Source organism: Cibotium barometz, chromosome 2 (genome assembly GCF_041138505.1).
Source record: "Cibotium barometz isolate CiBa-2024 chromosome 2, ASM4113850v1, whole genome shotgun sequence".
Taxonomy (NCBI): domain Eukaryota; kingdom Viridiplantae; phylum Streptophyta; class Polypodiopsida; order Cyatheales; family Cibotiaceae; genus Cibotium; species Cibotium barometz.
In genome coordinates, this window is record NC_141047.1 from 29,138,579 (window position 1) to 29,210,667 (window position 72,089).

At 40.3% G+C, this 72,089-nt stretch overlaps 2 protein-coding genes and 1 long non-coding RNA gene across 4 annotated transcripts; 2 read left to right on the top strand and 1 right to left on the bottom strand.

The window, feature by feature from the left end:
- The first annotated feature begins 21,807 nt into the window (after nt 1-21,807).
- LOC147640901 (uncharacterized) lies at nt 21,808-25,279 on the top strand. 2 transcript variants are annotated; one of them, XR_015268583.1, is made up of 3 exons: nt 21,818-22,269; nt 23,474-23,555; nt 24,990-25,279. It is a non-coding gene; the product is annotated as an uncharacterized LOC147640901 (long non-coding RNA). The 2 variants fall into 2 exon arrangements; XR_015268588.1 differs by lacking the exon at nt 24,990-25,279 and having other exon boundaries at nt 21,808-22,269; nt 23,474-23,636.
- Nucleotides 22,266-23,300, top strand: LOC147640902 (uncharacterized). The gene is made up of 2 exons (XM_086816510.1): nt 22,266-22,865; nt 22,926-23,300. Exons 1-2 carry the CDS (start codon nt 22,391-22,393, stop codon nt 23,120-23,122), a joined length of 672 nt encoding a protein of 223 aa, XP_086672636.1. The 5' UTR covers nt 22,266-22,390; the 3' UTR covers nt 23,123-23,300.
- A 39,718-nt stretch (nt 25,280-64,997) lies between the features above and the next one.
- LOC147640903 (uncharacterized) lies at nt 64,998-67,759 on the bottom strand. Its single transcript, XM_086809185.1, has 5 exons — nt 67,685-67,759; nt 67,455-67,587; nt 66,506-66,890; nt 65,487-65,668; nt 64,998-65,370 (listed from the first exon to the last, which is right to left on the bottom strand). Exons 1-5 carry the CDS (start codon nt 67,757-67,759, stop codon nt 65,270-65,272), a joined length of 876 nt encoding a protein of 291 aa, XP_086665311.1. The 3' UTR covers nt 64,998-65,269.
- Between the last annotated feature and the right edge of the window lie 4,330 nt (nt 67,760-72,089).

The following is a 72,089-nucleotide window of genomic DNA, read 5'->3' on the forward strand; positions in this document are numbered from 1 at the left end:
CAAGAGGTAACTAGGTCTTTTGAGGATGATCAATTGCGAAGGACATGCATGACATGTTGAGCATGATGAAGAACATGAGCGTAAACATGATTGGTGCTAGCGATAGAGGAAGAGGAAGAGGCATGTATGGGAGAGGACCTTATATGGAGTCACAGGCCTATCCATTTGAATTTTCAAGGACAAAATAAGTAGAACGGATGAAGAGACAAAGGCATGTATGGTGGAAGTGGGATGGAAAAATATCAATGCTAAAATTGTGGGTGAGTGGGGGCATACCCGACCTATGTGTGATAAGCCTCCAAGGATGGGAGGTGATATGTTTCCTTTACCTCCAAATTTGAATAAAAAGTCTAATAACTATGCATTGGATATTAAAGATAGAGTAGGTCCTCGTGGTCTTACTCTAGAAGAGAAAGGGAAAGCTGCAAGCATTATCCAGATTCAGGAAGCAAAGGCTAATGTTATGCTAGTTTAGCAAGAGAACAAGGCATCAATGGTGCATGGCTTAGCAAGAAGAGGGGGAAATAGGTACAAGGGGATGATGAGGTTGCAACCAAATAGAAGAAGAGGAACCAAGAAAGCATTATCATGCCTCCTTTCCACTTGGGGAGGGGCAACAAGATTACAATCTTAAGTTAGACATGCTCAACAAGAAGGTGTACATATCTTTTGGACAATTTAAGGAGCTATGCCCAAAGCTAAGGAGGGATTGGAAGAGGTTGGCGAATCCCATAGAGAAGGAGCCAAGGAAGGGATCAGTGAGAGAGTGCTAGCTGTGGATGAGCTTTTGGATATATGTCCTATTGTGGATGCATGGTATCAAGGGCAAAGCATTGGAGACGCCTATGTGGATTATGGTTCTTAGGTTTATGTTATTACCCACATGTGCTGAGAGGCTTGGGTTGAATATGAAAGGTGTTTCAAGTTTCAGAATAAGGCTAGAAAATCATGCTAAGGTGAGATGCTTGGGAATCACCAAAGGATTGGAGATCAAAGTCTTTGGTGTGATAGTGAGTGTGAATTGCCATGTTATGCTGGCAAGGTTGGGTGCTTTTTCACTCATTCTTGGTAGAGCATGGTTGAGGGTAATGGGTGCTATCCAAGATTGGAAGAGACAGACTATCACTATCTATGAGAAGAAAGGCATTAAGAAGAAGTTGGATATGGCTAGTAAGTTGGATATGGCTAGTAAGGTGCCTATTGAGACCGAGGATGATAGTGAAAGGCTTTGGAAGAAGATAAGACCTGAACCTTCTACATGCATATACCACACTCACCATCATCCTCTCTCAATTTCAGCCTTCAATCTGCTTGCATAATAAACAAGTCTGATGTAATGTGTTCCCTTCCCTTGTTGAAGAAGCACAAGCCCAATAGCATCTACACCCACTGAAGGGTTCACAAATAACTCTTTGTTCCAATCTAGTTCCACACTCTTCACTCCATTCTAAGGGATCCTTTTGGCAACTTGCTAAAGAGGTCAAAGGAATAAAGCTGGACATGTATTTCACCTTTTGAATGAAAGTCATCAATTTCTTGGTATCTTCAAGTGATGGAAAAAGAATTAAGGCCTTCACTTTGTTTGGGTCCACCTCAATACCATTCTTTGACACCATATGCCCAAGAAGCTTCACTCTAGGTTGAGCCAACTAACATTTCTTTGGGTTCAACTCACCACCACACTCGTCCAACTTCTGAAAAGACAGCTCCAATTTGGCATGATTCTCCAACCTAGAAATGTAGACATAGAAATCATCTATGAAAACCTTGATGAATTTCCCCAAGTATGGATCCAAAACCCAATGTATCCTCTTTTGATAGGAGGCTGGCCCATTTATGAGTCCAAAAGGAAGCACTCTATAACAAGATCATCCCCAAGGTGTAATAAATGTCATCTTCTTCTTATTCTCTGGTGGAGCAATAGCAAGCTGAAAATACCATGAGTAACAACAATCACATACACTGTACCTCTCATGACCGGCCAACTGAATCCAAGATCTCATCCAAGAAAGGCAAGGGATAATGGTCCCTCCTTATAACTGCATTTAAGGGCTTATGAAGGGTGCCATAGAAGGAGAAAATCTATAGGATTCTTGATGAAAACCATGAAGGTGCTTGTGGAGGTCATTTCGCTATGAAGATTACCTTGCACAAAAATCTTGATGGAGTGCTATGTGTGGCCTAGTAACAAAAGGATGTTCATCATTGGTGTCAATATTGTTTACAGTGTCAGAGGATGCGAAAAAGGGTGTTGAGGGATGAGTTGAGGAATACCATGCTTGCTTTTGACATACTGCGAGGGAAGTGTTACATCTTTATAGCAATGGACTACTTGTCTAGATGTGTAGGAGCAAAAGCAATGAAGCATATTATAGTGAAGGATGTGGCTACATTTGTTTAAGAGAATGTATGTTGTAAGTTTGGTCTACTTTGGAGCTTTTGTTAGATAGAGGACCGGGGTTTAGAGAGGAGCTCATGGATTATCTTTATCCTAAGTTGAAGATTCAACACAGGTACACTACACAGGTGGCTATGTTTGTTTATAAGAATGTAAGTTGTTTGGTATGGCTTTGGATATTTTTTTAGACAGAGGACCGCAGTTTAGGGGGGAACTCATGGATTATCTTTGTGCTAAGTTGAAGATTCAACACAAGTACATGACTCCTTACTATCCACAATGCAATGGCATGAATGAGAGATTTAATGGTGAGTTTGTGAGAATGTTGACCAAGATGACGAAGGGACACAAGAAGACATGGGATTTGGAGCTTCCATGTGCCTTATGGGCTTATAGAACTGCAATGAAGACAGGTACTGCATTCTCGCCATATCATTTGGTGTTTGGGAAGGAAGCTTTGCTTCCTATTAAGGTGGAGATTCTAGCTTTGAAGATGGTTTTGAAGCATAGTGAAGAACCAGTGGATTAGTATAAGGATAGGCTTATTTATCTTCAAAGGGTTCAATTGGATAGAGTGCTTGCCTATAAGCAATATGAGAAGATGAAAAAGAATAACCAAAGAAGGATCAATGAGAGAGTGAAGGACAAGAAGGTTGAGAAGGGTGAGATGGTGCTAAGGTACAATAGAAAGCTTAATCATACATTTCAAAAGAAGCTTTAGATTAAGTGGGAAAGTCCTTTCTTGGCATTGGATAAGTTTGCAAATGGTACCTACCAACTAGTGGACTTGGATGGAACTCCACACAAGTATAGAGTGAATGGTTTTTGACTAAAGAAGTATGTTTCGAGGCTCATGATGGTGATGAAGGAAGAGATGTTTATGGATGATGATGATGTTGGCTGGAGCTTCCTTAACAACCAAGGAGAACATGAATTGCTTTGATTTGGATACATTACTCATGGCTTGGTGATCATGAATGATCTGTAGACTTGTTAAGGGGCTGCAGAGGGGGGGGAGAGAGAGAGAGAACTATGATAGGAGTTTTTTAGGAACCTAATAGTGATCATGGATGTTTCATGATGCATAGTAATGGAGCCTTAGTCATGCTCATAATGTATTTTAGTAAGTGTTAGGTCTAGAAGCCTTAAAAGTATGGGCACCCATGCATGCTAAATATAGCTTTTAGTTGCTTTTTTGGAAAAAAAAGTTAGAACACATGCAATCTTACTGAAATCGAGCGTGTGGAGGAAAAAAAAACCTTGATATCTTCTTGAGGTGATATGGAAAAACAATGATTAGAGAGTCGTTTTGGGGGGTTTCGAGGCGTGCCGCACGCAGTCGTGCACATATGATTTTGGAAGGATGTAAAATACTATGCAGCTTGTATTATGCATATTCAGAACTTTTGTTTGGTTTGCATTAATTAGCTGCATAACTGTAGATAATTAATATAAGTACTTTAATATATTAAGGTTTGAAATTAAGGTGCGAATGTGGAGATTTACATGACAAAGATTGCAAATTTATTACTGGGCAAATTCACATATAGCATTGAAGAAACAAAAGAAATTATTGAAAAAAGCTTCAAAAATTATTCATTAGTAAATTTACATGTGTAGCAAAGTATGACATAAGTGAACAAACCAAAGCAACAACATATTGAACGTGAACTACATAAATCACCCTCTTCCTCTATAAGACCGATATATTTACAAATGGATGGTGATAGTGGGACAAACTCATCACCATCCATGATAGCTTTTTTGAAATTGTGTGTTTTCTTACACACATACAGATAAGATGCATTGTCGTCTGATTGTGCATGGGAAACTATCATCATTATCATCTACAATGAATTCGTTGCTCTAACTTCTATGCTGCATATCAGCATCTCTTCCATTATTCCTTGGATTATCATTTTCATCGTTGTCTACATATTGATACAGTGGATCAAAATATCTACCACCAGGGGTGTCCGCAAAGAAAATCTCATCAATGTCCATGCATTGTGTAAGATGAGGCACTTTCATTACTTTCCAAATCGTTTTACCGACCTTCTTCTACTCATCACGTTCCCTGTCTTCGATATTATCCATGACGCAGCAAGGTAGTACTTGCCTATACGCACCATTTTGAGAAGTGTGGTTTGAAGTGGTGCACCTAGTTTGTTGGATACATAGTTGTTGATGATGAAAACATATGCTCTCTCAAAAAGATTTACAGGGGACAAGCAAACTTTATTTTTAAGATCAGCTTGTCTGCACAGTGCATACAGTTGTCTGCCTCTAGTTATCTCTTCTTCTGAGACATTGTGTGAGAAGAATTTGAAATGTGATTTATAGAGGTCTTTCATGCAATAACCGACCATGCCTTCGAATGTGTGCATTTGAATCTGCCGTAGACCTCAACACATGACTATGGCACCTTCTGGTTTACAGAAGTCCCATCCTAGGTATTGTCTGATCGCTTTACCAATGTTGATCAGTGAAGGAGCCATCACAGTATCACCATCTGGAGATGGAGATGATTTAGAGTACCCCCTTTTTGAGGGAAAACAAACCCTTGAGGCATTCCATCCTAACGAATTCTTCTAGTGGTTCTTCCCATGAGCAAACATTGATGTCTCTGTTTCCTATAGCAACAGTCATAAAGACTTGAAACAATTTCATTCTTTTGTCTGTTGGGAAACTAGAAATCTTGTAAACAGACGGTTCAGATTTTGTGTTCCTATCATTGGGCAAAGAGTCCACAAAAGATGGCACTGTTGGCTTTTTGCCTTTCTATGCAGCTTCAGATGAACCTGCAACATAAGGAACATACAAATGTGCAAATAAGACTTCAATTAAACTGTGCAAAACACAACAAGGGAGAGGTTCATGGACGATGTTCACACTTGAGGAGCGGGCTTTCTGCTTCACTGCACGTAGATTGCGAAGAGCGTTACAATTCTAGGGGCATTATGATTCTAGACGCTACTAGATTGCACTGACCCCTCGGTATAGTGGATGTAGAGGGTTCACCCTCATCACACACCAACGACATACAAGAAGGACTAGGGTCCGTGTGACGACAAACACAGATGAAGAACAAGGTCATCGATCAATCTTCATTATATTACCAATGTCATGAAAGGGTCTTCTTCTAGGATGCATCACGACCAGAGAAGACGAGCACTGTAGATTTTTATTAACTAAAGAAATAAGTAGTGGAAGTCATTAAATAAGCAGAACAACGTCCCTTAGAAGTTATATCTACCGATCGTAAGCATACATGCTTTATATAAGAGACGAGAACTAGAAGTCACAATGTCCAGAAAAAGCATGAGACAACACGGTATGGCAAGAAAAAATCCATAACGACGACGTACCTACGTGTAAAAAACAATTTGAATCCTCAACAAATACAACATACTTTTGATTGTACGAAGATGGATTGATGCAATTGTATTGGTCGCTTACTGACAACGATGCAAGTGTAGAAACATCCATGCATGCAACTGTAGAAACATCCATGCGTATTCATGGATGCATATGTAGTGAGGTATAAAAAAGAAACATCAAGGAGAACGCAAGAATAAAGGAAGTAGATGAACAATGTATTAATCATTTTTAGTAACATCGATGCAACCGTAAAAACATGCATGCGTATGCATGGATGCATATGCACGCAATACCAAAAAAGAAACATCAAGCATAGGGATGAACGGAATAGAAATCTTGGCATGGAAACCAGGTCTAGCAAATAGACCCACGCAAGGATCGCATCTATCGAAAATGAGCAGGAAAAAGATGAGTGTTGCAACAGCGGAAAAGTGTACAACCACATTCAAAATGGAGAAAATCTGTACAGAAGGATACATGTTCGACAATAACCTTCACAATTAATAAAAATGACCAACATGATTCGCGATTTAATTAATTATAGACAACAAGAAAAGATTTTGGGTGCATATTGGTGTCATTGGTGATGTTGATGTTTATGGTTGGTTTTCGAGGCGTCATGTGAGACCCATGAAGGATAGTCGTGGGTGTGGAAGCTCGTAATTCCATATCCAAGGCTATAGGTGTTAGGTGCTCTCTTGTGTGGTGTTGGGTGTTGGTTGGTGGTGGATGCTGTAAGCTTGGATGGGCGGGCAACCTTCATACCGCGCTATTTGGAGATTGTGCAGGTATTGCAGATTTGAGACAGGTTGCAAGGGTTATGGAGTTCATGTTGTTGATTGTGTACGTGAGGTGTTTGTGGTGGTTATCAGTTTGTCTCACAACGTGGTCTGTAAGCGACGATAGTGTAAATAATCACAGTGAATAATCACACGACCTCCAATTTGCATGATTATGTTATCCAATTTGCATGATTATGTTATCCGATTTGCATGATTACGTTAGTAGACACCCTAAATAGGAGAAGGGCGCTCGAATTTACAGTCCACTCTCACATTAAACCTTTTCTGAAATTCCGACAATACTTAGCTGAAATTTCCTTTATTCGCATGGTGAAACAACACAGATTTACAACAGCGCCAATCAGGAAAACTCCATTCCTGCTAAAAGCATTACTTATCCATGAGAATAGCAAGAAGTAGCCTTTGCATTTGAAGCTGCATACTGACATGTGCAAAGACACTGTCGTTTAGCGCGGTCCATGTCCGCCAGGTCCGCCACCGCCTCCCCCTCCAGGGCCGCCATGCCCGCCACCACCACCCCCTCCAGGGCCGCCATGTCCCCCACCACCACCACCTCCTCCAGGGCCGCCGTGTCCGCCATGCCCACCGCCCCCACCGGGTCCGTCGTGCCCTCCACCGCCGTGACCACCACCAGGCCCGCCGCCGCCGGGACCACCTCCAAAGCCTCCCCCACCGCCGCCAGGCCCTCCGAAACCACCGCCTCCGCCGCCGCCACCAGGACCGCCGCCGCCGCCACCGCCCGGCCCTCCGTGGCCGCCTCCTCCGCCAGGCCCTCCGTGGCCGCCGCCACCGCCCGGCCCTCCGTGGCCGCCTCCTCCGCCCGGCCCTCCGTGGCCGCCGCCGCCACCCGGCCCGTGGCCACCAGGTCCGCCTCCCCCGTGCATGATGCTCTCTTAGATTTTAGAACGTAGGAACTCTAACACACCACAGATACACTCACGGCTCTGTGGGATTTCAGAAGCGCCTTCCCCTGTTTATATACAGCTCCCCTACCGCAGACGCGAGTTACACGCGGCATCTACACACTATCAGATGGCCCCTCCACGTTTGCCACGTCGCTAGAAATTAAATTAGAATGACGGGACACTTCATGAATGAGACGAAGGACCAGCACTGGCAGCCTGGCAGGGCCCAGGGCACGAAACAGATAAGAGGGCGGGGCCGCAGCATCTTGAGAAAATCGCCGCCTGCGTACTCATCCACACTCCCAAGGGCCAAGAGGGCAGGTCCACCTCGGCTTTGCGCGTCAAGATAATATTCCTACTACCTAGAGGATCGGTAGTAGGCGGTACTGTTCTCTGTTTCAAAATGCTGTGTCGGTGGAAAAACGGAGGTTGATCAACATGGCCACCTAATCACCACACTCAAAAAATAAATGTGGAAGCAATCAGGCAATCAACGAAATTAGCATGATGTAAAATTTCTCCCCTCTTTCCTTTTCTCCAGTGATGTAGTTGAGTTTAAAATCTCTCCTCTTTCCTTTTCTCCAAACATTGCCTCCTCAAAGTCTATGGAAGGGAAGATTTGACATGGGCATCATTGGTTGTAGCACACCTTTGATTTAGGGAGGGTCGTCTTCGAACTAAGCTACTTCACAAGAGGGAAGCTCAATACTACAAGGTTGCTACTTGCACACTGGAAGGTGTGATGCACTAGGTTAGCTCAAATTGAGTCACTTCTTAATAGGGCTCGAGCTTAGTAACTGATTTTTACCAGGGTCGTTACTTGCACACTCGTCGAAGGTGTTATATATGCACTAGCTTGGCCCAAAGTCAAAACTCTGCTTGGGGACAAAGGGCCACTACCTCTATCCATAGACCTTCTTGGCATGGATTGTGGTCAGCATTTAATGAAAGCAAGTCCATAATTAAAAAAACCCTAACCTAGTATGGTCATGTACAACCCTAACTTGCGATGAAATGAAACCCTAACCTACTTAGATCACCATGGTCAGAAACTTCATTTGCAATATCTACATTTTAAAATCCCTTGAATGTTGAGGTGTGGTGACCTTCAGTTTGTAGCTTCATCTACATTGAAAATATCTTGAATGTGAGGTGATCTTTAGTTTGTAACTACTTTTCTCTCTCTCTCTCTCTCTCTCTCTCTCTCTCTCTCTATATATATATATATATACATATATATATATATACATATATATATATATACATATATATATATATATATCATATATTTCTTCTCTTTTTTTTATGAAGGCATAGTTTTGCATTTGAAGGTTTTGAAATTTCTTATTATGTGGGAAACATTTTTGAATTTTGAATTTTTGTCAAAATTTTTGAAATCTTCCATGTAGAAGGTTTTTGTATTTGTTGTAAATAATGTTTTTCATGAACAGTGATTGGAGTCAATGTTTAAAAAATATGTATTTTCACACATCATTAGCATATGCCAAAACTCATCATGTGCATACCATCACGAACAAACTAGCACAAACTGTCATAGGCTTTACAACTCCTCCTGGGCTCCTCCTCCTTCACTTGTTGTTGCTCATCATGTCAACTTATACTCTCTCGCTCTCTCTCTCTCTCTCTCTCTCTCTCTCCACACACACACAAACACACACACAAACACACACTCTCTCATCCTTTTTTTTTTCATGCTCTTCTTGTTCTTTTTCTCTTCTTCTTCTTCTTCTTCTTTAACTATTGCATTCTCATCTCAAACTACTTCTTTTTCACTAGCTCTATTTTCTTATGGCTAAAAATTGGTTCCTCCTCACTGTCATTGTAGTATATCCTCTTCTTTGTGCTCTCTCTCTCTCTCTCTCTCTCTCCCTATTTTTTAAAATTTCCTTTAAGTATATATGTTTCAATTTCTATTAAAAAAGCCAACTATTTGTTTAATCTCCTCTTGCTTGTAGAGATGGCATGTGAGTTCCCCAATTAGAAAAACCCCCCTCCATGCAATAAGGTTCTATGTTATACACCAATATAAAGTTACCACCTTGAGAGCGCATGCACAATATGTATATGTATGTATATATCATATATGTATATGTATGTATGTATGTATGTATGTGTATGTGTATGTGTATGTATATGTATATGTATGTATATATATATATATGTATGTATGTATGTATGTATGTATGTATGTATGTATGTATATATGTATATATGTATATATGTACATGTACATATATATACATACATATATATATCTCACATACACGCATACAGACACACACATACATACATAATTTATGTATGCACATATGTATGTGTGTGTGTGTGTGTGTGTCCTCGTGATCTTCTTCTTTAACTCCCATGTCTTCTTATTTTTTAACATCTATATATCTCACATACATGCACACACATACATACGTACATAATTTATGTTTGTACGTATGTATGTGTGTGTGTGTGTGTGTGTGTGTCATCCTCTTGCTCTTCTTCTTTAACTCCCATTTTTTATTATTCTTTAACATCTTCATCTTTAACTAAATCTTCTTTTTAAGTTATTTCCTTGTTTCCATCATCATCTCTCTCTCTCTCTCTCTCTCTCTCTCTCTCTCTCTCTCCGCATACACTATGTTACCATCCTCCTTGTTTTTTCTTGAAGATATAACCGTATCTAAAACTTTATCATGCTTTGTTTTAATCTTGCTTCTATTTGTCCAAGGATTAGCATGATAGCATAATAAAATAATAACACTATAGAAGCCATAGTAACATGTATGCACCCCACATCACCAATGCAACATAGAAGTAAGTAATTGGCCAAAGGAAATGTGAGAGCCTTTAGTAAGTTAATCAAGAACTTCAACTATATACTACGGAAGTGGGGCTACTGATGACACAAAAATAGTTCATGTAGGAGTGACTCGTCCTAATTTTCTAGAGATACTCCTTATAATATCATATATTGACAAGATATACCATTTCAACTATTGTGAACATTGGAAACTATTTTACGAATGCTTGTTATTTCTTTCTTTTTTTCAAAAAGTTACCTCATGGCATTCGTATACATATACCATGTGATGATAATTTAACCAAGTTATAATACAAAAAGTGATGTATAATTTTTATTTATTTGCCACAAGATTGTCAAGAAAGGGTATCCACCATTGAATTCCCAAAATCAAGCTAATGTAGACATAAAGGTTGTCTTGTCTTGCACATGCTTTTCATGGAAAAAAATTTTACAAATGCTTGTCAGCCCTTTCTTTTGTGCACCATATAGTAATAGACATTAACATCATATCATGAATCATGTATATGATAGAATGATTCAACACTTTCTTTTGTGCACCATATAGTAATAGACATTAACATCATATCATGAATCATGTATATGATAGAATGATTCAACACTGCAACTTGGTACAAGTACTTTAAGAAAAAAGGAAATAAACCATTTAAAGTACTTTAAGTGACATGGTTTTTAAAAAAAAGAAATGACATGTACATTGATGATTTAAAATTAGAGATGACATGAATATATGAGCATAGAAAGAAAGGTTCACATTGACTCAGAATCACATGAAACTTGTGCATTTCATTATGAATATAATTGAATACTATATCTTTTAGAATATAATTGAGTATATCCTATGGAAGGTGTATGTAGTACATTTCAATGATACGTTTACACCCTAGACAATGCAAACATAGGCATGGGTAGATGCATGAATATGCAACCCTATGGCTGGGGCATGTGCTTACATAATGAAACTCGGGGGGGGGGGGGGGGGGGGGGGGGGGGTCACTCATAAATATGTAAGCATAGCACGTGGGTTCAACAGAAGGGATTTTTAAAATCTCTTTTTTACACTTTTTTTTTGCATTCAGAAGGGTACCATTTAAAGGGGGTATTTACAGATTGAATAGAAAAAAGGTGTGTTTTATTCATGAAAAATTTACAGATAAGGGGTTTTTAAATTAGGCCTTGAACGCACATGATATAGAGAGTTTACATATAGTGAAACCCCCGAGTAATGAAAAGGCCTTTGTGCATCCATTAAACCCTAGAAATATCACAAGAGGGCTTCTTTAATATGCCCACAACATACAATTTTCCCTTGCTATATGGAAAGACCTCTAAATGCCCTAGTTCCATCACCATCTCTTCTACTAGTGTTTCTCCTAGGATGAGGCTACCATGAAAGAAATTTACAAAGTACTATTTCGATTCAACTTCCATAAGTAAACATTTCTACAAGTGTTTCTTTTGGGATGAGACTACCATGAAAGAAATTTACAAGTACTATTTCGGTTCAACTTCCACAAGTAAAAAATTCTACTAGTGTTTCTCTTAGGATGAGGCTACCATGAAAGAAATTTGCAAGTACGATTTCGATTCAACTTCCACAAGCAAATGTGCCTATTGAAAGCAATCCTTAAATCCCAGTACAAATGTTGTTGGCATGTAAGCAACCTCTTTGTGTGTTTGTGTGTGAACCACCTCTTAGAGGGGCACATAATATCTAGATATTTTATATTCTTTGATCTAAGCAACTATGTCAATAGTAGTGCCATGTGTCAACTCCATGTGAGTGTGACTTAGTCAAAAGATAACTTAAAAAATGTACTCCTTGTACTTTCATATCAACACAATCACATCAATACTACAGTACTCGAGTTTTATGCAATCGTTGTCTTATACTGTCTTTCACTCAACCATGGCTGCTCCACTATTTCAGCCACTATGGTTGAACCCTAACCCTAACCCTAAATTATCAACATGGTATCAGCCAGAGCTTGACCTTTTTATCAGCATGCCAACTTACTTGAGCTTGTCGCCTCTTTGGTGCCATGCTTGCTAATACACCCTTTGCCTCGGGGAGTTCATGTAAAAATATGTAAGTATACCACGTGAGTTCAAATGAAGGGGCTTTTTAATTCAAAATTTTAAGGTAAATTTACATAAATACATTTATAGAAGGGGTTTCGATTTTGAAAAAAACCTGTAAGTCCATAAGGAAAAAGGGGTCATTTTATTCGTGAAAAATTCATAGGTAAGGGGTTTTTTTAATATCCCTTGAATGCACGTTCAATACATAGGGTTTCTTATTAGTAGTGCACCCCTCGAGCCCGTCGCTACCTTTGAGCCCTATGCAACGGTTCCTCATTCGCCTGCACGACTGTTGTAGCCACATCTCTTTGGTCTTTGACTGTTGTTCCACAAACCCAACTAATGTGTTGAGTAAGAAGCTTTCTATAGCTCGTCAACAAACAGCCTGTCCTGGCACAACCTAAGCATAACTGATGGCAGCAGCAGCAGCAGCAGCAGCCTAACTAGGCACACACATAGTAGCCGACATTATGTGCTACTCTCTACTTATAGGCACCGACACTTGCCATCAACCCCTACTAGTCTCGTCATCTACCAATGCTGTCACCGCCTCAGTACTCATACCCGTTGATCACTCTCAGCCACCCACAACAACAAACAACCACCACTAGCACAACAAACAGAAAAGCATTTTGAAAAAGGGAGGCTCCATGACAAAATCAAACAAAAGAAACCTCATCAAATTGAAGGTTTCAACAAACGAAAGGTAGAAATTTGGGACAAATTTGGGATTTTTTTCATTTTTTGCATTTTTCAAAAATCAAAGAAAATTAGGGTTTTGGGCATCTTTTTCGAAAATTGAAAGTACTTTTATGACATTAAGCTCATGGTCTACCCTACTAAAACATTCAATCAAAAAATCCCCTTGGTTAAAAACCTTAATTTTTTAGGAATTCATAAGTTGAAAATCATTTTTAGGGATTTGGGCATTTAGCAACTTCTCTATAAGGGTAGACATTGGCTCACAATCTGTAAGAGCTAAGACCAATGAAGTCCTTCATGAACCAGCTTCTTGTAGCACTCAAAGCTAAAGTGGAGGAAGGTGTGGCCATAGTTGTGGTTTATCAAGTCCATGCCAAAAGAACCCTATGGTACCCTCATCACCACACTAAAAAATCTTCCAACACTCACGCTAAAAGGAGTTATAAACTCCTTCAAGGAAGAAGAAAAGAAGTTAAAATCCAGGGCAATAGTAGGGGGAAACTCCTTCTATAAAAAGAAGCAAAACTTCCAAAAGTGCACAATCTATGGGCAGGACCAACTATGCCGACAAAGGCTTTTTTTGAAATAAACCCTGCAACAAGTATTGTAGTAAGACAAATCACCATGAAATTAACTGTTATCACAAATGTACTCACTCCTTGTACTTTCATATCAAAACAATCACATTAATATAGTACTTGAGTTTTGTGTATCTTGTACTCTCTTTCACTCAACCATGGCTGCTCCACTATTTCAACCACCATCTAGCTAAACCCTAACCCTAACCCTATAATACCAATAATATTCATGAGGAGCTTCAACTTCCACAAGTAATTGTATCCTCATGAGGCTTGTTATCCTTCTCATGATCTATCTACTATGCCTTCAAAATTTACACCTTGATAACGTAAGAAAAATAAGAAAATAGATGGAAAATATTGCATAAGGAGGTGGTGAGAAAGTGATTCGAGAAAACATATCCAATGAAAAGATATCTTTGAAGAAGTGTCTAAGCTCCATATTACCCACCATCACCTATCACCCACCACTTTCAAGATCGAGTGAAACCACTAGTGATGTCATGATAAGGTCTCTGTTTGTGGACATCTGAAATTTTTGAACACTTACATTGCTATCCACCATAGGAAGCACTTGCGTGACCATCAGACAAATTATTTCTATGAACCTGCAAGGTGCCTAGTTGGATTTCATTATAGAGGTGAGCTATATATTGGAAACATGTGGCATGACATAGTTTTCACATGATGCCATGTAAGGGCCAAGCATATTGTAAAAAGGGCAAGGTATCTCACCATCAAGCTTATCGACACCCCCAGGGCACACTTCTTCTTAGTTACTAACTTTAAGGATGTTTTTTTTTCTACGAAGCATTAATTTGCCTTGACATAGTGATTAATACAAGTTGTACCCACAAAGAAAATTAATAGTAGATGCTTTTGTCCACAAGTTCCATCATACTAGTCTCCACCATTGTATCCATGGAAGAAGGTTCACCAAAAGTGGGTGGGAACTCAAACACCTCTCATAGTTGAATTAGCTCTCTCACCCATTGCAAATCTTTATTCAAATACTTGGCCTAGCATGAAAATACTTTTTTGGAATATTGCTATAAGTTGTGGCCTTATTGTTGACATTAAGAGTGTACACGAGGACAAGATTAACCTCTATTGCTAATTCTCTTAAGGATCCTACATAAAGCCATGTTTTAGGTGATTAAGGAAGAGAGGATTTTTGTCAATTTGTACTTGGTTTGCTAATAGAGAAGGTGCACTTTGCTGATCCATGGCAATTGGCTCAATATGGTGAAAATTACAAAAGTTATACATTTGAGTTGTAATATATTACTACTCAAGTATTGCTACTCAAGTATTGTATCTCATATAGCATCCTCAAATAGTTGCAAGAAAAAGTGGTATGTTTCTGACTTCATTCACATAAAGCATCGTTATAGATTACACATCTTCTCATAAAGCTAATTTGGTGTATATTTTTTGTAATATATAACTATTACACTTGACAATGAACATTGCAATTCGAGCTACCATAAAAACCATTGCGATGTCTCACGACGATGAAATGATTGATTGTAGAGAAAATGAAGATGAAGACAAGTGGGAATTGTCACTTGATTCCTCTAAAAAAAGATAGAGGAAGCTAATACCGATAGTAGTGGAAAAGCAATGTTTATAAAGTTGTAATTGAGGATATTTTCTTTATAAAACCAAATTGGAGTGTTAACATTATAATCAAGTGCTGTTGCTTTTGCTTTTAGAGATATATAAACTTTAGAATTGGAGTGTGAACATTATTACCACACTAGAGTGTTAACATAATGATCAAGTGGTACTGTTTTTACATATATTTATAAAATACTTTAAAAAAATAAACATGATTACGTAGTAATAAAAAATAGCATTGTAAAATGTCAAATACACATAAAAAATGATCAAATCCATTTATTTTATGCACATATTTAAATTACGTCAAAGGCCTAAAATAGATTAAGAGGCTCACTATCATAGTAAATATGAGATAAATTTTTAAAAAAAGAGAGTCTCCACAACTCAAATTACACCAACAGGTTCATTGACAAATTAAGTAAAAGATAAATTACAAAAAAGATTCTTGACAATTGAGTGACACCTTCCACTTATGTAGAAGTTTGTCCAAGATGTTGTGTGGCACTCTACAATATATCATATATACTAACTATCATAGTAAATATGAGATAAATTTTTAAAAAAAGAGAGTCTCCACAACTCAAATTACACCAACAAGTTCATTGACAAATTAAGTAAAAGATAAATTACAAAAAAGATTCTTGACAATTGAGTGACACCTTCCACTTATGTAGAAGTTTGTCCAAGATGTTGTGTGGCACTCTACAATATATCATATATACTAACTAATGAATCTAAAGGTTCTTTAAGCTCCATAAAAATGGCATTGTATTGTTTCTCCAAATTGTGTGTTTTTGTTCTTTAAGGACTTATTCTCCCTTTGTATGGTACAATTAGTAGCACTCTTTCTAGTGAAGCCCTTGTTGACAATGTAGTACCTACTATAGTATACACTCAATGCCTGTCTCTCAACATGCATCTCACATCTATGCTTGGTGTACATTTGTAAAGGCCCCCATTATGAGGAGTGAAGGCACAGGAACGAATGGAAAGACATAATGAAGATATAAGTGCAAAGCAATGATAACCAAAGTGCTCACATGTAGACCAAGAGAGCTTGATGTTGATTGATATTTAAGACTAGAAAGTACAATGCCTTTATAGGATAGGCACACACACTCTAAGTGTCACATGTATATGGGATAAATCCCAATATGCCACATGGCACTCACACAAAGACTAGACATAAAACTCACTCTAGACACACTAGAACACTCACTTTGACTTCATGTTCTAACACCCCCCGCCGATGAAGGCAAGGTGAGAAACTACTGGAATGAGCCAAGAACAGAACATGGCAATGACGGACTACCAACCTCCAAGTTAGAACTAGACATAGTTCCCACACAATCTCAGAGGCAAGTGAGCATGGCTCAGAGGCTAGTGAGCATGGTACAAATGACTCAGAGGCTCATCAAGCATGGCTCAGAGGCTCATCATGCATGGATGCATGAACAACTCAGAGGTCTAGACAACTGGAGCAACCTGAGATCCTATCAAAGCCAATACATGACTCCACAATACATCCCCCTCCTGACTCCATAACAGAATGGTGGGGAGTCAGACACGAAAAAACAGGAAAGATTACAACATTTTAGGAGGACAATCCAAGGCTGTGAACCTGTTTATTGACTAATGACACGACTCATTATTACAAGCATTTTAGGGGGACTACGTAGGGCAGAGTACCCAAGCACACATAGAATAAATAAGAAAATGAGATCTCTTCGATGAGAGATGTCCTCCACATAGCTGCTGCATACATGGGTATGCCCATTCGTGCACCCGAATGAAGTGTCGGTGAAGCACAAAATGTCCCCGAAGGATATGTCGGTGAAGGCCATAGGAGCAGCTGAGTGGAGCAATCATAGCATGACTCTCAAAACCTTGATCGAAGAGTCCCCAATGTCGGATATGATGCCTTAACTTGGATCAATCTTGATTAATGTAGCAAAATTTCCAAATAAATGTGAAAATAAGGACTGAATTTACATAGATTTTGCAAAATCCCCAAAATTTTACATGCTACAGACTTCGATTTTCAGATTGCGAGGTGATGAAATTGAAGGAGATAGTCGATGCAGATCAGGTTGTGGAAGAGGGAGGCAACATGAGAGATGTGAACACGTGGAAGAGGGAGGCAGCAGGAGAAATACGAATCAACAATGTCTTGCTGCTGCTGCAGATCAGGTCAAACCAACTCCACGAATCATCTCCACGAATCAGCAATGTCTTGCTGCAGATCAGATCGAATCAACTCCACGAATCATCTCCACGAATGTAGAGAAGTAAGCACCAGCTTCAGGAAGAGTGGTGGCGGGCAGCTTCCAAGAAATGACGGGCAGCAGGAACTCATGGGCAAACCAAAAAAATTCGCGCAGGAAAAATTTCGTCACTTTCTTGCAGGGGCCATAACTTTTCACCAGAACCTCGGATTGCAAAGATGTAAAAACGAAAATTGAAGTTCACAAAGTCCTCTACAACTTTGCTACAGATTTCAGGTTGAAATTCAAATTTTGTCAAAAGATATGGCCGTCACAATGGTCGCTGGTCTCAATTCCAGAAACATGGCGATGAAGATCAAAGGGCAACCCCACATGAAGGGGTTAAGGGAAGGGCAGCCTTCCAAGGAGAAAGAGAGAGAGAGGCTTCTCTTTCTTGGCCTCCCTCAACTCAATCCCTTGGAAGAGCAAGGAGAAAGGGAGCTGGCTCTGATACCACATGAAGGCACAGGAACGAATGGAAAGACATAATGAAGATATAAGTGCAAAGCAATGATAACCAAAGTACTCACATGTAGACCAAGAGAGCTTGATGTTGATTGATATTTAAGACTAGAAAGTACAATGCCTTTATAGGATAGGCACACACACTCTAAGTGTCACATGTATATGGGATAAATCCCAATATGCCACATGGCACTCACACAAAGACTAGACATAAAACTCACTCTAGACACACTAGAACACTCACTTTGACTTCATGTTCTAACAAGGAGAAGCCATTGGCGCACATGTTTTTGGTGGGAACCCCGGCTTAGATGCCGATGGGGTCGTTATTGTGACCATCGCTGGCCCCCCTTAGTGGCATTGAGGGGCGTGAGCCCCTAGCCCGATGGTATGGAGAATATTCTTAGAATATTTTCCAAGTTCATTTTATTGTAACTGGGCAATGGGGTGGTTGGCCACATTCTTGATATGCAGGTGGTGATCGCGTCCATACAACATAATTGACCGCGTTGTATGCGCGTCCATACAACGTAATTGACCGCATTGTATGCGCGTCTATCACACCACCTACACCACTATATATGGGCATAGTCATTACAAGCTAAGGTATCCAATGCTTGCGAGTATCCACACCCTCCACACTTAGTAAGTACTTCCTCTATCCAGATTCTGTCTAGATCACCATCTAAGCTTTACTTGAGAGTGCATGGCTGGACAACACCATCACATTGTACCTGTCTCAGAATTTTAAGTTCTCTATCTATTGCACTTTGTTTTTCTATCTATCTTTTTGTTGTGCTATATTCTTATACACCCTCATTTCTTAAGTTAATGATTGTGTCATGAGCTTTAGAGGTTAAAGTGACACCAACCATATAATTCTTACAATGAGCAACAATTCTTTCTTTTGGTGACCATGACCCATGGCCTGCTTTTGGTGGTTTAGAGGTTCCCATCTAGTCGCTTCCTAAGTTAAACAAAGAAAATTGGAACTTGGGCAAGGTCCGCTCTATCTTAATGAAATGCTACATTATGGTCCTTCACAGGACCATCGCACATATCACCTGCACAATCGGAACTGGGGATGATGACCATGAGGTCCAGTACGAGGTTGACGAATCCGTAGCAAGACCAACATGATGTGAAGCATGAGGGCGGGAACACCACCATCACAACGCGAGGAGGGCCAGCTCTCGAAAACCTTGCTGCTTTATTGAAACATGGTGTGGGGAGGGACACGTGTCAAAACAACATGTGAAATATCTAATCAAATGATTAGATATTTTGCTTAACCCTTAATAAACCTAAGGTGTTTTTTCCCACCCAACCTTCATAAACCTACGGCATCCACTTTTGCTTAATTAATTAACGTTGGATTCTTTAAGTGAAGGAGATTGAGATTCATAATACCATAAAGATACCTTAGCAAGTTAGCATCCTATTTTTCACATAGGTCTATCCTATTCTTTAGGGGGCTCAAAAATCACATACTAGGATACCGTAATGTTGATTTATTGGTGGCAAGTATACACTTGGAAAGATGTCAAAGCCAAATATCCCAAGTTTGGTCCCAGATGTAAAAGGTAGTACCTGAAGGAAAAGCAACCAGTGGACATCTTTATGGCCTTGATTAAAAATCCACTGGGTAGAAGACCTGTGGTGAAGATTTGGACAAAAGGGTTCTGAAAAGCAGTCTTCTATGGTGAAGATCTGGACAAAAGGGGATTATTCTGAAAGCAGACTGCTAAGGGGACTCTATAATATATCATATATACTAACTAATGAATCTAAAGGTTCTTGAAGCTCCATAAAAATGGCATTGTATTGTTTCTCCAATTTGTGTGTTTTGTTCTTTAAGGACTTATTCTCCCTTTGTATGATACAATTAGTAGCAGTCTTTCTAGTGAAACCCTTGTTGACAATGTAGTACCTACTATAGTATACACTCAATGCCCGTCTCTCAGCATGCATCTCACATCTATGCTTGGTGCACATTTGTAAAGGCCCCCATTATGAGGAGAAGCCATTGGTGCACATATTTTTGGTGAGAACCTCGGCTTGGATGCCGATGGGGTCGTTATTGTGACCATCGCTGGCCCCCCTTAGTGGCATTGAGGGGCATGAGCCCCTAGCCCGATGGTATGGAGAATATTCTTAGAATATTTTCTAAGTTCATTTTATTATTGGGCAATGGGGTGGTTGGCCACATTCTTGATATGCATGATCGCGTCCATACAATGTAATTGACCGCGTTGTATGCGCGTCTATCACACCACCTGCACCACCATATATGGACATAGTCATTACAAGCTAAGGTATCCAATGCTTGTGAGTATCCACACCCTCCACATTTAGTAAGTACTTCCTCTATCCAGATTCTGTCTAGATCACCATCTAAGCTTTACTTGAGAGCGCATGGCTGGACAACACCATCACATTGTACCTATCTCAGAATTTTAAGTTCTCTATCTATTGCACTTTGTTTTTCTATCTATCTTTTTGTTGTGCTATATTCTTATACACCCTCATTTCTTAAGTTAATGATTGTGTCATGAGCTTTAGAGGTTAAAGTGACACCAATCATATAATTCTTACAATGAGCAACAATTCTTTCTTTTGGTGACCATGACCCATGGCTTGCTTTTGGTGGTTTAGAGGTTCCCATCTAGTCGCTTCCTAAGTTAAACAAAGCAAATTGGAACTTGGGCAAGGTCCGCTCTATCTTAATGAAATGCTATATTATGCTCCTTCACATAGGACCATCGCACATATCACCTGCACAATCGGAACTGGGGATGACGACCATGAGGTCCAGTACGAGGTTGACGAATCCGTAGCAAGACCAACATGATGTGAAGCATGAGGGCGGGAACACCACCATACAACGCGAGGAGGGCCAGCTCTCGAAAACCTTGCTGCTTTATTGAAACAGGGTGTGGGGAGGGACACGTGTCAAAACAACATGTGAAATATCTAATCAAATGATGAGATATTTCGCTTAACCCTTAATAAACCTAAGGTGTTTTTTCCCACCTTCATAAACCTACGGCATCCACTTTTGCTTAATTAATTAACGTTGGGTTCTTTAAGTGAAGGAGATTGAGATTCATAATACCATAAAGATACCTTAGCAAGTTAGCATCCTATTTTTCACATAGGTCTATCCTATTCTTTAGGGGGCTCAAAAATTACATACTAGGATACCCTAATGTTGATTTGTTGGTGGCAGGTATACACTTGGAAAGATATCAAAGCCAAATATCCCAAGTTTGGTCCCAGATGTAAAAGGTAGTACCTGAAGGAAAAGCAACCAGTGGACATCTTTATGGCCTTGATTAAAAATCCACTGGGTAGAAGACCTGTGGTGAAGATTTGTATAAAAGGGGATTATTCTGAAAAGCAGTCTTCTATGGTGAAGATTTGGACAAAAGGGGATTATTCTGAAAAGCAATCTTCTATGGTGAAGATCTGGACAAAAGGGGATTATTCTGAAAAGTAGACTCCTAAGGGGATGTTCACTTTTGAAGTTTTGTTGATTGCTTGTATGGAGTTGGGGTTTCATATATTCGCGGAAATGTCTTCTTTTCTTTGGGAAGATGAGAAGTGGGAGCTAATACGTGATCTCCTTAATAGGGATTGGGACTAGATAGGATATGATCTCCTTAAGGGATTGGGACTAGATGGGATATGAAAGTGGCTGAAAGTTTTTGTAAATGACTATTGTAAGTTTGTAGATATTAATATATTATTGTTCCCAAAAAATGGAGTTGGCGCGATGTGTGGAAACCTTAGCTTGGAAAAAAACAACCATTGTTATTCCTGCTAATAACTCTGTCGATAAGATCTTTTGAAGTGAACGCAACACTATAGACAGAACGTGAACATTGTGAAGACGCGAGCGTGCATATCGTGGAGGAGAGCGCCAAGATCCTTGTGTTGAGAGGGCCAAGATCCTTGTGGGTGCGTGGGTGGGTAGCTGGGTGAGTGACGACCGACAGAGATGCGCACCGCCGATCGACCCCACCAAATTAGCCAGGAGCCTTATCGGACTATTCTCCTGCGGTGATGAGTCATGGTGTGTTGCGCACGCACAGCTAATTTCTCTAACGTGTCCATCAACGCGGCTCGATGAATACTTGCTCGTATGCTCGCCTAGGTTACAAGCTTTGCGTTTACAAAGCTTATTAACAGTATACAGTATCCGTCCTGCGGTGATGGAGTGACCTCTCTTCAGTAAGGTAACCAGCTTTCCTTCTTGTTTATATCTTGACTCGATGTTTCCCTTGCTGTAACCTTGTACCTTGTCAAAAGACTCTGCCAGAGACCATATTGAATAGTCCACCTTTGCGCTGCTCAGCCATGTTTCCCCATGACCCCCATCACCCACCTCCTCCCCCCCCACCCCATCACCCGCCTCCTCCCCCCCCACCCCATCACCCGCCTCCTCCTCCACCACCCCCAGGGCCTGGCGGTTTCTTAGGCGGGCCTGGTGGTTTTGGTGGGCCCGGTGGTGGGTTTGGAGGACCGGGAGGTGGTTTTGGAGGTCCTGCCGGAGGCGGTTCTAGAGGAGGGCCGGATGGATTTGGAGGTCCTCCCGGTGGTTTTGGTGGTCCGGGTGGTGGATTCGGAGGTCCTGGAGGAGGCGCCGGTGTTGGGTTTAGAGGTCCTGGAGGAGGCCCCGGTGGTGGTTTCGGAGGACCTGTTGGAGGCCCCGGTGGCGGTTTCGGAGGACCTGTTGGAGGCCCTGGTGGCGGTTTCGGGGGCCCTGGTGGAGGCTCCGGTGGCGGTTACGGAGGACCTGGTGGAGGCCCCGGTGGCGGTTTCGGAGGCCCTGGTGGAGGCCCCGGTGGCGGTTTCGGAGGCCCTGGTGGAGGCGGTCCAGGTGGTGGACCAGGCGGAGGCGGTCCAGGTGGTGGATTCGGTGGTGGGCCTGGTGGTGGTTTTGGGGGAGGAGGTGGTCATCGCGGAGGTCCAGGAGGTGGTATGGGCGGTCCCGGAGGAGGCATGGGCGGTCCTGGAGGAGGTTTCGGAGGGCCTGGCGGCGGCGGTTCGGGTGGACCTGGCGGAGGTGGTGGCCACGGCCCTCGCTGAGCTGGCAGTTTCTGCCGTGTAGTCATTTCAACTTTCTGTGGAATCACGGCTAGCTTGGCCTTAAGCACTTTTGCCTCTAAATAATGCAAATGACAAGCCCCTTTGTATCTATATGATGTAAACAATATGGTGTAGAGGTCATTTTACAGATTTAAATGAAGAATTAGAGATTATTTAATGGCACACTCTTGACCATAGCTATTTCAAGCCATGTTGAGAAGGAACTTGTGATGTTGATTGGGATATATTTTTGATGAACAGATCGTTAGTGAAGCAACTCGTTGAGAACCTTGCTTGTTTGTTCTTTCATATGTTCTAAGATATGTTTTAATCTTTTTATATGAATTACAGCTAGCTTGGTCTCCACCACTTTTGCTTCACTTCATATAGATGCAAAGAGGCTTGTCATTTGGATCATTTAGAGATAAACAAGGTGTGTTGTTTATGCTATTCTTTAAAATTTGTATCCATTCTCAAGAATTCTCGTTGCTATAAATTTGCTGTTTAAAATCAATTATGGATATCAAATTGTTCAGTTATAAGAAGTGTTGGGCCATTCCTTGGTTATTGTAAGGTGAAGTTGAAATGTGTGAAATCTCCTACACTAGATATTTCATTCAAAATAAAATTGGATTGATACAAAGCTAAATGGAAACAATAAATCATCCAACTTTCAAAGACTATAGTAAATGAAGTTTCTTTAAAAAAAGAATATTTTACATTATTGGTGGAGTTAATTGTGTGAAAAATGTCCAATGGAAATAGAGTGAGCCGTTAGAATAATAAACATTTACATGTACATTGAAAGACATTTTGGCACTCAAGGTTGGGTCCTTAGAACTTTGTAGTTTACATTCTCATGCTTACGTACTATGTAATAGTATAATCATGTATCTAGTTTGTTGTTATTACTATTTCACTAGTTTATAGCTCGGGGGGACACTTAAAAATATGTTGGCGTAGTCGTGTGTTCAACAACAGAGGGTTTTTCAATATTTTTTTATACTTTTTTTTTAAAATCTACAGAAGAATGGTATTTACAGATTGAATAGAAAAAAGATGTTTTATTTATGAAAATTTTACAAATAAGGGGTTTTTAAATTAGGCCTTGAACGCACGTTGTATAGAGAGTTACATATAGTGAATCCCTCGAGGTTTATGGTCTTTGTCATTCTCTGTCTATGTTAAGTTAGGTTTTCTTGTATGGGAGAGAAACGAGTTGAAATTTTTTAATGAAGAAGCACCAAGATACCCGCATAGTAATTTTTTAGAATGTTTGGGAGGCTAATAGTATGTTGCCTATGGTTCCAACTATTCAGAAGTGAACTGCACCAAGTAGCACTTTTGATGGGAAGTTGTTCGATCGGCATATATATTTTGCTTTTAATCATTTTTTCATTTATGCATCTTTGTGATGTATTTTAGCACAATTCTAGAAGGAGAAGATATTCTTGTAGGTGCTTGAAAATTTACACTACCTTGGGTAGAAAAGTTTGTTGATAAAAGATTATGTGGCTAAGTTTCGTACCTAAGGGAGCTCTTTGGCCAATTGAGGCATTTATAGGAGAATGGTTTGTCAATGGGTTGCTGAAGAAATTGAAGCTTCCAATAACATTCACTAATTTCATGAGCAATGGATTTGATGGATTGATGGAAGCTGCTAAAATATTAGTGCGTAATATAGGGAACACTTAACCTTTCTCGAATGGAATAAAATAAGTGAGTGGAAGACTTTTGGATGACGACTTCGATGGGAAGTTGGATTCATAACCCAAGCTTAAGAATTGAAAGAAGAATATTTAAAAGTTGGAGATGGTGACATACCCAGGAGGAATGTAAGCTCACTCTCTATTGTGTTGTATTGCAGGTTACCACTTGTTACGGAGGCTCCATGTTACAATCGTAAAGTTTAACTTTGGTAGTGATAAGTGGAGCAACAAACCTAGGTGGTAGTCCTAATTTAGGTGATGGTATGAGTTAGCCATGTAAATAGACATACCATAGGCTTGTTCTCAATGGTTGAGGTCATGGGTGGTGTGATAAGTGTAGCCTTCCAATATTATTATTGTGAAGTAGTTGGTCATCGCAAAATGGAGTGTCTAGTGATAATATAATCAAACTTGGTGATAACTTTGGTAAAGCTCCCAATAAATTAATGTGAGAACTTTGGTAAAGTCCTCAGAAAATAATGTAGTAAAAATTGAGCCATATTAGGCAAAGTGAGATCACTAAAGGTGGTCATGGTAATCACAAGGGTTTAAGGTAGAATAGTTCACCTAGAGAATTGGAACGGATGAAAGATGAAGAGGAAGAATCCTAGACATGGGAGAAGGAGTGATGTGTTTGGGACCAAGTAGACAAGATGATGCAAGAAGCATAGGACATGGTTCAAAATGCACAAAAAGTTACTTAGACAAGGAATGTGGTAGAAGATAGTTCATAGGTCATTCTACCATAGAAGGAATTAAGTATGGTGTGTACATTCATCATTCCAAGTATGAAGGAATTAGAAAAAACCTAAGGCGCAGTGGAGTGCGAGATAGTGTCGGAAGCACCTAGATCAAGCAATAGAATTGGTAAAAGCCCTAGAGGAAGGAAGGACCCAAGATTCAAAGCAATGCTCATAAATAATAGAAGCACCTAATTCAAGCCGAAGAGATGTTAAAGGAAGCAAACTATTGATGTCCAAAAGAAAGAGGAAGCAAAAAGATAATCCCAAGGAAAGATACTAGAGAGCTTGGAGTCATACTCTACAAAGAAAGAGATAGGTTTTTTATCGAAGATATCTTGAAGTAAGGGATATTTAGTTGAAGAAGCCTTTGAATATGATCTATGTGAGGATCTACAGAAAATGAAGTAAAACATCACATTAAATCAATTCTTTTTAGTGGTAATTTACTAGTCAAAACTTTTAAGAAGGATTATGCTTGTGGAGAAATTGTTGGAAGTCCAATCTAGCAATAATCCAAATAATGTAGTACAACGTGGATTAGTAGATTTATTCAAAATTTGATGAAGCGTCCCCAAGGCAAGTAGCCTAGTGGATAAGACTTTCAACTTTCAATATGCAGGTTGTGAGTTCATATCCTCTTGGGGACATCTATGCCAATGGGCCCTTGTTTCATCATGATCAACCTTATCCAAGCGGTCATGATGTTCAAAACCTTGGTATGAGTGTGTGTGGGTAGTAGAATGGGGGTGTGTGGGTAGTAGAATGGGGGTGTGTGTGTAGTCGGGTGAAATTCTCGCGTTCGACTAGAAAAAGGCTTGGGGACAGGACCCACTCATCCTAATGATTTTTTTTTGATGAAGTAGTTTAGGAGGTAATAATAGTATTCAAAAGTCACATAGGGTTTGGTGTCCTTGTGATGGAGAGTTTGGTGTCAATGTGATGTGAAAAGAAATGGCCCAGAATTGCAGAAATGTAGTTGTCACCTGTTAGCAATTAAGATGGTAGATTAACAAAGAGTTATGTTTGTTGGCATTGTTCATGGCCAAGAGATTAGTGTAGGTGATTGCAAATTTTCAATATCTTTTGTGATCCTACAGATGAAGAAAAATCCGAAGTATATCTGATGTTGGGCCGACCATGATTGCAACATGGAAAGATTTACAATAATTGAAAAATAGATTGGATTACTATCCACAAAGGAAAGAAAAAGGTCAAAGTCTTTGTGCTCTCTAATGAAAAAGTAGGTAGATTTGTTCGTCCAACCTTTCCATGCCAAAGGACTCAACTGGATGGAAGGAAGGAGTGGAGGATGATGAGGGAAAAAAAATGCCAAGGGAGAATCCAAACCAGGTTTTCCTATTTGATATGGATGTTGCTTGGAATAGTGCTCCATTATGATCCGATTGCTATGTCAATATAACCATTTATTGTAGTACCAATCATAGATCCGACACTGGTAAATCAAACGAACACGGACAAGTAGGACTATCAAGAAAAAGAGGAAGCCGAGTTTTGAGAAGAGATTAAAGCAGTGGTTTGCTAGAAGAAACGCTGAGAAGAAGTGCTTGAGAGGGACATGCAAAAAAGTGGTCAGGTTTAAGAGGGTAATCTTTTGAAATGAGGTTGGGAGATGAACATAATCCTTCAATGGTCCAGGTAAGTGCCACACTTATTAATAAATGAAGGTAGAAATTATAGAATTATTGTCCTCATATAAGGATGTATTCTCCTGGAGTTATAAAGGGAATTGATCCTAGTTTTTATTAACACAAAATAAATCTCAAGGAGGATACAATACCAATTTGGTAATAGAAATACCGAGATGAATCCGAATTATATTTGACAAGTCAAAGAAGAGATTGATAAGTTATTAAAATGAATTTCATTTACATAGTTGATAGGGCTAATATGTGCTCACAAAAAACGATACTCATTACATATAGAATGATAAATGTGAGCAACCATTTTGGCATCTCAAGTTAATGTTTATCACGTGGACCAAAAATTTGCAAGATCAGTGGCTATGGGAATTATAAATATTAGTGAGAAACTAGCCTAGAGGTGCACCCAACTTCTTTCCACAAAAGTATGATGGCTTGCTTATGGGCTGTTGAGATATCGAGCTCATCTAGTGAGGTGGTGGACAATGATGACCCGCCTAGGGGATAGGCCCCACACTTACACCACTGGCATGGTTGGTGAGATCATGGGTGATATGCGGCCAGTGGGATGATAGGCTGTGTGACAGCCATTCTAGAGACTGGCATAGTTATAGCGCCAGCTTATTTAGTTGGGTTCACACTATAGAGAACCCTAGTATGTATTTGGTTGAGTACCTTTTTCATATAGTGTGTACTCTTATCTTTGTATATGGTGTGTTGAGTGTTGTGTGAAGAAGAAGAAGATTTTTAGCCTCTCACCTTGTGTGTTCTCTTTTAGGATTTTGGTTGGTTGAGTGCCTTTTTCATATAGTGTGTACTCTTATCTTTGTATATGGTGTGTTGAGTGTTGTGTGAAGAAGAAGAAGATTTTCAGCCTCTCACGTTGTGTGTTCTCTTTTAGGATTTTGTGAGTGTGTGTGTGCTTGCAAGAGCTCAAGCTCTCTTTTCCCCTGCATCTTTTCATGGTATCATAGCCTGGTTCATGCTAAGGGCTGAGCTGCAAGCAAGAGAAGCACAGGAAGTGGTACGAGAGTAAGAGCTTCATCTACTCTTCCCTATTTGTGTTGGCAACTACACCCTTGTCGGGAGCTCTACGGGAGGCACCGGAAAACGATCTCTGATTGAGGAGCTTTCTTCGTGGGAGTAAAGCTATAGGGCAATTGTATTGTCCTATTGGACTCCATTTTTCGTGTCGAAAACGCGTTTCGGACGCGTTAGGACCTCCGTTTTTCAAAAAGCAGGCGATTTCAAGCACTGCAGAGGTAAGTCATCGATTCTATGCAGAACTCTGTTTTAAGAACTGCACGAAGACAGATTGGTTGTGTAGACATTGTGTGCTGCAAGGAGGTCAACAGTTGCCATTGGGTGTATGTATGCACATTGAGGTCACTGGTTATGACATTTGAGTGTAGTACAGTACCGCTGCAGAAAATACAGCAGTGTAAGCAGGACAAACCAGAGTACTGTTTCTGGTAAATTTGTGTGTCTGCTGGCAAGATGTTAAATGATGGCATAAACCAGATTGTTGCTGAGAAGCTTGATAAGAACAACTTCCATGCTTGGAGGTTCAGGTTGACAAATTTCCTGATGGAAAAGGGTTACTGGGACATAGAGCATAAAGAGGCACCGGAGATACCGGAGATCAATCCGACTGCTCTGCAGATGTGAAAAAGTTTAAGGATTGGAACCAAGGAGCCAGAAAAGTTATGTATTGGCTCTCTATCAGTATATACAGGACACCATGATTGGGCACATACAGGATGCCAAGTCTCCCAAGGAGGCGTGGGTTGGTAAAACTCTATGAAACGAATACCAAGGCACGAAAGATACAATTGAAGAATGAACTTCATACTGTGGAGAAAAAGAGTATGTCTGTGAATGACTATGCATTGAAGATGTGGAATCCCTTGCATCTATTGGCATTTCAGTAGATGATGATGATAAGGTGGAAGTCTGTCTGCGTGGTCTCGGGCCACAATACAAGGCATTCAAGACGTCTATTCAGACTCAGGAAAACATTCCCAATTTCATAGATTTGGTGTCTATGTTGATTATAGAAGAGAAGAGCTTGGGTGAAGACCAACAGCCTTCACAAAACAAAAACAGTTCAGAGCAATAGGCCTTCTACACAAGTTCAGGAAGAGGACGAGGTAGAGGAGGTCGTGGATGCGGCCAAAGAGGTGGTCGAACAGGTAATCAGAGTTATGGCCAGCAGCAGCAGCAATAACAACAGGTCGTGGATGCGGCCAAAGAGGTGGTCGAACAGGTAATCAGAGTTATGGCCAGCAGCAGCAGCAATAACAACAGTCCCAGAATTCACAACAACAACAACACGCAGGTGGAAGAGGCCAATTGAGAGGCAAGGGGAGTCAAAGAGGTTGTGAAAATTGGCAAAGGTAGTATACTGATACACGTGGATGCTTTTATTGTGGTAAGCCTGGACATGTGCAGGCAAATTGTTAAGAAGCAGGTTGACATGCAAAATGGAAAATTGCACAGCAAAACAACTATGCATCCTCGAGCAGAAACAATGAGGATAATGAAAGGTTGTTTGTTATGTAGCATGTCGTTAATGCCATGTCTGAAAATGTTGAAGTAGCACATAAAGATGATGTATGGTACATTGATTTCAGTGCTTCGAACCACATGACAAGTCATGGGGAGTGGTTCAAGGAGATGAAAAACCTTGAAAGACCAGGTTTTGTGGAAACAGGGGATGACACTGCTCATCCAATTGCCCATGTTGGAGATGTGCCATTGTCTATGCAAGATGGCAAAGTGAAGTACCTTGCAGATGTACTTCACGTTCCAAACATAACAAAGAATCTGGTTTCAGTTGGCTAGATGATTAAGCAAGGTTTGTAGGTTCGGTTTAACCCTGATGGTTGTTCTATTGAAAACTTTAAAGACAAGTACAGGTTGGTTGCAAAAGACAACAGAGTGGGCAAAATGTTTACATTAAATGTAAACATGCTTGAAGTGAGTGCTGCGATGTTTGCAAATGGTTCAAGAATTGTTGCAGACACAGACATTTGGCATAAAAGAATTGGACATGTGAATGTGCAGAGAATGAAGTTTATGTAGAGTAAAGAAATTGTGACAGGGCTGTCGAAGTTTAAAGTTGAAGGTATGTAGAAAATATGTGAAGCATGCCAATTTAGAAAGCAAACAAAGCATGTATTTTCACGTGATAAAAATGTGAGCAGAAATGCACTAGATGTTGTGCATTCAGATGTATGGGGTCCTACGAAGACCATGTCTATGGGAGACTGCAGGTATTATGTGACATTTATTGATGACCACACAAGGAAAGTGTGGGTATACTTCATGGTGAAGGAGAAGAGTGAGGTGTTCACTCATTTTCAGAATTTCAGAGTTATGGTTGAAAAGCAAACAGGGAAACATGTAAAGTGCCTAAGGTCAGATGGAGGGGGAGAGTACTTCTCCAATGAGTTCTCTAAATTTTTGAAGAAGAATGGTATTCAGAGACAGTTTACATGCAGATACACTTTGCAGCAAAATGGAGTTGCGGAGCGAAAAAACAGGGACATTGTTGAGATTGCGCGAGCATTGGGAGAGAAGAATATGTCGCATAGCTATTGGGCTGAGGCTGTTTCTACAGCAGTTTACATCATCATGAACAAGACTCCAACTATAGCCATACATGATGTAACTCCAAAGAGGAGAGGTTTACTGGCAGAAAACCTGATTTCTCTCATCTGAAAGTCTTTGGATGCATTGCATATGTGCATGTGCCAGATGAGCTGAGAACTAAGCTAGATCCAAAAGCTGAAAAATGTGTGTTTATTGGGTATTCCCTTGAGCAAAAGGGATACAGGTGTTATAACCCTGCTACACGTGAGTTGAGGGTAAGCAGGGATGATGTTTTTGATGAGATAAGCAGCTGGTATGCTGCTGAAAAAGAAGCTGTTGGGGCTGATGTGAGTGGAAATGTGGTTGCACAAAATACAAGTCAGCAATCATAGTCTTTGAAGTGGACCAGGAGAGTCCTCATCTAGTGGTTTAGTTGATAGACAATGGAGTGGCAGGCTACGTCATAATACCAATCCTGCAAATGTGATTAGTACATCACATAAAGGCAAAGAGAAAGTGGTGCCTGACATTTCTGCACAGAGGGCATTCTCATGTTGATGGAGAGTCTAGTGGCTCAGAGATGAGCCTTGATGAGGATCTTGGGATACCAGCTATGAGAACATCTGGTGTAAAGAAGGCTATGGAAGCCATGAATGCAAAGCTGCGAAGATCTGGGAGAGTGAAGAATCATGTGCAGAGGTTTACCTATGATGGTTATGTGGCACATCACTATGCATACATGGCAAAAGTTGTACAGGTTGTAGAGTCCACATGCATTGATGAGACTGTTGGAAATATGTGTTGGGAGAAAGCTATGGATGAGGAGATAGATGCACTATATGGAAATGAGACTTGGGATTTAGTGCAATTGCCTGAAGGCAAGAAAGCCATTGGATGCAAGTGGAAGTACAGAGTAAAACATAACAGTGATGGAAGCATAAGCAGGTACAAGGCCAGATTGGTAGCCAAAGGATATGTGCAGACATATGGCATTGATTATGAGCAAACTTTCAGCCCAGTTACCAAGATGGCAACAGTGAGAGTTGTGATAGCAGTGGCTGCGTCAAAGCAATGGTCTTTACATCAGATGGATGTAAAGAATGCATTCTTGCATTATGGGGATCTTGCATGGGGATTTGCAGGAAGAGGTGTATATGTTACAGCCACCTGGTTATGTGAGTCACCCCGAGTATGTTTGCAGGTTGAAGAAAGCCTTGTATGGCTTAAAACAAGCACCAAGAGCATGGTCTGACAAGATTTCTGAATATCTTGTCACTATTGGCTTTCATATAGACAATGCAGATTTCTCGTTGTATGTGAGACACAGTGATAGAGAGGTTGTGCTTGTTGTCATCTATGTAGATGACCTGATCATTACGGGGGATCATGATGCAGAGATCTTTGATGTAAAGATCTTGCTTAGATAGAAGTTTGAGATAAAGGATCTGGGGGGGAGCTCAGATATTTCTTGGGCATTGAGGTGATTAGGTCACCACATGGTATTGGATTACTACAGAGACACTATGGCTTGGACATGTTGTCCAAGTACGGTATGAGAGGCTGTAAGCCTATCTTAGTGCCATTAGATCAGAATGGCAAGTTGAGTGCAGATTCAGGAGAGATTTTGGAGGATCCTACTATGTATAGGCGCATAGTAGGCGCATAGTAGGAAGCTTGATCTACATGACGATCACCAGGCCAGATTTGAGCTATGCTGTTGGGTTGGTGAGTCAGTTTATGCAGGTTTCTCGAAAGCCGTATTTGGATGCATTGAGACGCATACTGAGGTATGTGAGGTCTACTTTGCATTGTGGACTATTTTATGAAATTGGGACACAGATATGTGTACATGGGTACACAGATGTTGATTGGGCTGGTAATATCTCAGATAGAAGATCTACTAGTGGCTTCATGTAGTGCTGGTGTGACTTGGAGCAGTAAGAAGCAGCCTACGGTTGCTCTATCCAGTACAGAGGCCGAGTATAGAGGTGCTGCTATGGCAGCATGTGAGGTAGCTTGGTTGAGAAAGCTACTTGTAGATTTGGGTCTATCAGTGGATAGACAAGTTATCATTTTCTGTGACAACATTAGCAGTATACAGTTGGCCAGGAACCCAGTTTTTCATGCTCGCACGAAGCATATAGAGGTCCACTACCATTTTGTCAGAGAGAAGGTTTTGGCAGGAGACGTTGACCTTGTTTATGTCAACACACAGGATCAGGTCGCTGACATCTTCACCAAAGCATTGGGTATAGAGAAGCTCCGCAGATTCAGGGCTTCGCTTGGTGTACATGAGATGGAGTTGAGCTCGAGGGGGAGTGTTGAGATATTGAGCTCATCTAGTGAGACGATGGACACTGATGACCCGCCTGGGGGATAGGCCCCACACTTACACCACTGGCATGGTTGGTGAGATCATGGGTGATATGCAGCCAGTGGGATGACAGGCTGTGTGTGACAGCCATTCTAGAGACTGTCATAGTTATAGCGCCAGCTCATTTAGTTGGGTGATATGCAGCCAGTGGGATGACAGGTTGTGTGACAGCCATTCTAGAGACTGGCATAGTTATAGCGCTAGCTCATTTAGTTGGGTTCACACTATAGAGAATCCTAGTATGTATTTGGTTGAGTACCTTTTTCATATAGTGTGTACTCTTATCTTTGTATATGGTGTGTTGAGTGTTGTGTGAAGAAGAAGAAGATTTTCAGCCTCTCACCTTGTGTGTTCTCTTTTAGGGTTTTGTGAGTGTGTGTGTGCTTGCAAGAGCTCAAGATCTCTTCTCCCCTGCATCTTTTGAATGGCACTAAACACTTAGGCTAGAGTACCACCTCTATCATTTGAAGAATTTAGTGCTATGTTGCTTGAGGAGAGGAAATGTGGCTGGAGACCCATGATGGTGGTGATGTTGCATTTTTTGTCAATGCTAAAGGCAAAGGTGTGGCATACTTTGATATATCAAAGACTTTAGAAAGAAGCAAGTTAATGAGAATAACAAAACCTTGAAGTCTTCATGGAAGGAAAATGAGTCAGTTAACAATTTCAAGATTCAGCTTAAGCTTTGGGTCGCCAGTGAAGAGGCAAGCTTATCTGCTCAGGTTTCAGCTTTGATGATTCATGGATTTTGGATAGTGGAGCATCCGGACACATGACAAAAAAAAGGGTTTGTATAGTTTCTAGAAGTCTATACAAGAACCCATCAGTGTTGTTGAAAATAATGCTAAATATCCAGTGGAAGGATTTTTAACCATCTCTTTTATGGTAGCCATAGGTGAAGAGAAGAAGCTGTCAGAGACGTGCTTTATGTATCTGAAATCAAGAGGAACCTGCTTAGTTGTTGTGACAATAGATTGTGGGCTTGAAGTACTCTTAAAAAAGACTGAAGCAAAAATTCTAGATGTTTTTGGCAAATTAGTCAGCAAAGGAGTAAGATATAACAATCTATAGGAGCTGAGTGTTCTTACAACAACTATAGATAAGAGCACAAGAAGACTTTAGTTTGAGCGATTTCGTTACATCAGATTTATAGTGCTGAAGGAGATGCAAAAAAGAGAATAGTAGCTAGTTTACGTGTATTTTTAGCATTGTAGGAATCATGTGAGGCGCAACAACACAAGGCATTTTCACAAAGAGAGCATCAATAGATCAAAGATTCTTCTAGAGCTGGTACATGTTGATCTCTGTGCTAAGATGTCTACTACTGTATTGGGGATATCTTTTTACTTTATGTTGTTAGTCGATGATTATAATAATAAGATGTGAGTTTATTTCCTCGGGATAAGGTTAAATCATTTGGCAAGTTTAAACAGTGGCATGAGCTTTTTTGTTGATGACCAAAGTTAACTTCTCACAAAAGTTAATTGTTAGGGTTTGACCAAGTTTCTGACCTCTGATTTGAATGCTTGATAGCTTGACGGTAGCCCAAAGTGTGAGAAACACGATTCTAAGCTTGGTTTCAAGTTAGCAATTAGGATTTTTTATTGAATTAGGGTTTTTCAAAAAACAGTTAAAGAGAGATTTGGTGAAAATTTTCTATGGCCTTTGTATCCAAACCACCAAATCTCATTCTCCAAAGCATTTGCATATCCAATGCACCATGTTTGTCCAATTTCACTCAAAATTTGACCTCAATTTATATTAAAAAATCCAGAACCTTGAGGCATTTGTAACAAAATCGCAATCCCAAACTTAGCTCAAATTGTAATAATCCATATTGCCAATGTCATTGCCATGACCTTTGTCTCAATCCCAATCGATGCTGCTATTGCCATTGTCACGTAAATGACCTTTATCTTTTCCCAATCCAATGTGGTGTTGAAGAAGACGATGTCAGAGAAGAGTTTTATGCTTGCCGATCTCCCAGCCAAGCTTTCTCACCCCCTTATCAAAGTTTGGAATCTGATGGTGGCAAGGGTTGAGGGTAAGTCTTCACACCGATGTACCTAATCCTCCCCTTTTCACACCATTTTACCAAGGAACTTAGGCATGAAAGATTTAAGCCATGCTTCCCTTTGGTCTTCACCAATGCCAAAGGTAACCTCCTAACATACTAGATTTTACAAGCATTTTGCAATTGAGATTTGAATATAACCACGAGTTTGCAATCAAGTATGTGAGAGTTCACTTACAACAACATAGGCATTCATAATTTTATGCCAACACAATCCATCTCAGTAATATCATATTTTAATTCCGAATGGTGAGGCTTGCAAAGGTGAACACCAAATGGTTAATTGCTAATGTACAACTTTGACAAGCACTTGCCTTGCACACTATAACCAATCCTACATAACCAATCCCACAATGCCAATTATACAAGCTAAAGATCAAATGCATGCATAGTTCCATGAAAAACGCGTCCTTGATCAAATGAATGAAAGAGATTATGCATTGATGTTCATTAATCTTGATTAGGATTGCAATTGATGAAAAGGATGAAGGTGAACCCTAAATTTTGAAGAATTTTTTCAAATTTGTAAGAGGGATTACATATGATCAAAATGCACTTAATTCTTGGTTTAATGGATAATTAGTGTTATTATTCCAAGATTATAATAATGATGAAGCTTAATCTTCATGAAAACCCCTAAATATTGATGCTATGTATTGAAACTTTTCAAGGAATCATATAGAGCAAGCATATCATGCATCAATAGCAGCAAGTAATGTAATCTCCAAAAGTTGTAAATGCAACTTTGAAAAGGATTAATGAGGATTAGTACACAAACTTGATACCATGTATGCATTAATGAGGCTTAATGCATAAATTTGACAAAAAAAAGCTTTCATCCACCATTGACACAATAATATGCACAAATTGTTGCAATAGATGTAAGATAAACCTCCAAAGTGACGGTACTAAAAAAGGTTTACAGTAACGGTGGTGCCGTTTCCTTGTTTTGCTTCAATGATGAAGTGCCTTCATTCACCCGTTTTCACTCTAGCGGCCATTACCAAATAGTATGGCCATTAATTCTTTGCTTAGCAATGGGTAGCAAGCTTAGTGAAGGTCTCACAAAGCAGAATGCAGGCGACTGAGAGAGTTGCAAGCAGCGACAATTTTCACTATTTTCCATTGTTTTTTTGAAATTCTTTCACATGCAATTGGCCAAGGATAGAAAAATTAACTCCATACCATTCCCCATGTCCAAGATGACCATTTGATGAAAATTTGATCAAAATCCTTCAAAATTATCCCAATTCTTACCTATTTAATATCCAGTTTACTTTAAAGATCTCCATAGCCAAGGTTACTAGTATCCACTTAAAACCTTTCCATGCTTGCACCAAATTTCTCAAGAAAATGTTGGGGAAGGATTAAGAAACCCAAGAAAATCACGAACATCAAGAAACTTTGTAATGAAGGGATCCTTGTAAGCACATACATATGGGAGATGGGCCTAGACATATGGGGATTAGGGGCATTTGCACATATGTTGTGTAGGGCAGGATATTGTACCCTTTTGATACCTTTTGATATATTAACCATTTGGTTATCTTCTTGCCTAGAGAAAGTTTCCATGGTGAGCTCTCCCTCTTGAGAAGCTATGTGTGTACTCCATCATGAGTGCAATAGGTGCTCCATCATGAGTGCAATAGGTGCTGCTCTCTATGATGCGTGGGACGTGTGTACTCCATGCTAATGAGTGCAACTGCTAGGTCCTCTTCATTGCATTGGTATTTGAGAGATCTCAACTTCATTGCATATGCAATGAAGGGGACCCAGGGGTTGCACTCATTAGCATGGAGTACACATATGTCCCACTCAACATAGGGAGTAGCGCCTATTGCACTTATAATGGAGTACACATGTAGCTTCTAAAGAGGGAGAGCTCACCATGGAAGCTTTCTCTAGGCAAGAAGATAACCAAATGATTAATATGTCAAAAGGTATAAAAAAGGTACATTTTATAGTCCCAATGCCCCCATATGTCCTACACAACATGTGTAAATTCCCCTAAGCCCCATGTTCCTAGGCCCATCCCCCATATGTATGTGCTCGCAAAGGATCCCTTCATTATAAACCATCCCCTGCTACAATGATTTCTTTCTTAAAATTGAAGGGTGGTCATGTACACATATACAAAGGCTATATACAAAAGCCAAAAATCATACTCAAATCATGACATAAATCAATGTCATGGAAGACCCAAATACCATAACACGAGTAGTATGACCTCTAGGTCAAAGGGAATGGCTGAGGGGGGGCTCTCGTCTCGATGATGAAGCTAAGAAATCTCCGATCAGGATTAAAGGAAAAATGTGAGAGACCATTTTAGAAACCATTGTTGATGAAGCTAAGAAATACCCCACTGGGATCAAAGGGAAAGTGTGAAAGATCACTGTTGATGATGTAGATAGCTGAATATCCCCCCAAGGGACAAATGCAAAGTGCAAGAAGTCAATGTTGCCTGATGAGGCTAGGTATGAATCCTCCTACGTAAAATGGATAAATGTAGTATATATCATGGACCCTCAAATCCAACATTAGGAGAAATGTGGACTCAATTTTAGGCCCTGTAAAAGAAGTGCCAACTCAGCTTAGAGAGAAAATAAAAAAGGTTTAAAACATATCCAAATTTACAATTTGGCTCATTTTTTTATAATAGTAGGTTTAAATATATTAAAATATACATATTCTTTCAATGAGGTTTCATCCTCATCATGAGGAGGCATTCTTTGTTGGATGCATGTAAAACTTGTCAGAACCAAGATTTCACAGATTTGAGGTAGTTATGCATTTAATAGATTCGAGGAAAGCTTTAATCATCATCTTGACCGTGGGGGTTTTCCTACTGAAACTTTAAAAAAAAAGTCCTTACTAAATCGAGTTAATTCTTGTTTCAATTCTTTAATATGTTTTATGATGACAGAAAATAATAGCTTTGCAAATGAGAACATTAATCCAAATTTGGAGATTCCAATTAATCCACCTTCAACAACACATGGAGACACTCCAATTCTCAGTAACAGTAGTAGAAATGGTGCATGTAAAAGAACATATGATACTTACCATCTTCATGTGGACATACAATCTGAGTACCAGCCTTTGAAGAAACGAAATAAGAGATTTTTTTAATGTTATGAGCAAAAAGAGCAAAGGAGGAATAATGGAGAGCATCATTTGGACTTGTGGACCGATGGGTCAATGTGTCCCAAGATTCCATTTACAAATGCACCACCTCCATTTTACAACATTAAAAACCTACTACATTTCACGGGTGGATAAGGTTTGCTGGGTTATGCTCAACACTTTGAAACAAAAGCGATGGTTACAGAAAAAAAGAGAGATTTTCTATAGATAGAGAACACTGAAATAAAAAAACTAAATGGGTTGTATGCAGAGAAGCTTATGGCAAACAAAGAAACAATTCAAGACTTGGAGAAAAAGATTGATGCTTTAAGGAGAAAGGACACATCACTAGGGCCACGTAAAAGAAGAAGGCAACTTTGCAACATAGAGAAAATGAAAGTTGGAAGTGGAGGGATGAAGAAGCGAGTACAGGCTGTAAGGTAATGTTAACGCATGTTTCATATATATTTCTCTTTTTAGATGAGGTTCTTTGTTTGAAACTAGACATAAGTAATCAGATTTGATGTTATTCTATTTTTAGATCTTTACTTCATCCAGAGTCCAAGGTACATTCCGAAGCTGGAGTGCATTACAGTCATTTGGTACCAAAAGGAATAGTAGAAGAGATGCTATATTAAAAGAAGTTTCAAAAAATCAATGAGAAGCATGTGCCTTCTTTTATGAACAAGAACCAGCTCGATATAACTCAGGTGAAAGCAATGCTGGATGAGACTGGCATCTCTCAGAAAGCATATAGTATACTGTTTAAGGCACTAGCAGAGAAATGTCAAAGTAAGAAGCATAAAGGTTCGTTTACTACCAAAACCAATGCAAGTAAAGTCTGCACGCCAACATGTGAACTCAGAGGTGTTTGAGAAGCTTGGTTCACCAGTATATATTGAAGCAACATTCATTGGCTAAAGACAGAGGGGTACTCTTTAACCAGCACAACAATATTTTCTTTGATCTTGAAGCTTTGCTTAGGTACGGAGTTCAATTCTTTGAGATTAGTCAAGAAGAATGTGAAGGAGTTCTAAAATTTGTTTTGAAACTGGATGAGTGTGAGATTTTAAAGAATAGAAAAATGGAGAGGGTTACTATCACTCTAATGAACAGGGCCTTAGACACATCTATTACAAAAGATGATGCAAGATATTTCAATGTTCAATCAGAGAATAACATATTGCCACTTGGATCTTTTGAGGTATCTTCTTTATCATTGAATATGACTGTGTATTATGTTGATTTAATTTAAACACGAAACTTGTATTAAACATGAGCTTCTTCCTAATGACACAGGTGGATAAAGAAGACTTTGAAATTTTGCATTAGGTGTTTCATCAAACTACAATTCCATCACTGATTAGTGAGCAAAGAAATGGAAGGGCCCTTCATGTGCCTAGGTTCGGTGACTATAAAGTGGAATGGCACATGGCAAGTGATTTTTGAAGACTCTAAAATGCATGTATAACATAAGCAAAGGTGCAAATGCAAAGAGTCCATGTCTATATTGCATGTCAAGTGCCAAGACTTTAGATCGTGTACTATGGAATAAAGCTCATGATGACAGGCATTTAAAAGATAAAGATTTCAAAGCAGTGCTTGATATTCCTCTATCCAGAGTGCACATGTGCACATTGCATGCACTGTAGAATTGTAGAGAAGCTAGTGTATTCGTACATATGCTTTGCATGGACGTTCAAGCCTAAAAAAGAATCTCTAAAAGCAATCAAAGCAATAGAAAAAGTGCTATCAGACATTGGCTTGCATGGGAGGCATGTTAAAATTGAGGAGGACGACAAGCGGTCACAAGGGGATAGCAAAGTACCAAGAAAACCATCAATAGGTGGTGTGAGAGTCAAAAGTTTTTTGTCATATTGCCTCAAAGACTGTCGAGATAAAAACAAGCAAAAGATGTTCAATCGATGGAAAGATCTACATAACGTAGTCAAGGATATTGGAAATGAAGGTTTAATCCAAAATCGAAAGGCAGAAGTGTGGATTTCACTTGACAAGATCTTTGTATTCATGGAGAAAAAGAGCTGGAGTAACAGTGAGATAAAATTATTTGAAAACATATTAGAGACTTGGAGGAAGGCATTCATTACAGGATGGAGTGATCAACATCATGTAACTCATTACATGGTAAGAACTTTAAAAACTGCTGCAATCTTAATACTGTGAGACCAACTAATACATACATCTGATTTTTTTCTGTTGTCATTGATTGCAACATATAATATATAATTATACACCATATTTTGCAAGACATACGGTTCATTGTCAATATGGTCAACTCAAGGCATGGAGAACACATTATATGGCAAGAACATGTTACTTTACAGTTCATTGTCAATATGGTCAACTCAAGGCATGGAGAACACATTATATGGCAAGAACAGGTTACTTTACGGTTCATTGTCAATATGGTCAACTCAAGGCATGGAGAACACATTATATGGCAAGAATAGGTTAATTTAAGCACACTAGACATGGTGGAGGCAAGAATCGAGCCAATAGTCTTTTAGAGTTACATCAATGGACTTATAGGAAATTGATTCACAGCAAAAAAAAGACACATTCAAGTCCTCATCATTGACACGTGCAATACAATTGATTAATAAAGAAAAGTGACAATGCGCTTGGAATTAGTCAACTGCGAGAGAGCGCCATCAGTCAACTGCGAGAGAGCGGCATCAGTCAACTGTGAGAGAGCGCCATCAGTTGTGGTGTCGCTCAAGAGACAGGGTTGGGAGAAGGTGGTCTAGATGAGTTTGGGAGAAGGTGGTCTAGATGAGGTGGGCTTGATCTTCTTCAGTGGTCTTCCTTCTTCATCTTCCTTTTCCTCTTCTTCCTCTTCATGTGCTGGGAGATGATCTATTTTTGGCATCTGCACCATTGGAGGCAACAGTTTCGACCGGCTTTTTCTTGTCCTTATTAGATATCTTTTTCCATATGGATGCAATACCCAAAATAAAATTATGAACAGATATTAATTAATTTGATATGAACGCGACATGTGTCGCTTCTTGCATGTTTTTTTGTAAGGCCAAGTGATTTCATGTGCTGATTCACGTGCTCGCATATGTTAGCACACATGCAAAGTTAATGTTTGTGGCCCTATTTTCTTTGTATGGAGTGCAAGCGGTCGTCTGTTTCCGAGCGATTGTCTGCATTTGCCATCTTGCCTCTTTTTTTTGAGCTGCCGTCTATTCGTTTGGCATCCCTCTCTCCATTTGTTTGGAATCCACCATCGCTTCCTCCCTCCGTTCGTTTGGCATCCCTCCCTCTCTTTGTTTGGCATTCATCCCTCCCTCGTAATGCTAGTGACTGCTAGAGTTGTGCTGTTCCAGAAGCGAAATACGATGGGCTGTCGTGTAACTCGCCAACCGTTGGTAAATTGGTCTTGTTATTTTGATTATTTATTTTTAATTTTTGAAGTGTGCTAATTTCCTTAACTCTCCTTAACTCACTACAAGGGATCGGGCTCATACCCGCGCTCCTAGCCATGGAAAATGACTTGTGGAAAAAAAGTAACGGGCCCGTGTATCAGCGCGTGTATCATCGCGGCCAGAGACATGCGTTTTGTCAGTTTAGCTGCGCTTATACACGTGCATTTCACAGAGTATCCGTATATATACACGTGGACGTATACATGCATTTTGTCAGTTTAGCTGCGCTTATACACGCGCATTTCACAGAGTATCCGCATATATACACGTGATTTTTACAGAGTTGACGCGTCTATACACGTAAAGAGAGAGCAAAAAAAAAATCCAGAGAGTGCTATTTGGTAGCTGAATGCTGTTCCAGCATTCCAGCACCCAATAGCACTCTCTGGATTTTTTTTTGGGTGCATTGCACCATCCACGAGGAAGATTTAGTGCATTGTCATTACACGATTCAAGAATGACATGAATGCATACATTGTCAATACACGATTCAAGATAGACATGAAATCAATACTATCAATTCACGATTCAATATTACTATCAAAATTTTATGTGTACACATATATACAAGGGAGTCCATATGTCAAAGTAGCCCATGGCTTCAGTTACAAAAATATATATACAACCACATCCTCAATATGGAATGTGATACTATAAGTCTGAGTACTACTCAGACCCACATGATGACCCGCTGCTCCCTCCATGATCAGGTGAGCTCACATCGGTATACATGTCCGATGAGTAGTGCTCACATCCAGCAGGAGCAGTGGCGGGGCAGGTGGATCATCAGTGGCAGGATCATTAGTAGGTGCAGCATCAGCTTGTGCCTGTTTAAGTAATATATAGTATATAAGTATATATATATGTAATTCAATAAACCAAAATCATTCGTTTAGAGTTTTCAAGTACCTGTCGACCGTATGGTCTCAAACTGTGCATCTCAAACTGCGCATCCATAATACATCCCTCGGCTCTGAAGAGGGCCCACGTGTCACGTCTGCTATGCCGGTGAGCATACCCAGTATCGTGGGCTGTGGGCTTCCTCCCCATAACCTGTCTTGCTGTATCATAATTAACACAATTTGTAAGATTAAAACAATCATAGAATCAATGAATTAAGTAAACAATCAAATAAAGTGGCAAGATACTTACGAACTCTGCCTCCCATGACTCAACGCCGCCAGATCCGAAATGCAAAGGTCCAATGGTCTCCATCTGGATCCGTCGTGCCTCCACATGCTGCCTGCTCTTCACGCCACCCTTTGCTCATTTATTTGCCTCCTTCCACTCGCGTTTGTGCGCAGGTGGCAGGTTTCTCGGCAGGATAGCCACCTGCAGCTACATTTAGCCTATCATTGTACACGCGAGTTTCTTAAGGTGAGATCTTTTATTACTTAAGATCTCCCTTATTCGCATCCTTCCCCATACATCCGAGAATGTCGCATGTGGGGGATTGGGGTACCGACTATGTACAGCATCTATCACCTCCCCAACTAATCGGCTATTTTGATCTTTAAATCTAATAAAACAATTTTTGTACAAGTTTGAAACTACCCCACGCATGTACTCCATTACCTCTTTCCCCCTCGCATCCATCACTACCCCGCCCCTATCCGTCACATCATAGCAGATCACTCCCTCCACCTCTCTCACCTCCTCCTCATCCTCATTGTCTCCTCTAACTCTTCTCCCTCTATCTCCTCTCTCACCGTGTGCCCTACTACCTCCCCCACCAAAGCACCCGCCGCATCCTCCACTCCCACTCTTCCACTACAAGGGATCGGGCTCATACCCGCGCTCCTAGCTGCTAAAAATGACTTGTGAAAAAAAGTAGCGGGCCTGTGTATCAGCTTGTGTATCATCGCGGCCAGAGACATGCGTGTAAAAGCGCGTGTATAGGACTGCTCAGACGCGCTCATACACGGGTGTATACATGTGTTCAGTTCAGTTCAGATGCATTTAGACGCGTTGATACAAGCGTCTATACACGCGTTTTGTCACTTTAGATGCACGTATACACGCGTATTTCTCAGATTTGACGCGTTTATACACGCGTGTTTTACAGATTTTCCGCGTCTATACACGCGACTTTTTGCAGTTCTGACGCATTTATACACGCGAACAGAGAGCAAAAAAAAATCCAGAGAGTGCTATTTGGTGCGTGAATGTTGTTCCAGCATTCCAGCACCCAATAACACTCTCTGGATTTTTTTTTTTGGTGCATTAGACCATCCACGAAGAACATATCCACGAGGAAGATTAAGACAAGAACGACATGAATGCATACATTGTCAATACACGATTCAAGACAGACATGAATGTAATACTATCGATTCACGATTCAATATTACTATCAAAATTTCACACATATATACAAGGGAGTCCATATCTCGAAGTAGCCCATGGCTTCAGTTTACAAAAAAATATATACAACCACATCCTCAATATGGAATGTGATACTATAAGTCTGAGTACTACTCAGACCCAGATGATGACTCGGTGCTCCCTCAGATGAGCTCACATCGATCGGAATGTCCGATGAGTAGTGCTCACGTCCACCCTCTGCAGTGGCGGTGGGTGGATCATCAGCAGCTTGTGCCTGTTCAAGTAATATATAGTATATAAGTATATATATATATGTAATTCAATAAACCAAAATCATTCGTTTAGAGTTTTCAAGTACCTGTCGACCGTATGGTCTCATGGCCATCTCAAACTGCGCGTCCGTAATACGTCCCTCGGCTCTCAAGATGGCCCACGTGTCACGTCTGCTATGCTGGTGAGCATACGCAGTATCGTGGGTTGTGGGCTTCCTCCCCGTAACCCGTTCTCGCTGTATCATAATCAACACAATTTGTAAGATTAAAACAATCATAGAATCAATGAATTAAGTAAACAATCAAATAAAGTGGCAAGATACTTACGAACTCTGCCTCCCATGACTCGACACCGCCAGATCCGAAATGCGAAGATCCAATGGTCTCCATCTGGATCCGTCGTGCCTCCACATGCTGCCTGCTCTTCACGCCACCCTCTGCTCATTTCTTTGCCTCCTTCCACTCGCGTTTGTGCACAGTGGCAGGTTTCTCGGCAGGATAGCCACCCGCAGCTACATTTAGCCCATCATCGTACGCGAGTTTTTTAAGGTGAGATCTTTTATTACTTAAGATCTCCCTTATTCGCGTCCTTCCCCATACATCCGAGAATGTAGCATGTGGGGGATTGGGGTACCGACTATGTACAACCTCTATCACCTCCCCAACTAATCGGCTATTTTGATCTTTAAATTTAATAAAACAATTTCTATACAAGTTTGATACTACCCCACGCATGTACTCCATTACCTCCCTCCCCCTCGCATCCATCACTATCCTGCCCCTATCTGTCACATCATAGCAGATCACTCCCTCCACCTCTCTCATCTCCTCCTCTTCCAAACTGTCTCCTCTAACTCTTCTCCCTCTATCTCCTCTCTCACCACGTGCCCTACTACCTCCCCCACCTCCCCCACCAAAGCACCCGCCGCATCCTCCACTCCCACTCTTCCTACTGCTGCGGGTGGAGTCACGACTGGGGGATTGTCTACGTGACGGTGGCTGTGAGGGAGCACGTGATGGTGGCTGTGAGTCCTGACGTGATGGTGCTTAGGAGGGTGTGCGTGAGTGTGTCTGGGACGAGGTATGTCTCCTCGGTGGACGTGGAAGAGGAGAAGCTGCATGCCGTCTCGTCGGACTCGTAAGCATAGACGGCAGTGGAGTGCCCTGGATACTCGCGGTAGGGGTATAGACACCAGGCATGGAAGGAGGGGGATGGGCATACATGTACTCTGTAAGCTCAACTGGACCAGGATGGCGCCCAAAATGATTTAGCATCTCCATCAGCCAATTGCTGTACACAAATGGATCGGATGAAGAACTTGGAATATCCATAAAGAATCTGCAAAAATAATACTCATGTACATCATGGGCTGTCTCTTGACTCACATAAATATCATCATTCAAGTCACCTATCAGCTTGCAAACCATAGAAACAGGAAACGCAGTCTCGTGTATACACCCGTCTAGAAACGCGTATATACACCCGTCAAAAAATGCGTGTATACACTCGTCCAAAAACGCGTGTATATTCGTATGAACAGTCTGTGCAGACAGGATACACGCGTTTATACACGCGTTTCTACACGCGACCTGCGTAAATTTTTTTTTGAAAGCGACCGACCTCCGACAATGTGTCCTTATAAAAGGCCCACTGTCGCCCCTGTCAGAATCGTTCACCCAAAATCGCAACCACAGAAGCAAAAGGACGGAGACAAACCCAAAAAGCAAAGAGAAAATAGCATAAACAAATCTGAGGAAGGAGACAAGGCAAAGGACAAACTGACTCACCTCTGAAAAAGTGAGTCTTCTTTCTTACTCGGTTTCCTCCCGTGTGTGCTCCTTCTCTGCTCCCTCCTTGCACTTAGGTTTCGTTTCTGTTGGAAGAGGCGAAAACGAAAGAGAACAGATATGTTAGTTCAAAATCTTTATTTGGGGAAGGTGGGCTATTTTTAGTTTAAACAGATCGTTGCGTTTATAAACGCGTGTATGTTCACGTGTATGATAATTTAGCTGCGTTTATACACGCGTTTTGTAGGAATTACCCGCATTAATACACGCGATTTTTAGGAAATAGCCGCATTAATACACGCAATTTTTAGGAAATAGCCGCGTTAATACACGCGATTTTTATACTTTCATTAAAAACATATTATGATTTTGTGTTTTCTGGTTTGTACATAGGATGTCATCAACCTCCTCAAGCAGTTCTGGGGAAGATGAGACAATGCGTCATCGTAATCGCGATGTGTGGTTGGGACAACAACGGATCAAATGTGTGTGTAATCGATGTCAAGGATGCATTGTACGAGCACGTCGAATTACCTTGAATCACATCTCCATGTATGGAGAATGGAATCAAACAGGTTTAGAGGTGAGTAGATGTAAATTGATGGTATAGAGTTGTAATATATAAACTCTAATTGAAGAAGGATGCAGTACCACACCCTAACATGGTGCCCTACGCGCGACGAGAGCATGCAAAGCATCGACGAGATAATGCTAGAGCTTCGGGATCTATTGTCAGAGATGAGTGGGAAAGGGATGACAATAGCCCTGCAACCCACGAAGTTGTGGAAGAGGAAGTGTTTGATGATATGGTGCGGAATCTTTTTAAGGATGATCCCTAAGGTATGGACGACGATGATATGGAACAAGAGCATCTTTACAAGGCTTCATCGACACCGGTTTTTGAAGGGTGCACATTCTCTATTTTACGTGCTTCACTTGAACTACTCAATATACAAACAGTTTATGGATGGAGCAATGCAAGTCTTGACGCATTATTGAAGTAAGCATTCTAACTTACAAATTTAAATTAGTGGTTTAATGTTTAGGATTTAAGACTAATTATAATTGATGATATTGGATGCAAGCTATTATCAAACATGCTTCCAAAGGGAAATAGACTACCCACCTCAAGAGACATAGCGAGGCGCTATGTGACATCTCTTGGAGGATTGGATTATGATCGCATACATGCATGCGTCAATGATTGCATTCTCTTTTGTGGGACGCATAAGGAGGCTCGACATTGTCCCACTTGTGGTGAAGCAAGGTATAGAACAGATATGAAGAGTTTTGATGTACCTCGTAAAGTCTTGCGACACTTTCCTATAATTCCTCGCATCAAACACATGTTCAAGTACAAATCCATAGTAGAGCTCATGTCATGGCATTCCTCACATCGATCGGATGATGGCATGTGGAGAATTCCCACAGACACTCCTGCTTGGAAGCATATTGAAGATGAGTGGCCCAGCTTTAAAACAGAGCCCAGAAACTTGAGACTTGGCCTAGGTATGGATGGAGTGAATCCATTTGGTTTCAAAAGCACCGCATACAGCGTGTAGCCAGTTGTGTTGGTGAATTACAACCTTCCACCATCAATGGCGATCAAGAAGGGACATCTTATGTTATCCCTTCTAATTCCAGGGAAACATAAAGTCAAGCATATGGATGCTTATCTTGAACCGTTGATTGATGAGTTGGAGGAACTATGGAGAGGTGTTGCAGTGGTGGACATTAGTAGGCCTCCCTCCTCTCGACACTTCGACTTAAAAGCTGTGTTGATGTGGACAATGCATGACTTTCCAGGATACAGCGATTGTTCTGGTAAGAATTCTAATTACCTCCCTACTCTAATACTATTGGCTATATATATTAATTATAAATATTGACTTTATTATTCTAGCTTTTATTTATATTTTAACAGGTTTGAAAACATCGGGTAAACATGCATGTCTTGTTTGTGGCCCTTCGTTAGTACATGAGTGTGCTGACGGTTTGTGTAAGACCATATTCGATAATCATCATCGATTTCTCCCCTCAGATCATCCTAAATATGTTGCTAGTAAGAGTAACATTCCTCCACAAACACTTCGTGCAAAAGATTGGAAGCGTATTTGGGAGTCTACAAATATTCTTCCTCTAGATGGCATAAACAGGTATAGTAATGTTTTTTTTGTGTAGTCTCTAATTGGATTAAAGGTCACATAGAGCAATCCCTTGTGTAGGTACTCCATTTTTTTTCGGCTACCATATTGGACCCATCTTAAGATCAACCATCTTCTTGATCCCATGCACACCTTCAAGAATGTGGGATCTGGTATTTGGGAACATATTATTGGTAAACGAGACAATGTTAGCGTACGTGAGGACTTGCGGGTCGCAGGACGTATGCGTCAAGCTTGGCCCACGAGAGGTGGGTGGGCACATTTGTCTTCCGCCTGCACCATGGATTATATCAAAGAAAGAGGAGAAGCAGGTAAAGCAGGCCATCACCACTTTGCGTACTCCCACTGATGTATGAGATCATTGAAGGGAGCCTTTACAACCACTAAGAAAAGAGGCGTTGAGCAACTATATGGGTTGAAGTTCCACGATTGGCACAAGATGCTCCAAGTAAGTGTTTTCCAAGTCTTGTACGTTGAAATTAAATTTTGTAATGCCATAAACCATACATACATGTGCTCTTATGTGCGCAGTTCATACTACCTACTAGCATCGACCATTGTGCAAATAAGAGTTCGAAAAAATGTATTTATAAGATGGGCGAGCTTGTGAGGTATGTAAAACCCATGTCAGATCACCCTTCATTATACCTTGCAAAATGAACGTACATGAGGTATAACGTACTATTCATTTATTTTTCAGATATGTTAGTTCCAAAGCAATTGATCCAGCCACGTTGGATGATGCGCGTGTTATGGCAGTGGAGGTGATTTGTTTGGTAGAGGAGACTTTTCCGCGAACCATTCTCACAAGTCAACTACATCTCATTGTGCATTTAGTGGACGAAATCGCTATATGTGGCACTGTGCATGCACGTTGGATGTTCTTCCTAGAGCGCTTCATGAAGACCTTAAAAGACTTTATGAGGCAAAGTGCAAGGCCCGAAGGAAGCATGGCCGAGGGTTGGTTGATACAAGAGTCTCTTGTATATATTTCAGAATTTCTTGGTCAGGTGGACAGCTCTTTGCCACGACTATGGAGCAATGAAGAGGACTTGAGGATGACCTCTATTGTGACTCAAGGAAAAGGATATAGTAAAGTAATTGACAGAACATTGATTGATGATCTCAATTTCACTTGCATCCTTAATAGTGATGTGATGAGCAGATGGGTTACAAGATATGAGGATGCAAAGACAAAAAGGCAAGCCGCGAAAGAGCTCTCTTTCGGAGGCAACATGGCTCTCGTAAGGCATACCCTAAGCATCTAGCAACACTTCCGAATGATATCCATGTTGATTGGTTGCATGAGGAAATGGAGAGAGCAAAGAGCGACGAGGGGCTGCATATCACGGCGGAAGAATGGGAGTATGCACGAGGATGCATGTTAAAGGTACATAGAACTAATGTTTTGCATTAGTTGTGATTTGCTTTTAATATTTATTCACATTGCTTACACAAATATTGCTTCTATTTTGGTCCAGTGCACTATGTTCAATGCTATATGGTGTGAAGGCAAGCATTTTCGAACACAAAGAATTGATGAAAAGAGGAATACACAAGATTGCAGTGTCATTAGTAGCTTTGAGGGAGCTAATGGAAAAATGGATGATTATTGTGGCACAATCCAAGACATATTTAGGCTTGACTTTCGTCGCTTCTTTGTGTATGTTTTGGATGTCAAATGGCAAATGAACGTGGTGGAAAAAGGACCTGATGCAACGATAAAACGCCATGCAAGTGGCTATGTAACTATTGACTCTACAAAGTTTTGGCAAACAAAGAAAGATACTCGTATTGCCACAACAATGTGAGCAGGTATGCATTTTTTTACTAATGTGTTTCATGTACATATATATCTAAGCTCGCGTACCCCTTGACTTTTGATATGCTAATTAATTACCGTAGTATGTGTATTTGAGTAGGTTATCTATCTACCAATGGTGCATGACATTAAATGGTGGTACGTCATCCCTATTGCACCACGTTCCAAAGTGATGTATAATACATTCACTGATATGGAGCATATGGAGGATGTAACAAGCCGCAATGAAGATGATGTCGAACATGCCAATGAAGATGTTGTGATCGATGATCAAGAAATAAGAGATGATCATGATAATGAGGATGAGCGTGCCATTTCTCATGATCATGAGAATGATCCTACCATTGAGGATGATGGTGATGTTGATGAGGATGATCAGGACATCGATACCATTATCAATGGAGTACAGAATATCGATAGTGGAATAAATTTAATCGTAGCCTTACAAATTGATCAAATGGATATTGATGTTGATCGTTTGGCAAGGATGGATCTTATTGAAGATGAGATCGAACCCTAACCAATCCGTCACTATATCATTCTAAATTGATGACATTTCTATTGTATGTGTTGTCTTTTAATTATCATCTCATGATTTATTTTTGAATATATTTCATTGTTGTAAATGCATGTAGTGGGATTGTGTAATGATATATACTGTAATGTACTATGAGATGGTTTAAAGAAAATAGTTTTTAATTTTGTAAAGGAATTCAGTTTTTTTTACCAAGCGTGTATTGATGCGTGTATGGCAGCGTGTATTGATGCGTGTATTATTACGTGTATATAAACGCGCTTATACACGCGCTGATAAATGCAAATATACACGCGAATTTAAATGCCAAAATACACGCGCCCGATTCTATTCAAATACATGCGCGACCATACACGCGATCATAATTTATCGTGTGTATGAAACACGTGTATGGCAGCATTGTCTTGTAGTGTTCCTACTGCGGCGTTTGCTCTCCTCTGTACTGCGGGTGGAGTCACAATTGGGGGATTGTCTACGTGACTATGGCTGTGAGGGAGTACGTGATGGTGGCTGTGAGCCCTGACGTGACGATGTGTGGGAGGGTGTGTGTGAGTGTGTCTGGGATGGGGTATGTCTCCTCGGTGGTGGGCGTGGAAGAGGAGAAGCTGCATGCCGTCTCGCCGGACTCGCAGGCATAGATGGTAGTGGAGTGACATGGATACTCGGGGGTGGGGTATAGATACCAGGCAACCCAGGAGGGGGATGGGCATACATGTACTCTGTAAGCTCAACTGGACCAGGATGGCGCCCAAAATGATTTAGCATCTCCATCATCCAAGTGCCGTACGCAATGGATCAGATGAAGAACCTGGATCCATGAAGAATCTGCAAAAATAAAAGTATATACATGATTTTACCAAAGCACAAATGCAAGCTAGCACATATGATTTTGTGAAGGCAAGCCATATGCAGATGGGATCATCTCTCTCTTGAGTTGGATCACAAGCATGGGTGAAACACAGTCGCGTGTAAAAACCCGTCCAAAAACGCGTGTATATGCGCGTGAACAGTCTGTGCAAACAGGGTACACGTAGACATACACGCGTTCTTACACGCGGCCTGTGCAAATTTTTTTTCGAAAACGACCGACCACCGACAAATCTTTCTTATAAAAAAAGCCCAGACTGTCACAGTTGTTCACAAAAGTACTAAAGCAGGCACGACCAGAGAAGGACGGAGACAATCGCATAAGGAAAAGAGACAATCGCATAAACAAATGGAAGGAAAGAGACAGGACAAAGGACAAACTGACTCACCTCTGAAAAAGTGAGTATTCTTTTTGGCTGGTTTCCTTCACCCGTGTCTGCTCCTTGCACCCATGTCTGCTCCTTGCACTTGCCTTTAGTGCTTTGTTGGAAGAGGCGATGACGAAGGAGAGGAAAGCTGAGTTTGAAAGTGTTATGGCAATGGAGGTGGTTTATTTGGTAGAGGAGACTTTTCTGTGAACCATTCTCACAAGTCAACTACATCTCATTGTGCATTTAGTGGACGAAATTGCTTTATGTGGCACTGTGCATGCACGTTGGATGTTCTTCCTAGAGCGCTTCATGAAGACCTTAAAAGACTTTGTGAGGCAAAGTGCAAGGCCCAAAGGAAGCATGGCCGAGGGTTGGTTGATACAAGAGTCTCTTGTATATATTTCAGAATTTCTTGGTCAGGTGGACAGCTCTTTGCCGCGACTATGGAGCAATGAAGAGGACTTGAGGATGACCTCTATTGTGCCTCAAGGAAAAGGACAGAGTAAAGTAATTGACAGAACATTGATTGATGATCTCAATTTCACTTGCATCCTCAATAGTGATGTGATGAGCAGATGGGTTACAAGATATTAGGATGCAAAGACAAAAAGGCAAGCAGAAAGAGCTCTCTTTCGAAGGCAACATGGCTCTCGTAAGGCATACCCTAAGCATCTAGCAACACTTCCGAATGATATCCATGTTGATTGGTTGCATGAGGAAATGGAGAGAGCAGAGAGCGACGAGGGGCTGCATATCACGGCGAAAGAATGGGAGTATGCACGAGGATGCATGTTAAAGGTACATAGAACTAATGTTTTGCATTAGTTGTAAGTGATTTGCTTTTAATATTTATTCACATTGCTTACACAAATATTGCTTCTATTTTGGTCCAATGCACTATGTTCAATGCTATATGGTGTGAAGGCAAGCATTTTCAAACACAAAGAATTGATGAAAAGAGGAATACACAAGATTGCGGTGTCATTAGTAGCTTTGAGGGAGCTAATGGAAAAATGGATGATTATTGTGGCACAATCCAAGACATATTTAGGCTTGACTTTCGTCGCTTCTTTGTGTATGTTTTGGATGTCAAATAGCAAATGAACGTGGTGGAAAAAGGGCCTAATGCAACGATAAAACGCCATGCAAGTGGCTATGTAACTATTGACTCTACAAAGTTTTGGCAAACAAAGAAAGATAGGCTCGTATTGCCACAACAATGTGAGCGGGTATGCATTTTTTACTAATGTGTTTCATGTATATATATATCTAAGCTCGCGTACCCCTTGACTTTTGATATGCTAATTAATTACTGTAGTATGTGTATTTGAGTAGGTTATCTATCTGCCAATGGTGCATGACATTAAATGGTGGTACGTCATCCCTATTGCACCACGTTCCAAAGTGATGTATAATACATTCACTGATATGGAGCATATGGAGGATGTAACAAGCCGCAATGAAGATGATGTCGAACATTCCAATGAAGATGTTGTGATCGATGATCAAGAAATAAGAGATGATCATGATAATGAGGATGAGTGTGCCATTTCTCATGATCACGAGGATGACCCTACCATTGAGGATGATGGTGATATTGATGAGGATGATCAGGGCATCGATACCATTATCAATGGACAGAATATCGATAGTGGAATAAATTTAATCGTAGCCTTACAAATTGATCAAATGGATATTGATGTTGATCGTTTGGCAAGGATGTATCTTATTGAAGATGAGATCGAACCCTAACCAATCCATCACTGTATCGTTCTAAATTGATGACATTTCTATTGTATATGTTATCTTTTAATTATCATCTCATGATTTATTTTTGAATATATTTCATTGTTGTAAATGCATGTAGTGGGATTGTGTAATGATATATACTGTAATGTACTATGAGATGGTTTAAAGAAAATGGTTTTTAATTTTGTAAAGGAATGGAGTTTTTCTTAATAAAGTTCTTGCATGTAATAATGCGTGTATAATTGCGTGTATATACACGCGCTGATACACGCATTTTTGAAACCAGTATACACGCGAATTTAGATGCCAATATACACGTGCTGGTAGATGCGTTTCTGAAACTAGTATACACTCGAATTTAGATGCCAATATACACGCGCCCGATACTACTCATATACATGCACGACCATACACGCGCCCGTAACTTATCACATGTATTGAACGCATGTATGGCAGCAGTGTCTTGTAGTGACTCCTGAATTGTGGTAATTTCCTACTGTTGGAGTTGTGCTATTCCATCTGATCCAACAGCGAAGGACGATGGGATGCTCTGAACACATATGCTGTGAAACTCGTTAACTGTGGTAATTTTGATTATTTATTTTATCAACGCATGAGGCTGCTGACTTCTTCACCTTCTTTGTATTTCAGATTCTCCTGAGCGTGCTGTTCCATTGAATCGTGCCAACAGTTAAAGACGATGGGCTGCTCTGAATACAGCTATCCTAGAACTCGCTAACTGTGGTAATTTTGATTATTTATTTATCAACGCATGAAGCTACTGACTTCTCCGCCTTCTTTGTATTTTAGATTCTCCTTATAGTGCTCTTTTTTGGATTCTATCCTCAACTATGGTAATTTCCTTTATTTATCTTGCCTCCTTAAAACCTTTCTAGATACGTTATAAGATAGTAAATTATGGTTGTGATGTCAAAGCTTTTTCTATGTGCTATTTATTTATTATTTAAGTTGAATTGGCATTTTCATTTGAGGCTACATCATACCGATGAGGCTGATAACTATTCCGCCTTCTTTGTATTTCAGATTATCCTCAGTGCGCTTTTCTGGATTCGATGCACATGCAAGGGACATGTATATTTCGATTAAATAATTTTATCATAATAAAATTGAATCTGATCTTGCTTTCAAGCTTGGCCACTTGTATTACTTGTAGATGCTTTCAAGCTTGGCCACATGCACGTAGTCATGTTACCAAAAACGACTATTATCTCCTCCATGTTTCTTTTTTTGTCCATGTTTCTTCTAGAAGTAGATATTTCTTCTTCTAGTATGTTGTACGAATCATTCAACCCATACTGTGCTGTGGGTTTCTTATTGTAGACATATTGTGCTTATTTAACAACTTCAACTATAATTATTTCTTTGATTTCTACAGTACTCCTGTTGTGTAATCGTGATGCCTCCCATAAGAAAGACCTTTGATGACATTAGCAATATAATGAAGATAGATCGAGGGCCTTGTTCTTCATCTATGTTATGTCAACGTATGGACCCTGGTCCATCTTCTATGCCATTGATGTGCAATGAGGCTCAACCCTCTGCATCTACTGTTCCAAGGGTTGAGTGCATTCCTGCAGCGTTTAGAATGGTGATGCCCCCAGAAGTCTCCTTCATTATTCGCAATCTCCCGTGCAGTGAAGTAGAAAGCTCAGTCCTCAGGTATGGATGTAGTCCATGAAGTACACTACAAGACAATGCTGCCATACACGCGTTTCATACACGCGATAAATTACGAACGCGTGTATGGTCGCGCTTGTATTTGAATAGAATCGGGCGCGTGTATTTTAGCATTTAAGTCCGCGTGTATATTTGCATTTATCAACGCGTGTATAAACGCGTTTATATACATGCAGTAATACACGGATAAATACACGATAATATTTACGGGGTAATACTCGCTATTATACACGGATAAATACACGCAACTGTACACGGATTAATACACGCATGGCAGAGAAAAACTGAAAAAAACTGAATTCCTTAACAAAATTAAAAACTATTTTCCTTAAACCATCTCATAGTACATTACAGTATACATCATTACACAATCCCACTACATGCATTTACAACAATGAAATATATTCAAAAATAAATCATGCATATGAGATGATAGAAATGTCATCAATTTAGAACATACAGTGACGGATTGGTTAGGGTTCGATCTCATCTTCAATAAGATCCATCCTTGCCAAACGATCAACATCAATATCCATTTGATCAATTGGTAAGGCTACGATTAAATTTATTCCACTATCGATATTCTGTACTCCATTGATAATGGTATCGATGTCCTGATCATCCTCATCAACATCACCATCATCCTCAATGGTAGGGTCATTCTCATGATCATGAGAAATGGCATGCTCATCCTCATTATCACGATCATCTCTTATTTCTTGATCATCGATCACAACATCTTCAATGGCATATTCGACGTCATCTTCATTGCGGCTTGTTACATCCTCCATATGCTCCATATCAGTGAATGTATTATACATCACTTTGGAACGTGGTGCAATAGGGATGACGTACCACCATTTGATGTCATGCACCATTGGTAGATAGATAACCTACTCAAATACACACAGTACAGTAATTAATTAGCATATCAAAAGTCAAGGGGTACGCGAGCTTAGATATATATGTACATGAAACACATTAGTAAAAAAATGCATACCTGCTCACATTGTTGTGGCAATACGAGCCTATCTTTCTTTGTTTGCCAGAACTTTGTAGAGTCAATAGTTACATATCCACTTGCATGGCGTTTTATCGTTGCATCAGGCCCTTTTTCCACCACGTTCATTTGCCATTTGACATCCAAAACATACACAAAGAAGCGACGAAAGTCAAGCCTAAATATGTCTTGGATTATGCCACAATAATCATCCATTTTTCCATTAGCTCCCTCAAAGCTACTAATGACACCGCAATCTTGTGTATTTCTCTTTTCATCAATTCTTTGTGTTCGAAAATGCTTGCCTTCACACCATATAGCATTGAACATAGTGCACTGGACCAAAATAGAAGCAATATTTGTGTAAGCAATGTGAATAAATATTAAAAGCAAATCACTTACAACTAATACAAAACATTAGTTCTATGTACCTTTGACATGCATCCTCGTGCATACTCCCATTCTTCCGCCGTGATATGCAGCCCCTCGTCACTCTCTGCTCTCTCCATTTCCTCATGCAACCAATCAACATGGATATCATTCGGAAGTGTTGCTAGATGCTTAGGGTACGCCTTCCGAGAGCCATGTTGCCTCCGAAAGAGAGCTCTTTCTGCTTGCCTTTTTGTCTTTGCATCCTCATATCTTGTAACCCATCTGCTCATCACATCACTATTAAGGATACAAGTGAAATTGAGATCATCAATCAATGTTCTGTCAATTACTTTACTCTGTCCTTTTCCTTGAGGCACAATAGAGGTCATCCTCAAGTCCTCTTCATTGCTCCATAGTCGTGGCAAAGAGCTGTCCACCTGACCAAGAAATTCTGAAATATATACAAGAGACTCTTGTATCAACCAACCCTCGGCCATGCTTCCTTCAGGCCTTGCACTTTGCCTCACAAAGTCTTTTAAGGTCTTCATGAAGCGCTCTAGGAAGAACATCCAACGTGCATGCACAGTACCACATAAAGCAATTTCGTCCACTAAATGCACAATGAGATGTAGTTGACTTGTGAGAATGGTTCGCGGAAAAGTCTCCTCTACCAAACAAACCACCTCCACTGCCATAACACGCGCATCATCCAACGTGGCTGGATCAATTGCTTTGGAACTAACATATCTGAAAAATAAATAAATAGTACGTTATACCTCATGCACGTTCATTTTGCAAGGTATAATGAAGGGTGATCTGAGCATGGGTTTTACATACCTCACAAGCTCGCCCATCTTATAAATACATTTTTTCAAACTCTTATTCGCACAATGGTCGATGCTAGTAGGTAGTATGAACTGCGCACATAAGAGCACATTTATGGTTTATGGCATTACAAAATTTAATTTCAACGTACGTACAAGACTTGGAAAACACTTACTTGAAGCATCTTGTGCCAATCGTGGGACTTCAACCCATATAGTTGCTCAACGCCTCTTTTCTTAGTGGTTGTAAAGGCTCCCTTCAATGATCTCATGCATCCAGTGGGAGTACGCAAAGTGGTAATGGCCTGCTTTACCTGCTTCTCCTCTTTCTTTGATATAATCCATGGTGCAGGTGGAAGACGAACGTGTCCACCCACCTCTCGTGGCCAAGCTTGACGCATACGTCCTGCGACCCGCAAGTCCTCACGTACGCTGACATTGTCTCGTTTACCAGTAATATGTTCCCAAATACCAGATCCCACATTCTTGAAGATGTGCATGGGATCAAGAAGATGGTTGATCTTAAGATGGGTCCAATATGGCAGCCGGAAAAAAATGGAGTACCTGCACAAGGGATTGCTCTATGTGACCTTTAATCCAATTAGAGACTACACAAAACAAGATTGAAAAAACATCACTATACCTGTTCATGCCATCTGGAGGAAGAATAGTTGTAGACTCCCAAATACGCTTCCAATCTTTTGCACGAAGTGTTTGTGGAGGAATGTTACTCTTACTAGCAACATATTTAGGATGATCTGAGGGGAGAAATCGATGATGATTATCGAATATAGTCTTACACAAACCATCAGCATACTCATGTACTAACGAAGGGCCACAAACAGGACATGCATGTTTACCTGATGTTTTCAAACCTGTTAAAATATAAAAAAAAGTTAGAATAATAAAGTCAAACCGTCTAATTAATATATATAACCAATAGTAATAGAGTAGGGAGGTAATTAGAATTCTTACCAGAACAATCGCTGTATCCTGGAAAGTCATGCATTGTCCACATCAACACTGCTTTTAAGTCGAAGTGTCGAGAGGAGGGAGGCCTACTAATGTCCACCACCGCAACACCTCTCCATAGTTCCTCCAACTCATCAATCAGTGGCTCAAGATAAACATCCATATGCTTGACTTTATGTTTCCCTGGAATTAGAAGGGATAACATAAGATGTCCCTTCTTGATCGCCATTGATGGTGGAAGGTTGTAATTCACCAACACAACTGGCCACACGCTGTATGCGGTGCTTTTGAAACCAAATGGATTCACTCCATCCATACCCAGGCCAAGTCTCAAGTTTCTGGGCTCTGTTTTAAAGCTGGGCCACTCATCTTCAATATGCTTCCAAGCAGGAGTGTCTGCGGGAATTCTCCACATGCCATCATCCGATCGATGTGAGGAATGCCATGACATGAGCTCTGCTATGGATTTGCACTTGAACATGTGTTTGATGCGAGGAATTATAGGAAAGTGTCGCAAGACTTTACGAGGTACATCAAAACTCTTCATATCTGTTCTGTACCTTGCTTCACCACAAGTGGGACAATGTAGAGCCTCCTTATGCGTCCCACGAAAGAGAATGCAATCATTGACGCATGCATGTATTTTATCATAATCCAGTCCTCCAAGAGATGTCACATAGCGCCTCGCTATGTCTCTTGAGGTGGGCAGTCTATTTTCCTTTGGAAGCATGTTTGATAATAGCCTGCATCCAATATCATCAATTATAATTAGTCTTAAATCCTAAACCTTAAACCACTAATTCAAATTTATAAGTTAGAATGCTTACTTCAACAATGCGTCAAGACTTGCATTGCTCCATCCATAAACTGTTTGTATATTAAGTAGTTCAAGTGAAGCACGTAAAACTGAGAATGTGCACCCTTCAAACACCGGTGTCGATGAAGCTTTATAAAGATGCTCTTGTTCCATATCATCGTCGTCCATACCTTTGGGATCATCCTTAAAAAGATTCCGCACCATATCATCAAGCACCTCCTCTTCCACAACTTCGTGGGGTGCAGGGCTATTGTCGTCCCTTTCCCACTCATCTCTGACGATAGATCCCGAAGCTCCAGCATCATCTCGTCGACGCTTTACGTGCTCTCGTCGCGCGTAAGGTACCATGTTAGGGTGTGGTACTGCATCCTGCTTCAATTTATCAAATTATATGTTACAACTCTATTAATTTAATTTGGATACCATGAGTCATTTGAATACCATCAATTTACATCTACTCACCTCTAAACCTGTTTGATTCCATTCTCCATACATGGAGATGTGATTCAAGGTAATTCGACGTGCTCGTACAATGCATCCTTGACATCGATTACACATACATTTGATCCGTTGTCCCAACCACACATCGCGATTACGATGACGCATTGTCTCATCTTCCCTAGAACTGCTTGAAGAGGTTGATGACATCCTGTGTACAAATCAGAAAACACAAAATCATTATATGTTTTTAATGAAAGCACAAAATCGCGTGTATTGATGCGGCTGTATCCTAAAACTCGCGTGTATTAACGCGGCTACTTCCTAAAAAACGCGTGTATTCACGCGGCTAATTTCTACAAAACGCGTGTATGAACGCAGCTAAAATCATATACACGCGAATATACCTGCGTTCATAAACGCGAATATAAACGCGGCGGCATATTTAAACTAAAAATAGCCCGCCTTCCCCAAATATAGATTTTGAACTTAGAAATCAACAGTACATGCGTTTTCGCCTGTTTTCGCTTCTTCCAACAGCAAGGAGGGAGCAGAGAAAGGAGCACACACACGGGAGAAGGAGGGAGCAGAGAAGGAGCAGAGAGGACTCACTTTTTCAGAGGTGAGTGACTTTGTCCTGTGCCTTGTCTCTTTTGTCAGATTTGTTTACTTTGCTCTTTGCTCTTTGGCTTTGTCTTTTTGCACACGATTGGGTTGCTGCATCCTGACAGGGGCGACAATGGCTGGTCCTTTTATAAGGACATTCTGTCTTTGTCGGCGGGGGGTCGGTCTTTTCGAGAAATTTTTTTCGCAGGTCGCGTGTACAAACGCGTGTAGGAGCGCGTGTAAGCTGTCTGCAGAGTTTTTTCACGCGTATATACACGCGTTTTTTGCCGGGTGTATACACGCGTTTTTTAACGGGTGTATACACGCATTTCTGCAGACAGAAAACTGCGGCGTTTCAGATTTCATGATTTGCAGGCAATTGACTTGTGTAATGACAATGTGTGAGTCAAGAGACAGCCCATGATGTGCATGATGATGTTTGTTGCAGGTTCTTTATGGATATTCCAGGTTCTTCATCCGATCCATTTGCGTACAGCAATTGGTTGATGGAGATGATGAATCACTTTGGGCGCCAACCTGGTCCGGTTGAGCTTACAGAGTATATGTATGCCCATCCGCCTCCTTCCCTGCCTGGTGTCTATACCCCTACCACGAGTATCCAGGGCACTCCAGTGCCGTCTATTCCTCCGAGTCCGACGAGACGGCATGCAGCTTCTCCTCTTCCACGTCCACCAAGGAGACATACCTCGTCCCAGACACACTCACGTACACCCTCACAGTCACCATCACGTGCTCCCTCAGAGCCACCGTCACGTCAGGGCTCACAGCCACCGTCACGTAGACAATCCCCCAGTCGTGACTCCACCCGCAGCAGTAGGAAGAGTGGGAGTGGAGGATGCGGCGGGTGCTTTGGTGGGGGAGGTGGGGGAGGTGGGGGAGGTAGTAGGGCACGGGATGAGAGAGGAGATAGAGGGAGAAGAGTTAGAGGAGACAGTTCGGAAGAGGAGGAGATGAGAGAGATGGAGAGAGTGGTTTGCTATGATGTGACGGATAGGGGCGGGATAGTGATGGATGCGAGGGGGAGGGAGGTAATGGAGTACATGCGTGGGGTAGTATCAAACTCATATAGAAATTGTTTTATTAAATTTAAAGATCAAAATAGCCGATTAGTTGGGGAGGTGATAGAGGCTGTACACAGTCGGTACCCCAATCCCCCACATGCTACATTCTCGGATGTATGGGGAAGGACGCGAATAAGGGAGATCTTAAGTAATAAAAGATTTCACCTTAAAAAACTCGCGTACGATGACCGGCTAAATGTAGCTGCGGGTGGCTATCCTGCCGAGAAACCTGCCACTGCGCACAAACGCGAGTGGAAGGAGGCAAAGAAACGAGCAGAGGGTGGCGTGAAGAGCAGGCAGCATGTGGAGGCACGACGGATCCAGATGGAGACCGTTGGATCTTCGCATTTCGGATCTGGCGGCGTCGAGTCATGGGAGGCAGAGTTCGTAAGTATCCTGTCACTTTATTTGATTGTTTACTTAATTCATTGATTCTATGAATTGTTTTAATCTTACAAATTGTGTTGATTATGATACAGCGACGGGTTACGGGGAGGAAGCCCACAACCCACGATACTGCGTATGCTCGCCGGCATAGCAGACGTGACACGTGGGCCATCTTCAGAGCCGAGGGACGTATTACGGACGCGCAGTTTGAGTTGGCCATGAGACCATACGGTCGACAGGTACTTGAAAATTCGTAACGAATGGTTTTGGTTTATTGAATTGCATATATATATACTTATATACTATATATTACTTGAACAGGCACAAGCTGCTGATGATCCACCGGCCGCCGCTGCAGAGGGTGGACGTGAGCACTACTCCTCGGACATTCCGACCGATGCGAGCTCATCTGAGCATGGGGGGAGCACCGAGTCATCATCTGGGTCTGAGTAGTACTCAGACTTGTAGTATCACATTCCATATTTAGGATGTGATTGTATATATTTTTTTGTAAACTCAAGCCATGGGCTACTTCGAGATATGGACTCCCTTGTATACATGTATGAAATTTTGATAGTAATATTGAATTGATTGATCGATAGTATTACATTCATGTCTGTCTTGAATCGTGTAATGACAATGTATGCATTCATGTCGTTCTTGTCTTAATCTCCCTCGTGCATATGTTCTTCGTGGATGGTCTAATGGGATGGTCTAATGCACCAAAAACCCTAAACCAGAGAGTGCTATTGGGTGCTGGAATGCTGGAACAGTATTCAGGCACCAAATAGCACTCTCTGGATTTTTTTTTTTGCTCTCTGTTCGCGTGTATAAACGCGTCAAAACTGCTAAAATTCGCGTGTATCTACACGCATACCCTGGAAATTACGCGTATATTAACGCGTATAAACTGGCAATAACGCGTGTATGAGCGCATCTAAATTAAAAAAACGCGTGTATACAGGCAAGTACAAACGCGTCTGGGACATGGGAACTGAACAGGATGCGGCTATACACCCGTGTATAAGCGCGTCTAATATAATAAGAAGCGTGTATAGGAGCGTGTATTAACGCGTCTGTGTAAAAAAACGCGGCTATACACCCGTGTATACGCGCGTCTGAGAGATACTTTACACGCGGTTTTACACGCATGTCTCTGGCCGCGATTATACACGCACTGATACACGGGCCCGCTACTTTTCTTCACAAGTCATTTTTAGTGGCTAAGAGCGCGGGTATGAGCCCAATCCCTTGTAGTGGTAGTATAGTGCTGTCTTTTTTTCATGTCACTTGATGGTTTATTAGTACATCTGTATATTGTGTTCTGGGTTCATCTGAAGCTCCAAAAAAAGGCAAAAAACCAATATTGTCACCTTCTGTTGGCTCTCTACCCAATGATAGGAATACAGAGTCTGATCCTTCTGTTTACAAAATCCCTAAATTTCTAGCAGAGAAAAAAACTAAATTGTTTGAAGTCTCTGTAACAGTTGCTATAGGCAACAGAGATATTAATGTTTGATCTTTGGAACCACTAGAAGAATTTGTTAGGATGGAATGCCTCAAGGGTTTGTTTTCCCTTGAAAAAGGAGGTACTCTAAATCACCTCCATTTCCAGATGGTGATAACTATCATGGCTCCTTCACTCATTAGTATTGGTAAAACCATCAGACGATACCTAGGATGGGAGTTCTGTAAACCAGAAGGAGCCATAGTCATGTGCAGAGGGCTATGACAGATTCGAATGCACACATTCAAAGGCATCGTTCGGCGGTTACTGCACACATTCGAAGGCATCGTTCGTCGGCGGTTACTGCATGAAAGATATTCATAAAGCACACTTCAAATTCTTCTCGCACAACGTATCAGCAGAAGAAATAACTAGAGGCAGACAGCTTTATGCACTGTATGGACAGGCAGATCTTAAAAATAAAGTTTGTTTGTCTCTTGTAAATCTTTTTGAGAGAGCCTATGTTTTTATGGTGGACAATTATGTATCTAACAAGCTAGGTGCATCGCTTAAAAGCACACTTCTAAAAATGGTACACACATGCAAGTACAGTCCTGCCACGTCCTGGATAATACCAAAGATAGGGAATGAGATGAGCAGGAGGAGGTCAACAACGATCTGAAACTTTTGCTTGTAAAAATGTCATACACAGGAACACTCTAGTTTTCTGCAGTAGTTTGCTTTGGACTCCATTTGTAATATTTTGGTTTTCACAAGGAAGATGGTTATTGTTTGTACATTGCTTTTACTATGGTGTCTTTGCATTATGACATGTATATTTCATCATGAATATAATTGGCAACTCTCCAATGTTGTATTTCTCAAATATTTCTTGTATATTTTCTCATCAATATATAATCAGCACTTCTCCATTATTGTATTTGTGAAATATTTCTTATTTTTGGTAAATGTTTAATAAATTTCTATTTAACGTTTAAGCCTTGATTTAATGATTTTTGAAACCTTCGTTCCTTAAAGTCATAATATATTCATTACTTGTATTTCTCAAATATTTCATGTATATTTTCTCGTCGATATAATATAATCAGTAGTTCTCCATTATTGTATTTGTCAAATATTTTTGATTTTCGGTAAATGTTTAATAAATTTTTAGTTTTACGTTTAAACCTTAATTTTTAATTGACTTTTTAACCTTAATTTAATGATTTTTGAAACCTTTTCTTATTAAAGTTACATTATTAATTAGATGCATTTATGCAACTAATTAATGCACGCTAAAAAAACCGGAATATGCACCCTCAAAAAACCCTAAATAAACCCTCAAAAACAAGAGAGCTAAAAGTCTCTTAGATTTCATTGCCCAAGTGTAACCAGCATTTGCTAGTTCATTTGTGTGCAAGCAGTTGATTACGATGTGGCTGACAATTTCTTTGATACAGGCTCTGATAACTTCTCTGATGCAATCATTAGAGGCTGAGAGACAAGAAGAACTTCGTCTCGCAAACAAAAGGAAGATGACCTAGAAGCAGAGAGAGAGGAGAAAGCTAGGCTGGAGAGAGAAAGAAAAGAAGTTCACATTTATCCTTATCACATCATTACATTTGGTATGATGCATATAGCAACATGGGTTTTAAACCAAATGTAAAATGGTATTTAAGAGGAACGTGTGATTATACATACGTGCAGCTACAATATAATGTCAATGCCATACACAATTATGTGTAATTAGCATCCAAAAGCAACTGCCGCTGCTGCTGCTGCTCGATCAAACTTCAAAGTTAGTCCTCACGCAATGCCATGCTTAAGATACTATGAAGATTAAGTCTGTGATTAAAAAAACCTCAGCTGCCTGGTGAAGGTTAGTACTTGAAGAGACCCTTGGTCCTCTTGCCATATGCAGGCTTCTGGCCTAGGGGAAGGTTATGGCACCAGCTTGTCTTCGCTCCTTGGCCTGCATACCCTGATTTTGAAGAAAAGATAGCTAATTAAGAAGCTTAATGCTCGCGATTATGTAATTACAACCCATTAGTTGAAATGAAACAAGCAAAGGGTGCAGGAGAGATGTTATCTACATACCATAGTACCTGTAAAAGCCATATCTGCAATATGGAGGAAGCCTAGATCCTCCTGTTGATCGATCACTCTTCGCGGGTTGACCCTTGGGTGGTTTGCATTGGTTTCGGCAGCTGGGCTTAGGTCCTCGGCTGTGCTTTTGTTTCACCCTGTATTGTACTGGCTTGGGTTTGCTTGGTGTAAACCTTGGGATGAAATCAAACCCAAAAAAATCTATCAATTTGGTGTAAAACTTGGGGCTCGTATCCATCCTGGGCCTAGTAGTATTTTTAATCATCTGAACTTTTTTTCTTTCTTTACCTAAGGTGGAAAACTTTTGGTTAATTAGAAATGGAGGAATGAAGTAGTGTCATAATTCAGCCTTAAATTAATAGCATAAGGCTAATAAATGGCTAAAAGCTTAAAAATAAAGCAAGAAATCTTATAAATAAAGCAAGGGCCATTAATAGCCAGGTGATTGCTATATGAGTGACCTTAGAGGCACTTATGAGTCTTTGGGGTATCTATGCGGTAACCTCGTGGCTACCAGGGGCATGCGAGACCTGATAGTCGTGGAACTATAAGGTGGGTGGTTTGGCTTAGTGGAGCCTCAAGGTGGGCGGTTTGGCCTAGTGGAGTTACAAGGTGGGTGGTTCGGCCTAGTGGTACGAGATACTAGGCCATCGGTACCAAGCAAGCTCACTCAACTATAGCCCACGTTATTGCTATATGAGTGACCTTGGAGGTGCTTATGAGTCATTGAGGTATCTATAAGAGGGCTACTAGGGGCATGCAAGACCTCCTCCTCATACCATGGAGTTACAAGGTGGGTGGTTGGGCTTAGTGGTATAGGATGCTAGGTTTGGGGCCATCAAGGTGGGTGGTTCTGCCTAATGGTATAGGACGCTAGGCTTGGGGCCATGGGTACCAACCAAGATCGCACAACTAGTACTCAGGCTAGGGGGTGGTTCTTGTACTAATTTATGAAACTATTTAACCTAAGGTGGAAACTTTAGGCTAATTAGAGGGATAATATATCATACTTCAAGACTGGTAGCCCAGCTCCATTTGTCAAAGGTTGAAGCTTGTCTGCGAGCCTATTGAGAATCCATTCCAGCTGCTTGGTGTCCTCTTCAATGCCTGTGGGGTCTACCCTTCCACCATGGCTACTGGCTCTTCTGATTTCTCCTATAGTCTCTACTGGAGATGGGCATTTCTCTGTGTTGTTATGCCTTGGCCTGAAGAATTGATCTGTTGGTTGTGGTAATATAGTATTGTTGCTAATTGTCTGACTGCTTTTCAATGCAGCCTCTTCAGGATGATGATCTGAGTATGTTGATTTGCTGGCCCTTGCAGAAGCTGGCCTGCTAGCCTTGTTGAGCCTTTGGAGGTGTGCGTGGAAGTAAGAAGCCGTTGGGGGATCAAATCCTGCATATGGGTAAATGTCAAGCAGATTAAATTAATAGGGTATTATGAACATTATCTTGTGATTAAGACTAATCCATCGTCATGATCTTCCCTATATTGAGCGCAAACAGCATCTTCTTTTGAGAAAGATTATACATATTGCACGGTGAATTATATAGACAGCATGTGTGTCCAGATGTAGCTAGCACGGCCGCGCCCGTACTGCGCTGTTTATAATTCTGATTATGATCCCAACGGAAATTTGACAATCATACTCATTAACCCGACTAAATTTGATAATCCTAATCATGAACCCAACTGGAAATTTTACAGTCATAATCACGTTTATAATGACTGCAATTAGGAAATACTGCATAATCATCTTCTATGATCATCATGCTATAGCTAATTAAGATAGGCCTTTCTTAAGAACCCTTTCAGCAATCTATTGTTATATGCCCATAATATGGATCATGATCATCATATAAGTCCTTGGAAAACTGTATCATAATCATCATGTTAACGATAACGGTTCTCCGTGATCCAATTTGAAGGATTAGCGACTGATAATTAGCAACTAATTACCATCACTAGACTCTGGATCAGGGCTCGTGTCGCGGAGGCGCATGAGACCCAACTGTTTCCGGCACGTGATCAGTGTTTTGGTTAGCACCTCACACCGCCCTTCTCTCTCTCCTGCTAGTTTCCTCTGCTCTTCCTGTAATTAATGAAGGCCAATCATTACTAAATCAAGAGATTAAACCAATTAATGGAAAATGTAGCGCTTAATGTGGCTGAAAGGATAGCTAGTTTACCTCTGATGTTAGAGAATAAAATCTGCCATATTCCATATTGGATGTTTGCCATACCATCTCCCGAGCAGATTTCATTGTACGCTAAGAATCGCCAACTGAGCTTTATTTCTGATTATGTACGAATTGCCAGCTTGGATGGGATTAGGGAGACATCCATGATTGCTGCTTCGATACTTAATCAGAAGATGGGCACCTTAATCTGATTGAAGCAGTGCTAATAATGCAAATCTTTGATTTATCACAAAGTCAGCGTAATGATATACATATATATACACACACGCGCACAAAAGGAGAGGATCAGTAGGGCTAATTAATCTCGGTTATACATCAGTTTCTGAGTTTGCGAAGAGGAGGAAAGAGCTGGACTCGACAGTTGCTGTCCATGGCCGGCTGGCAAATCTTAACGGTATTTAGTCTGGCCTACGTAATCCTTATAAAATAAAAGTTTATTTGAAAGGCAACCCCAACATTTCATTACCTCCATTACGTAATAGCTTAAAGTTTTTTTCCCCCGGAAATTGTGCAAATAGTACTCCAACGTAGGCTTGGTGGGAAATATTGCTTTTAATAAGGGCACTTATGTATGTATATATATATATATACTAGTACCCAACCCCCTCATTGGAGTGGTATGTAAAACACATTAATAAGAAAAAAGCAAGAATAGAAGCCTGAATATAAAGGGTCAAATCAGAAATGGAAACATAATACAAAAGGTCAAATCGATGGGTTTTTTTCCTCTAATTTTTTAGAAATCTAGGATTTATTTTCTCTCTCCTCTCCTTGTGCCTTGGTTGTCCATGGTTGATATGTAATAGAGATATATATATATATATATGTATATATATTATATATATATATATGTATATATATTATATATATATATGTATATATATTATATATATATATATGTATATATATATATATAGAGAGAGAGAGAGAGAGAGAGAGAAAGAGATGGTAGAGTCACTATCTACGCATTTTGTATCCTTAAACCCTTAGACCCTCATTACAAAAAAAAGAGTGTACATTATATCAATCATAAAGCCATGTAAGTTGATTACTACATTTTGTTTCTTTCCCTTTTCATCATGTTTTGAGACTACTATGTAGGGGTGCCCATGGGTCATATTTGGCTTGCATAACATTAATATGAATCTCTCTCTCTCTCTCTCTCTCTCTCTCTCTCTCTCTCTCTCTCTCTCTACAATTACGTTAGATGTAACTGAAAAAATGTGGTGGGATATAATAGCCTACAAATAACTTATTTCTCTTTTGAAGGTAGTGACAATTTTTCGTCAAACATTTTGAGGCTTGCTAGGTTCTAGTGAAATTGAAAAGTAGGAGATAACTTTTCTTCTTCAAAAAGTTAATTTGCTTTGATATTCACTAAACTATAAAGTTAACTTTTCTTACTTAACAATACTTTACTCTATCTCTCTCTCTCTCTCTCTCTCTCTCTCTCTCTCTCAAACCATTTACCTATTTTTGTTTAGGAAATTCATTCAAATTACGTACCATCCTTTCAAAAATTTGTTAGTACAAGTTGTAGGGTCCATTAGCTCTTCGTTGCACGTGAGGGACTTCAAAGAGCAAGGGCCAAATTAGATTAACCCAAGATACCAAAAACTTATAAACATGACTACTGGAATACGGATAAAGTTAGCATATTTAGGGTCCAAACATTTTTGCTATTTTTGTTGGTCACCCCAAGAACTTAGACTTGCAACATAGATGTTCATCCAATGACATAACCACCCAAAGTAGGTGTGCTTTTTGAAAAAATATGAAGGGGAAATGACCTTCTGAGAGGTGAATCAAAGGTCTTCTTAGGGATCTTGGACTTTAAAAACACAATGTTAATAACTCCATTGGTTAACATGGTTTTGCTTGCTCAACTTCCTGTAAGGTGCTTCTACCATCCTACCCACATGTGAACGGACATTTACCTTTCATAAGATGGTGTAGGAACATATAAAGCAACCTTACCATGTGTTTAATGTCAAATAGGAAACATTTTTAAGTTTGGGATCAAAGTAATAGATGGCTGACCATTTTTTAAGTTTGACTAGCCTAGTGCGAAAACTAGTCATTTATATATAAGTTATTTTTGACAATAAGCAATATATAATTATTCCCTTTCAATGGTTTTCTTGCGATCTCTCCTTCTTTCCTCTTCTTTCTTACTTGCATGAGTTGTGTTTTTAGTTATTTGATGGATGCTTGATTAATTGTAAGTTTCCCTCTTCCATTAGCTTCTTCTTTTCTCGTCTTTTATTTGATGGATGCTTGATTAATTGTAAGTTTCCCTCTTCCATTAGCTTCTTCTTTTCTCGTCTTTTGTGAGAGAACCACCGTGAAGAATCATCTCTTCTTGCCTCCATCTAGGAATTAAGAGCTCTCCCTTCACCCCTTTGGCAAGGAGCATTTTAGTGTGGAATGGAGTGAGGTGGGACAGATGAGCTAGTGCACCCACAATGGGAACTGGCACTTGCTCCTCGGAGGCAAGACTCAATGACATATTTAGTGCCACTACTGGTGGGGACTAGCCTAGTGTTTAGCTCCATTTTTTGTCCATTCAAAGCTATTGGGATTACCCAATATTACCCGATGTTGATTACGAGGTCACACTCTAAAAAATATATGATTTTGGAGCCATTGGAAATGTTTGTTTGTGTGTGTGATTTTGATTTAAAGTTTATTTTGCATTAGGACATTCTATTTCCATATATTGGTAGGAAAAAACCTTGGCTCTTTGGTGATTTACATGAAATTGGAGAGAAACATGCTTAGATTTCATTGCTTCGATCCAAGAATTAGTTTAGGAATCCAATCTTAAACATGAGCATTGCTTGGTCCATTAGGTTGAAGTAGAGTGGTATTATCAATTTTTATTCAATTATATCACAACCATTAATTAGGACCATTAATCACATTTTCATCAAGCCTAAAAAAATCACAAAAACCTAGCCAAATAGCTCTTGGGTAGAAGACATAAGCCTATAATCCTACACAAAAAGATGTGAGTCTAGACACGTGAGCTTGCATGCATGAGCCTAGACATGTGAACACAGCTACATATGTGAGTCTGGAGGTAGGTATACCTAATTTAATACAAACCAATTATCATATCAGGAAAAATTTGAGCTCATTTTGGGGCCTGTTAGCTAGAATAAAAAATCCCTCTCCTCCAATGAGAGAAAGGCCAATGTAACGTTAGAAAACTCATAAATTAAATTCTAATTTTAAAAATGAAAGAATGAAACTATTCTTTATTCTGAATGTTAACATCATGAATTCAATGTAGGTGTATTTTTTATTTTCGAGCAGATTTTTAGATTATCAAAGTAGTCAATGCACTTGGGAGAAAATCAAAGAGGAGCGAAAAAACTTCCCTCCCAAACAACTTTTCTTGCTTGTTGTTGAGCTCTTCTATTTTCTATCGTTATTCATTTTCCACTCTTTTTGATAGGTTTTGGTCAATTGGTTCTACTGTCTATCATCTATTGCTCTTCTATTCATCCAAAATGTTGACAGAAAAATATTAGCATACATGTGCAAAACGTCATTTAGAACAAAACATAGAGTATCAAGCAATATGTAAAGAAGTAACTACTAAACAATAGAGACCTGTTTCTTCTATTTTTTCAGTAGTAGTGGCAAATATAATTTCTTCAATGAGTCAATGGGAGCAACTTGTCATCTCAAAAGGAGATTGGGTACTTATGCAACCAAACACGAGAATGAGAGCAAGACCTAATAATGTGTTCTTAGAAACATGGAAAGGTAGAGTAAAAGACTTCAGGTTTGTTGATGGGAAGAATAATGTTAAGGAAATATTGATCCAACATGTTTATATACATAAAGAGCTTATTGTCCATGACTATCCAGACTATCTTCCACAACATAGACCAAACTGAGCGTCTTAGAGAAACATATTATCTTTAATATTTTAATCTTGAAAATTATCTAACTGTAAATTTAATTTTGTTTCTATCGACAGAGATGTTTATCCATCATCTTATAAAGAGTGATAGCCTATACAATGCATATTGGGGTTATTTGATGAGAACTTAAATACAAAGGTAGATTTGCCACACAATTGGCATAATCCAATATTTTTTTTAATGACCATTTCTATAAGCTAATGGATAACCAACACACATATGGTATTCTAGAAAGACAACAATTACCATCATGGAATATTGTAGACTGGCCAGTTTTAAATGCTTCTATTATAGTGAATTCTATAGAGCCAAACTCTTTGAGAAAGTTTAACGTTCATTACAGTCAAGTATTGCAACAATCATTGCTAAACTGAACATATGCATGCCTATTTTAGTGTGCGTAGACTTTTTCAGCACAAGTACCCAATAAAGGTTAGCAAGACAATGCTCACATGTAG

Coding starts and splice junctions, on each gene's coding strand:
- LOC147640902 (XM_086816510.1), top strand. CDS start 22,391: ATGTTTCCCCATGACCCCCATCACCCACCTCCTCCCCCCCCACCCCAT. Junction 22,866..22,925: donor TGGCGGTTTCGGAGGCCCTG/GTGGAGGCCCCG, acceptor GTGGTGGACCAG/GCGGAGGCGGTCCAGGTGGT.
- LOC147640903 (XM_086809185.1), bottom strand. CDS start 67,759: ATGAAATCTGCTCGGGAGATGGTATGGCAAACATCCAATATGGAATAT. Junction 67,588..67,684: donor TTTATTCTCTAACATCAGAG/GTAAACTAGCTA, acceptor CATTAATTACAG/GAAGAGCAGAGGAAACTAGC. Junction 65,371..65,486: donor TGGCTTTTACAGGTACTATG/GTATGTAGATAA, acceptor CTTCAAAATCAG/GGTATGCAGGCCAAGGAGCG.